General features: G+C 38.4%; 1 protein-coding gene and 2 long non-coding RNA genes across 4 annotated transcripts; all 3 read left to right on the forward strand.

The window, feature by feature from the left end:
- The first annotated feature begins 22,135 nt into the window (after positions 1 to 22,135).
- On the forward strand, positions 22,136 to 26,989 carry LOC140538946 (uncharacterized). Its single transcript, XR_011977807.1, has 3 exons — positions 22,136 to 22,150; positions 25,279 to 25,314; positions 26,924 to 26,989. It is a non-coding gene; the product is annotated as an uncharacterized lncRNA (long non-coding RNA).
- Positions 26,990 to 31,262: 4,273 nt separating this feature from the next.
- Positions 31,263 to 53,945, forward strand: LOC140538938 (NACHT, LRR and PYD domains-containing protein 3-like). 2 transcript variants are annotated; one of them, XM_072661495.1, is made up of 22 exons: positions 31,263 to 31,387; positions 32,212 to 32,294; positions 37,265 to 37,363; positions 37,878 to 37,976; positions 38,362 to 38,451; positions 38,650 to 38,766; positions 39,707 to 39,785; positions 41,543 to 41,735; positions 41,873 to 43,622; positions 44,287 to 44,460; positions 45,179 to 45,352; positions 46,017 to 46,193; positions 46,534 to 46,707; positions 47,267 to 47,440; positions 47,580 to 47,756; positions 47,949 to 48,122; positions 48,272 to 48,445; positions 48,827 to 49,003; positions 49,840 to 50,013; positions 50,233 to 50,409; positions 51,751 to 51,912; positions 53,329 to 53,945. In XM_072661495.1, exons 2-22 carry the CDS (start codon positions 32,257 to 32,259, stop codon positions 53,471 to 53,473), a joined length of 4,698 nt encoding a protein of 1,565 aa, XP_072517596.1. In that variant the 5' UTR covers positions 31,263 to 31,387; positions 32,212 to 32,256; the 3' UTR covers positions 53,474 to 53,945. The 2 variants fall into 2 exon arrangements, with proteins under 2 accessions (XP_072517596.1, XP_072517597.1); XM_072661496.1 differs by lacking the exons at positions 31,263 to 31,387; positions 32,212 to 32,294; positions 37,265 to 37,363; ... (2 more) ...; positions 38,650 to 38,766; positions 39,707 to 39,785 and adding an exon at positions 40,849 to 40,864.
- A 6,862-nt stretch (positions 53,946 to 60,807) lies between these two features.
- On the forward strand, positions 60,808 to 61,969 carry LOC140538944 (uncharacterized). Its single transcript, XR_011977805.1, has 3 exons — positions 60,808 to 61,058; positions 61,628 to 61,774; positions 61,947 to 61,969. It is a non-coding gene; the product is annotated as an uncharacterized lncRNA (long non-coding RNA).
- Positions 61,970 to 72,089: the final 10,120 nt, after the last annotated feature.

Below are 72,089 nucleotides of genomic sequence, written 5' to 3' on the forward strand. Positions count from 1 at the left end.
CCAACTCATCCGAAAAGTATTAGATGGAGAACCATCATTCCAGAGAACACAATTCCACTGTTCCACAGCTCAATGCTGGGGGGCTTTATACCCTTTGATGCCATTCCACAATGCTAGCATTAGATGTATAGGGTCTCCAGTTAGACAACTTATCCCAAAGCTACTTAATTGGATTAGCTATTGAGAAGTGGTGTCCGCAAACTTTAAAACATATAGTGCAAATTTATCTTTAGTGTGGGTCCGGCAGTGTACAATTCCAAAAATTCTGGGTTGTTTTTTTTTCTGATATTCCATATCTCAGACTCAGTGTATCTCAGTTACCGTCATTGTGAAAACTAGTCTCACAATGTACAGTCTTAACGTAATCAAGTCTAGACTAGTTAAATGTATGTTCTTGTTTTTCTATCAAATAAGGATTGCTATTCTTAACACTGATGATAATTTTCTAGGAATTAGAAGCATCTACCATGAACTGAAAGATAAGCACTGAGCTACTTATAACTTCAGAAAGCAGCAAACCTGTGAATGTGTTTCTGGGTGTGTGATGTGGGTTGGGCTTTACACACAGAACTGACCCACATTTTAGTTATTGCTAGCTGTGATTAAAACACATGAAACAATGAGATAATTATCAGAGTAGAACAGGATGCCTACCTGTCCCTTTAGTGACAAACAGAGCTGACCGCCTTCCCCTCAATCTTAACCTGACTTTACGTTGATGGTAAGACAGATAATTAGCATATTTCCACCACACCCAATCTTTCAGGCTTTCTTTCTTCTCCCACACATAGGGGAGGTGCAATTAGGCTGATCCAGAAAAAAAAAACTCCAAGCTCATTCTCTGTCCATTTTGGGCAGGGTTTTCCTGGTCCTGTGTGGGTCAGAGAGAAAGAATGAGATGCTCCTAGAGTCAGGGGCACTACATGGTCTCTGGCTGAAAGGGCGACAAACACAAACCCCGCTCTATCAGATCTTTAGATAAAAGAAAAAAAATCTCCTTTTTCCAAAAGTTTTAAGCAGGTTTTATGTTCTGATGCTAAGACTTGGTTTGCTGCTCCAGTCTTCTCTATTGAGAACACCATTTACATCACGCACCTTTTAAAGACTCATCATAATTGCTATGTCCGATTGGCTGCTTGCTCATTAAACAGGAAAATATATTCCAAAAAGGTGGGAGAATGTGGATAAAGTAGTGAATGCTTTGCATTGTGGGAAGTAATCACAAAAGCACTGTGGGCTGACAGAAACTCAGATAAAGGATCCTTCGGGCTGATCTTCTAGACTGGACTGTTTGGAGCAGATGAAGATCTCAGAGCCCATGTCCAGCTGACAACCAGGTTACCAGAAAAAAAAAACTGCAGTATTAGAATCATCAAAGCTGCTTGAAAAAATGAAGATGTTGATCATCAGACACTCTCCTTATGGATTTTGTGCTGGGATATATTTATCTAGGACTTTTCTTTAGTTCTAGACACAATACCAACTTGATTACTGAGATGCTGCTGTTCACTTACTGTCAGTCAGCAGATGAATGAGCTGAAGTCATTCTCTGAGTTATGTTGATGTTCCAGCATCAGCGAATAGGAAGGAACACAATCTGCAGAAAAGAATTAACTATTAACTAAGAATTGGCTCACTATTAATAGGCGTGTCATGTCAGAAAAGTTCATCACTAATTAAACACCTTTCGCTGCAAGACACAACGCTGAGTTTAAAGTCTAAAGACTAAAGCAGGACTTCCATGATTGCTGGTTAGCATGAGGTTTGGAAGGTGTTGGTGTTGAATGAGTTTGGAATCCAGAGTGGAGAAACACTGCAGGTAGAAGAGCTTTAGTTTTCATGGTTCGGTTAAAACTTTTAATTAATGAATCATAAATAAGGACATTGCTTGCAGTCAGGAAACATTAAAGCGTACACTGCTGAAATCATGCTGAAGATAAATTTGCACTATATGTTGAAAAGTTTTGACACACCCCTTTCTCAACCCCTTCCTAATGATTTCCCTCATGGGCCACTTTTTTTAAAAACACAGCCTTGTGCTTCCCCCTACTGGCCACTTTAGTAAACTTTTTTCCACATACAGGACTAAATGAAATGGGGAGGAAGCAGTCAGGATTGCCACACTTCACACTCCAATCTCCATTGGAGATCATTATTATGTTTTTTTTGTTTGTTTTTCTTCCAGACATCAGATTGTTTATCTTAGTTACCATCACTGTGTAAACTAGTCTTACGCTTATATCCTTAACATAATCTAGTTTGAAGAGGTTCATGTTCTTATTTTTCTCTCAAGTAAGCTTATTAGCTCTTAAGTGCTCCTTAATAAACACCATAGCTCTTGTTTTATAGAAGATATCCATGTTTAAAAAAATTCCATCATATTTCCACCTCACCCAATCAGGTTAAAAAGAGCAAAAGTAACCATCAGTGTGAAACCCTGATTTAAAATAGTAACCGTTCGGAGTCTTATGAACAATATACATTTGAGTTGGCCCAGTTTGTCTTAACCTCCACTTAGTGTCAGTGTGTTCAAGTCCCACTCAAGAATGGGGTTGGCCTGCCTTCGTCTTCCACTCAGAAAAGCGGAGCAGTTGGGTTGGCCCAATCAATGCAATCTTGTTCTTAGCCCACTTTGGGTAAGGGCTCCTTGGTCCTCGGTGGATCGGAGAGTGCCCCAGGCCAAATGGAGAATAAAATGCTTCTAGAGCCAGAGACGCTATAGGTGGAAGGAAAAAAAACTCAGTTTTAAGCACCTTTTTTCATTCCAATGCTGAGACTTAGTCTACGGCTCCAGTCTTCTCAATCATGGTGGAACAATCTCAGATTTTGCACTTTTTCTTGTCTCCACCGCGATGGAGAACACCGGTCACATCACATGCCTTTTAAAGACTCATATTAATTGCAATTGGTTGTTTGCTCATTAAATATACTAATATAAAAAGCTCAGATAAATGAGTCCTCAGCCTGATCCTCTAGACTGGAATCTTGGGTGCGGATGAGATCCAGCTGACAACCAGGTTCCTGGAACGGTGTTAGAATCATGAAAGCTGCTGAAAAGAATGAAGCTCTCAAAATTTCCTCACAATCTTTGGGCTGGGATATATTTTATTAGAATCTATCTAGAACATTTCAGCAGTTCTAGACACAATTCCCACTTTATTACTGACAACTGAGACAATGCTGTTCACTTACTGTCACTTATTGTCAAACTTACTGGGGTCTGCTCAGCTAACCTTCTTTTCAATTAAAAAGTGGGGTGGCCATCTTTGTTTACACTTTGTCTTAGAACATCCAGTGGAACAGCAGATGTACTGTAGTGTAATATGCTCAGTTTGAGGGTCTTGCAGTAACTGGAGGAAGAGAAGAATTTTGCTTGAAAAGCAGCATTATGAACAGAACACATAAAGATTGGCGTGCTGTAGGATGCCAAATTACTATCCAACACCTTCAATGACGAACATTAGTGAAGTCAGTATGTTGGATGAGCACCACTCCACCTCATCCCAAAAGTTCTAGAGAAGACAGTTACACTGCTCCACAGCTCAATGGTGGGGGGCTATATCCAGGTGACTCATGCTGGACATTGGGCATGGTGCCAGTAAGTTCATGTTTTTCTGCTCCAGAGAGTCCAATCTTATCCTAGTCCTCTTCTACCAGGGGGCGCTGCTTACAATCAATGGCGTGTGGTGTTGGAGACGTCAGAAGCAGCAGGTGAGGTAGGACAGATGCTGCTGAGCTTCCACGGGTGCCTCAGGTGGAACACAGACAGTTCTCTGTATCTACAACACCAACACTACAGACTTTAAAAAGGATCTGTCTTGAGCTACGAACCCACAGGAGTCAGAGCTGGATGTCCTGATGGACCTGAACCTTTTACTGAGAATCTATAAAAGGTTCAATTTACGGAGTTGATCTGTCCTAGCCAGCTAGCCGGTAAGCTAATGCAAACACTGTTAGCATGTATGCTAGCAGCTCCAGTGCTGTTCTGCTCCTGTTCTCCACACTAACATTTAAACCGTGAACAGTTTCTCCTCCATAGGTTTAGAGGTGAAGCTGGGAGAGTCTCTGGACGTGCTGAAGATCCTGTCCTTGTTCTAATCTTTACACTTTCCATCGTTTATAAAGTTGGAGTAGCCTACCTGACTGTGGAGGCCTTCTTCTTCCTGTCCTTTACAGACACTCTCCCTCCAACAACTTACCTGGTTGGCTGATTGGCCAATTACTGATGTAGTACAGCTAGTAAGCATGGTGATGAGATGGTGTGAGTATTGAACGGTCTGGAGTATAGAGTGGAGAAACACAGGATTTGACCTCATTGATACTCCCACTAAAGGTTGAATGCAATCAACTTTTTCAAAATTCATTTTACAGCAGTAAATGAGGACAAACTCCTGGCTACCGCTCTCGATTTTGGACGTTGCATGAGCAGGTGTCCACATACTTTTGTCAACACAGTGTATATAAATGTAATTTGTTGTAACGTGATTAAACTGTGTGACTCTGGATTTGTGCACACGCTGGTAAGACATACAGGTTACATTCATTTAAATTTGCTACATTTGTTTGAGTATGCAAATATATTTATATATAGATTATAATATATGCAAATATCTGCACAAACATTTGTCTTAAATGGGTTAAATAGGATCTATTATGGCAGCATTTGGGATCTAACAGTCAGAGTAGCACTGGAGCATCTACTGTAGATCAGAAGACCACGCACTAAACCAATCACAGCCTGGGGGTGGCGCTGTGGTGCAGATGGCTGTTTTACTGTAGGATGAATGAAGGCTGGATGTTGAATGCTCCTCATGCTTTATAGGTCCTTACAGATCAGGTAAGCTGGGATATGATCAAAAGTTACCATGAAGGTGAAGACTAGTACTGAAGTACCTGCCAGTGGAGTTTTTTTTTTATTTTTATTTTTATTTTATTTTTTTATAGCAGAGCCTGTTTGACTAACATGAGGAAAAACTCAGATTTCGAGAGATCCAGACTTCAGGCTTCCTCAGAAAATGACCATTTCACCTAGACGACCTGACCAATGCTGACCGTCAGTGTGAAAGTCAGTAAACACAGGAAGTAAAGTTCTCCAGTTAAACTGATCAGAGAATATTCTGAAAAGCTGTCTGTAATCAGCTTAGAGTCAACGGCACTTACCCTGAACCTGAAAACCAGCACTGAACTACCTAGAACCTCATAGAGAGAAAAGAACAGCTGCAGATGTGGGTCAGCCTGTACTAGCACATGGGTGCAGTGTGGGAAGAGTTTATCACACCTACTGCAGTTTTTTGATTACAGAGAGTAAACCCTCCTGAATCTACCCTCAAACAGAGGTCACTGCTTCTCCCGTCCATCTTAGCTTGATGCTCCAGATTTCACGTTGATGGTAACTCAGTTAATCAGCATATTTCCACGTTATCCAATCAGGAACTGACCAATGGTCACCATCATTGTGAACCCCAGTTGTAAATGTCTTATCTGTAGTGTAACATACAGAGAGTTATAAGTCTGGGTGGGGCCTTTCTATCACTTTCTAGCGCTTTTCCTCGTAACTGCTTTTAGATTGTGTTTACAGTCCACAGGTTTATTTAAAAGCGGAGTACCCCACAACAACCTTATTTCGGTGCCTAAATCAGCTGAAAGCGGTAAGTTTGTATTTTATTATGGCTGTTGCTGGACTTTTTGAGTGTGAGAAGTGTGGCATGTTTAGTCTAGACCCTTTTCCCACCGCTAGTGATAATGATAGTGTTTGCACTAAATGTGTGTTAGTTAGCTCTCTGGTGGAAAAGGTGGAGCCGTTAGAGGTGTGCATCATGGGGTTACTGAAGGATAGAGAGCAAGAGTTGCCCCCCGTTGCCTCAGGGAGAGCTAGCACTAGCTTCTAGATGTTTTCTGCCTAACCGAAACCTGGATTAGACCTGATCAATATATAGCTCTAAAAGAAGCCACCCCCGCAGGCTATAAATATGTACATAGCCCTAGATTATCAGGCAGAGGAGGTGGAGTATGTATAATCTATCAGAATACACTAGAGATTATTCAAAAACACTGTAACACCTTCACTTCTTTTGAGCTTATCTACATTAATATATCAAATCCGGCCACAAATAAAAATGTTTTCTCACTGATTAATATGTATAGGCCTCCAGGGCCCTACTCTGAATTTTTAAAAGAATTCAGTAATTTTTCTGCAGACTTGGCAGTGTGCAGCAACAAAGTTAATAGTAGGAGATTTTAATATTCACTTTGAAAAAGCAGACGATCCATTAACAAAGGCGTTTGTATCAACTTTAGATTCTGTTGGCATTATACAAAACATAACTGGACCCACACATTACTGTAATCATACCCTAGATTTAGTCCTGACCCTGGGTGTTAGCATTGATCAGCTAAATATTCTACCTCAAAGCTCAGTAATTTCAGACCATTATCTAATCTCCTTTGAGCTACATCTAACACACGCACAATAACACCAATGACAGCTGTACAGTTTACTAAAAATCTCCCACCCCTTTCGACCTTAGCTTACACTCCGTCAGACCAAACGGAGCTAGTTAAATTAGCAAACGATCTAGAGAATACCCTTCGATCAACCTTAGACAAAGTAGCACTGTTCAAAAATAAAATGATGAGTCAAAAAAGGCTCGCACCGTGGTACAGTGATCAAACTCGTACCTTAAAACAAACAGTGCGGAAACTAGAGCGTAAATGGCGGACGACCAAACTAGAGGTGTTCCACTCTGCGTGGAAGGACAGCCTTAGTCAATATAGAAAGGCACTCATTAAAGCTCTCTCAGTGTATCTGGCCTCGCTGATCGAGAAAAACAAAAACAATCCCAGAATTCTTTTTAATGAGATCTCTAAACTTACTAAAAGCCAGGCAGATACTTAACCCCAGATCCCAACATCTTTAACCAGTCATGTTTTTATGGACTATTTTAATAATAAAATAGAAAATATTAGACAACAAATCCAACCCTGCTTATTAAATCAAACATGGCCGTCACCTGATGTAGTTGCTTTAGAACATAACTTGGTTGTAGAACAAAGGCTGGAAGCCTTCTACCCACTTCCACAGCCTGAACTAGGAAAAATTATATCCTCAGCTAATTGTACAACATGTACACTCGACCCGATTCCCTCTAAATTGCTAAAAGAAATTCTCCCAATTATAATCGGACCTCTTTTAACAATTGTAAATTCATCCCTTAGCCTTGGGCATGTACCCCAAACCCTTAAAATAGCAGTTATAAAACCTTTAATCAAGAAACCAAATCTTGATGCTAGCGTATTATCTAATTATAGACCCATCTCAAACTTAACCTTCGTATCTAAGATATTAGAAAAAGCTGTGGCCCAACAACTCTGCTTATACCTGAGTAAAAATGACATGTATGAGAAATTCCAGTCTGGATTTAGACTCAATCACAGCACAGAGACAGCCCTAGTGAAGATTACGAATGATCTCCTTCTTGCCTCTGATCAAGGCTACGTATCTTTATTAGTCCTACTAGACCTTTGTGCAGCCTTTGATACAATAGATCATTCTATATTACTAGAAAGATTAGAGAAAATGGTTGGAATCACAGGGACAGCCCTATCATGGTTCCAATCATATCTAACTGGACGCTTCCAATTTGTAAAGATAAATGATTTATCTTCAAACTACGCAGAAGTAAGATATGGCAAGATATAAGCAAAATGCTGCAGCCAGGGTCCTTACTAAAACTAGAAAATGTGACCATATCAGTCCAGTTCTATCAGCACTTCATTGGCTCCCAGTTAAATTCCGTATTGAATACAAAATTCTTTTATTAACGTATAAAGCCCTACATGGCCTCGCTCCTGAGTACCTGCAGGATCTTATAGTATATTACGAACCATCAAGACTACTTAGATCTCAGGGTGCTGGCCTCTTACGCGTTCCCAAAATTCAGAAAACCTCAGCAGGGGGAAGAGCCTTTTCCTATAAAGCCCCCCAGCTCTGGAATAACCTTCCAGATAATGTTCGGGACTCAGACACAGTCTCAATCTTTAAATCTAAGCTGAAAACTTATATGTTTAGTTTAGCTTTTGGTAATTAATGTTTCTTAGATAAGGGCTGCAGGTCCAGGGGTTCGCGGACCCAGGGAATCGTAGTACACTGAGATGCTGGAGCTGTCGTCTCGCTGCTTACACGCGATCACTCAGGTTTGTTGACGGTGGAGCAGATAGATGCTGGTGTTCTCAGGGTACACCCGTGTCCGTGTTACCTTCTGGCTCTCTACTTTTAATTATGCTGTGATAATCAGACCTGCCGGAGTCATCAGACATACCCAGATGCTGATTCTCAACATTCTCTGCACTACATAAAATTCCTCTTAGAACTAACTTCTCTCTCTTTACCTTCCCCGAGTAAATGGCCACCCAGCCCGATCTGCAGGAAGATTGCCCGCTGAGGTCCCCTCTACCTGCATTTAACCAGCTGCCACCTATCAGTCCGGCCAGCGGGTCCACCCTCAACCCGCCACCACCCATGGCTCACCCGCCAGCCGCTGCTGCCTGTTTGGTGGCCGTGCTGAAACCTAGATGGACTCGTGCCTGTCTGACACTATTAATATCACCACTATTAACTTTCTGTTTTATCTGCTTTGGTCATTTTTATCATTAATGTTTAAAACAGTCTGGCCAGAGGAGGATGGGTCCCCCTTGTGAGTCTTGGTTCCTCCCAAGGTTTCTTCCTCCAGCTCTGAGGGAGTTTTTCCTTGCCACTGTCGCCGTTGGCTTGCTCACGGGGGTCTTTGACGCTTCATGTTATTCCTTCTTTCTTCTCTGTCTCTGTTCTTTATTAAGTACTAATTATGTAAAGCTGTGACGACAACAGTTGTAAAAAGCGCTATACAAATAAATTTGACTTGACTTGACTTGACAATTTGTATTACGTTCGAACCTTAACGAGAGGAGCTCTGCGGAACGACGGAAAGACACACCTGCTAAACCCTTGATTCATCTATAATTTATAGATGTTATCCCCGTGTAAATACGACATCACTGACTGATGGAGTGTAATTTAACAATTCTTACAAAGGTACATTTCCCTTCATTGAACTGCCAAGCAACCCGATTGAGCGGAAAAGTGTATGAAAGGTGTGATTGTTGCCAGTTAATATTATGATTATTTTTATTATTATTATTATTATTATTATTATTAGAAATTGTTTTCGACCACAGGTGAAACTGTTAGTACTCCAACAGTTCGATTTTAGCTGTTTTTTTCTATTTACATCTTGTCCTTCTTGTCAGGTCCGCGTCGCCGTGCCCGCCCCGGGGGCGGTCCCGAACCGCGCTCCACAGGCTTCAAGTTCAAGGACTTTTATGTTCACAGCCATTTATGTACAACGCCATGTTTGTTCAAGTGTGTCATTTACGTTCATTTCGTGTTTTGAGTTAGGTCACTTGAGAGCTGGGTTCTAAAGGGAGCTAACACGGACATTCTCGTTGCCGAGAATTGTACTTGCTACGCCAAGCTGTATGTTGGCTTCGCTGTTCCAGAGATTCTAGGTCTGTTTATGGTGTTCTCTAGTGTACGCTCTGTAAGAGCCGATTCACCTTCAGGAGGAGTTCGCTTCTTGGTTGACAGGTTGGTTGCCTGGAGGATTCGGCGACCGATTCCCTAGTGTTCGAGTCAAGTAAGTTTAGTTGCGCCTGACGAGCGCGGTGTCTCGTTTTAGTTTCACTGGTCCTGCCGGTGACGTTTGGGTCTAGCATTATCTTCCCTATCTCGCCAGCTACCAACCAGCCTCGGGTGGCTTTCAAGTTTGCCCATGTTGCGTTGTCACGTTTGTTCTGCTTAGTCAGTACCCCATGCGTTATTGCTGCACTCTTGTGTTTTCCCCTGTTTTGTTTGAATAAATCTTGCATCGCAGCGTCCCTGTGAGTGTTCACCCGTCATTGTCTAGCCTAGCCAGCATGACACTTCTCCTCCAGCTTCCTGATTATTCTTTTATTCATTCTCGCTGAGTTCCCGCACCATTCTGCTTCATATATGCATATTTTCTCATTTTTATATCACAATTACACATTACATCTGGTAAAGTCGTGTTTCACCTTTAATCCAGGGTTTCCCACTTGTTACTAGGACCTTATTGGTTGATCGAATATTATTTACAATTGATTTAAACGACATATTCGATCCCCTTTTAAAACATCCTAGCCATGTCCCATGACCCAACGGAGCGGAAACAGCGTGTAAAAGGTGAGATTGTCTTCAGTTATTATTATGATTATTTTTATTATTATTAAAATGTGTTTTTGAACACAGGTTGAAATGAACCAACTGCAATAGCTCAATTTTAGGTGTTATTTATTTACATCTTGACCACCTCCTCCAGCTAACTCTTTAATATGTTATTCTTTGATGCCTGATATATATCTGCATGATATATGTGTGTGTATATATATATATATATATATATATATATATATATATATATATATATATATATATAATATATATATATATATATATATATATATATATATATATATATATATATATATATATATAATTTTTATACCACAAATATACATTACATCAAAGATTTCGAGTTTCCCACTAGTACATACGACCTCACTCGCTGATCGAATGCAGTTTGTAATGGTCATTCTGCTTGATGTATGTATATTTTATCATTTTTATACCACAGTTACACTTCACATCTGGTCAAGTCGTGTTCCATCTACATTCCCAAGTATCCCCACTTCTAAATATGACCCTCCTGACAGATCGAATGTAAATTAAATTTCCTAAATACCGAAATATCCATTATTAAGAAGCCTATCAAAGTACGATGACCAAACGGAGCGACAAAAGCGTGTAAAAGACTCAATTTGTGTCCCAATTATTATTCTAATTATTTTATATTAATATTCGAATGTGTTTTCCACCACATCTGAAACTGTAACTATTCCAGTAGCTTGGTTTTAGGTTGTGTTTTGTTTATTATGTCAGCCCTGCGGCGCCGCACCCCCCCCCCCAGGGGCGGCTCCGTGCCGCGTTCCAATGGCTCTTCGGAACTTTTCAGTCAATGTTGGGTTAATTTCAATGTTCACGTACTTTCTGTTCCTCCCGTTGGTTTTCTCACTAAGGACTTTTATGTTGACAGCGGTCGCAGTAAGGCGCCATGTTTTCTGTTGACCAAACGGAGCGAAAAAGCATGTAAAAGACGCACTTTTTGTGGCAATTATTATTATTATTTTTTTTTTTTCATATTACAATGTGTTTTACACCACATATGAAACAGTAACTATTCCAGTAGCTTGGGTTTAGGTTGTGTTTTGTTAATTATTCCTTGTTTTTATTGTCCAGGTCCCTTTTAACTATTTACACTTCTTTACCTTCTCGGTGAGTTCCCGCCTCATTCTGCTTGATTTATTATATTTTTTTCATTTTTATACTACAGTTGCACTTTACATCTGGTCAAGTCTTGTTCCATCTACATTCCCAAGTATCCCCACTTGTAAACATGACCTTCCTGACAGATCAAATGTAAATTCCGAAATATCCATTATTAAGAAGCCTATGAAAGTACGGTGACCAAACGGAGCGACAAAAGCGTCTAAAAGACGTCATTTTTGCCCCAATTATTATTATTATTATTTTTTTAATATTCGAATGTGTTCTCCAGGTCACTTTTAACTATTGACACTTCATTGCCTTCTCGTTGAGGTCCCGCCTCATTCTGCTTAATTTATTATATTTTCTCATGTTTATACCACAGTTACACTTCACATCTGGTCAAGTTGTGTTCCATCTACATTCCCAAGTATCTCCACTTATAAATATGACCCTACTGACAGATCTAATGTAAATTAAATTTCCTAAATACCGAAATATCCATTATTAAGAAGCCTATCAAAGTACGATGACCAATCCGAGCGATAAAAGCGTCTAAAAGACGCCATTTTTTATCCCAATTATTATTATAATTATTTTTTTATTAATATTCTAATGTGTTTTCCACCACATCTGAAACTGTAACTATGCCAGTAGCTTGGTATTAGGTTGTGTTTTGTTAATTATTATTTGTCTTTCTACTCCAGGTCGCTTTCAAGTATTTACACTTTAATAGCTTCTCACTGAGTTCCCGCCTCATTCTGCTTGATTTTTTATATTTTATCATGTTTATACCACAGTTACACTTCACAACTGGTTAAGTCGTGTTCCATCTACATTCCCAAGTATCCCCACTTGTAAACATGACCTTCCTGACAGATCAAATGTAAATTCCGAAATATCCATTATTAAGAAGCCTATGAAAGTACGGTGACCAAACGGAGCGACAAAAGCGTCTAAAAGACGTCATTTTTGTCCCAATTATTATTATTATTATTTTTTTTAATATTCGAATGTGTTCTCCAGGTCACTTTTAACTATTGACACTTCATTGCCTTCTCGTTGAGGTCCCGCCTCATTTTGCTTAATTTATTATATTTTCTCATGTTTATACCACAGTTACACTTCACATCTGGTCAAGTTGTGTTCCATCTACATTCCCAAGTATCTCCACTTATAAATATGACCCTACTGACAGATCTAATGTAAATTAAATTTCCTAAATACCGAAATATCCATTATTAAGAAGCCTATCAAAGTACGATGACCAATCCGAGCGATAAAAGCGTCTAAAAGACGCCATTTTTTATCCCAATTATTATTATAATTATTTTTTTATTAATATTCTAATGTGTTTTCCACCACATCTGAAACTGTAACTATGCCAGTAGCTTGGTATTAGGTTGTGTTTTGTTAATTATTATTTGTCTTTCTACTCCAGGTCGCTTTCAAGTATTTACACTTTAATAGCTTCTCACTGAGTTCCCGCCTCATTCTGCTTGATTTTTTATATTTTATCATGTTTATACCACAGTTACACTTCACAACTGGTTAAGTCGTGTTCCATCTACATTCCCAAGTATCCCCACTTGTAAACATGACCTTCCTGACAGATCAAATGTAAATTCCGAAATATCCATTATTAAGAAGCCTATGAAAGTACGGTGACCAAACGGAGCGACAAAAGCGTCTAAAAGACGTCATTTTTGTCCCAATTATTATTATTATTATTTTTTTTAATATTCGAATGTGTTCTCCAGGTCACTTTTAACTATTGACACTTCATTGCCTTCTCGTTGAGGTCCCGCCTCATTTTGCTTAATTTATTATATTTTCTCATGTTTATACCACAGTTACACTTCACATCTGGTCAAGTTGTGTTCCATCTACCATCCCAAGTATCCCCACTTATAAATTCGATCTCCCTGACAGATCGAATGTAATTTGAACTTCCTAAATACCGAAATATCCATTATTAACAAGCCTATCAAAGTACGATGACCAAACGGAGCGAAAAAGCATGTAAAAGATGCACTTTTTGTGCCAATTATTATTACTATTATTTTTTCATATTACAATGTTTTTTACAACACATATGAAACTGTTTCTGTGCCAGTAGCTTGGTATTAGGTGGAGTTTTGTTAATTATTCCTTGTTTTTCTCCTCCAGTTCCCTTTTAACTATTTTCACTTCAATACCTTCTTGCTGAAATCCCACCTCATTCTGCTTGATGTATGTATATTTTTTTCATTTTTATACCACAGTTACACTTCACAACTGGTCAAGTCGTGTTACATCTACATCCCCAAGTATCCCCACTTCTAAATATGACCCTCCTGACAGATCGAATGTAAATTAAACTTTGTTAATACCGAAATATCCATTATTAACAAGCTTATCAATGTACGATGACTAAACGGAGCGACAAAAGCGTATAAAAGACGCACTTTTTGTCCCAATTATTATTATTATTATGATTATTTTTGCATATTACAATGTGTTTTACACCAAATATAACACTGTAACTATTCCAGTAGCTTGGTATTAGGTGGTGTTTTGTTAAATATTCCTTGTTTTTCTTCTCCAGCTCCCATTTAACTATTTTCACTTCACTACCTTCTCACTTAGTTCCCGCCTCATACTGCTTGATTTATTATATTTTATCATTTTTATACCACAGTTACACTTCACATCTGGTCAGGTCGTGTTCCATCTACAATCGCAAGTTATCCCACTTGTAAATTCGACCTCCCTCATAGATCGAATGTAATTTAAACTTCCTAAATACCGAAACATCCACTATTTAGAAGCCTATCAAAGTACGATGACCAAACGGAGCGACAAATGCTAATAAAAGACGCTGTTTTTTTCCAAATTATTATTCGAATTATTTTTTTTATTAATATTCGAATGTGTTTTCCACCACATCTGAAACTGTTACTATTCCAGTAGCTTGGTTTTAGGTTGTGTTTGTTTAGTACTACTTGTCTCTCTTCTCCAGGTCCCTTTTAACTATTTACACTTCACTACCTTCTCGCTTAGTTCTCGCTTCATTCTGCTTGATTTATTATATTTTCTCATTTTTATTCCACAGTTACACTTCACATCTGGTCAAGTCTTGTTCCATCTACATTCCCAAGTATCCCCACCTGTAAATATGACCTTTCTGACAGATCGAATGGAAATTAAACTTCGTAAATACCGAAATATCCATTATTAAGAAGCCTATCAAAGTACGATGACCAATCGGAGCGACAAAAGCGTATAAAAGACGCCATTTTTGTCCCAATTTTTATGATTATGATTACTTTTGCATATTACAATGTGTTTTACACCAAATATGAAACTGTAACTATTCCAGTAGCTTGGTATTGGGTGGTGGTTTGTTAATTACTCCTTGTCTTTCTACTCTAGTTCCCTTTTAACTATTTACACTTCTTTACCTTCTCGCTGAGGTCCCGCCTCATTCTGCTTGATTTATTATATTTTCTCATGTTTATACCACAGTTACACTTCACATCTGGTCAAGTCGTGTTCCATCTGCATTCCCAAGTATCCCCACTTGTAAATACGACCCTCCTGACAGATCGAATGTAAATTAAACTTCGTAAATACCGACATATCCATTATTAAGAAGCCTATCAAAGGACGATGACCAAACGGAGCGACAAAAGCGTATAAAAGACGCCATTCTTGTCCCAATTATTATTATTATTATTATTATAATTATTTTTTATTAATATTCGAATGTGTTTTCCACCACATCTGAAACTGTAACTATTCCAGTAGCTTGGTATTAGGTGGTGGTTTGTTAATTACTCCTTGTCTTTCTACTCATGGTCGCATTTAACTATTTACACTTCACTTCCTTCTCGCTGAGGTCCCGCCTCATTCTGCTTGATTTATTATATTTTCTCATGTTTATACCACAGTTACACTTCATATCTGGTCAAGTTGTGTTCCATCTACAATCCCAAGTATCCCCACTTGTAAGTTCGACCTCCCTGACAGATCGAATGTAATTTAAACTTTCTAAATGAAGACAAATCCATTATTAGGAAGCCTATTAAAGTCCGATGACCAAACGGAGCGACAAAAGCATGTAAAAGACGCACTTTTTGTGGCTATTATTATTATTATTATTATTTTTTTTCATATTACAATGTGTTTTACACAACATATGAAACAGTAACTATTCCAGTAGCTTGATATTGGGTTGTGTTTTGTGAATTATTCCTTGTTTTAATTCTACAGGTCCCTTTTAACTATTTACACTTCTTTACCTTCTCGGTGAGTTCCCGCCTCATTCTGCTTGATTTATTATATTTTATCATTTTTATACCACAGTTACACTTCACATCTGGTCAAGTCGTGTTCCATCTAAAATCGCAAGTTGTCCCACTTGTAAATTCGACCTCCCTGACAGATCGAGTGTAATTTGAACTTCCTAAATACCGACTTATCCATTATTAGGAAGCCTATCAAATTATTCTAATTATATTTTAGTAATATTCGAATGTGTTTTCCACCACATCTGAAACTGTAACTATTCCAGTAGCTTGGTTTTAGGTTGTGTTTTGTTAATTACTCCGTATCTTTCTTCTCCAGGTCCCTTTTACCTATTTACACTTCATTTCCTTCTCGCTGAGTTCCCGCCTCATTCTGCTTGATTTTAATTTATTATTTTTATACCACAGTTACACTTCACATCTGGTCAAGTTGAGTTCCATGTACATTCCCAAGTATCCCCACTTGTAAATTCGACCTCACCCACAGATCGAATGTAATTTAAACATCCTGAATAACGACAAATTCATTATTAGGAAGCTTATCAAAGTACGATGAAAAAACGGAGCGAAAAAAGCGAAGAAAAGACGACATTTTTGTCCCAATTATTATTATAATTATTTTTTATTAATATTCGAATGTGCTTTACACCACATCTGAAACTGTAACTATTCCAGTAGCTTGTTTTAGGTTGTGTTTTGTTAATTACTCCTTGTCTTTCTCCTCCAGGTCCCTTTCAACTATTTACACTTCAATACCTTCTTTCTGAAATCCCGCCTCATTCTGCTTGATGTATGTATATATTTTTTTTCATTTTTCTACCACAGTTACACTTCACATCTGGTCAAGTTGTGTTCCATCTACTATCCCAAGTATCCCCACTTGTAAATTCGATCTCCCTGACAGATCGAATGTAATTTAAACATCCTGAATAACGACAAATTCATTATTAGGAAGCTTATCAAAGTACGATGAAAAAACGGAGCGAAAAAAGCGAAGAAAAGACGACATTTTTGTCCCAATTATTATTATAATTATTTTTTATTAATATTCGAATGTGCTTTACACCACATCTGAAACTGTAACTATTCCAGTAGCTTGTTTTAGGTTGTGTTTTGTTAATTACTCCTTGTCTTTCTCCTCCAGGTCCCTTTCAACTATTTACACTTCAATACCTTCTTTCTGAAATCCCGCCTCATTCTGCTTGATGTATGTATATATTTTTTTTCATTTTTCTACCACAGTTACACTTCACATCTGGTCAAGTTGTGTTCCATCTACTATCCCAAGTATCCCCACTTGTAAATTCGACCTCCCTGACAGATCGAATGTAATTTAAATTTCCTAAATAAGACAAATCCATTATTAAGAAGCCTATCAAAGTACGATGACTAAACGGAGCGACAAATGCTAATAAAAGACGCTGTTTTTTCCAAATTATTATTCGAATTATTTTTTAATTAATACTCGAATGTGTTTTCCACCACATCTGAAACTGTAACTATTCCAGTAGCTTGGTTTAGGTTGTGTTTGTTTAGTACTACTTGTCTCACTCCTCCAGGTCCCTTTTAACTATTTACACTTCATTAAGTTCTCGCTGAGTTCCCGCCTCAATCTGCTTGATTTATTATATATTATCATTTTTATACCACAGTTACACTTCACATCTGGTCAAGTTGTGTTCCATCTACAATCCCAAGTATCCCCACTTGTAAATTCGACCTTCCTGAAAGGTCGAATGTAATTTAAAATTTCTAAATGAAGACAAATCCATTATTAGGAAGCCTATCAAAGTACGATGACCAACCGGAGCGACAAAAGCGTATAAAAGACGCCATTTTTCCCCCAATTATTATTATTTTGATTATTTTTGCATATTACAATGTGTCTTACACCAAATATGAAACTGTATCTATTCCAGTAGCTTGGCATTAGGTTGTGTTTTGTTAATTATTCCTTGTTTTTATTCTCCAGGTCCCTTTTAACTATTTACACTTCTTTACCTTCTCGGTGAGTTCCCGCCTCATTCTGCTTGATGTATGTATATTTTTTTCATTTTTATACTACAGTTGCACTTCACATCTGGTCAAGTCTTGTTCCATCTACATTCCCAAGTATCCCCACTTGTAAATATGACCCTCCTGACAGATCGAATGTAAATTTAACTTCGTAAATACCGAAATATCCATTATTAAGAACCCTATCAACGTACGATGACCAAACGGAGCGACAAAAGCGTGTAAAAGACTCAATTTGTGTCCCAATTATTATTCTAATTATTTTATATTAATATGCGAATGTGTTTTCCACCACATCTGAAACTGTATCTATTCCAGTAGCTTGGTTTTAGGTTGTGTTTTGTAAATTACTCCTTGTCTTTCTACTCCAGGTCGCTTTCAAGTATTTACACTTTAATAGCTTCTTGCTGAAATCCCGCCTCATTCTGCTTGATGTATGTATATCTTTTTCATTTTTATACTACAGTTGCACTTCACATCTGGTCAAGTCTTGTTCCATCTACATTCCCAAGTATCCCCACTTCTAAATATGACCCTCCTGACAGATCGAATGTAAATTAAATTTCCTAAATACCGAAATATCCATTATTAAGAAGCCTATCAAAGTACGATGACATAACGGAGCGACAAAAGCGTGTAAAAGACTCAATTTGTGTCCCAATTATTATTCTAATTATTTTATATTAATATGCGAATGTGTTTTCCACCACATCTGAAACTGTATCTATTCCAGTAGCTTGGTTTTAGGTTGTGTTTTGTAAATTACTCCTTGTCTTTCTACTCCAGGTCGCTTTCAAGTATTTACACTTTAATAGCTTCTTGCTGAAATCCCGCCTCATTCTGCTTGATGTATGTATATCTTTTTCATTTTTATACTACAGTTGCACTTCACATCTGGTCAAGTCTTGTTCCATCTACATTCCCAAGTATCCCCACTTCTAAATATGACCCTCCTGACAGATCGAATGTAAATTAAATTTCCTAAATACCGAAATATCCATTATTAAGAAGCCTATCAAAGTACGATGACCAAACGGAGCGACAAAAGCGTGTAAAAGACTCAATTTGTGTCCCAATTATTATTCTAATTATTTTATATTAATATGCGAATGTGTTTTCCACCACATCTGAAACTGTAACTATTCCAGTAGCTTGGTTTTAGGTTGTGTTTTGTTTATTATGTCAGCCCTTCGGCGCCGCGCCCCCCCCAGGGGCGACTCCGGGCCGCGGTCCACAGGCTCTTCGGAACTTTTCAGTCAATATTGGGTTAATTTCAATGTTCACGTACTTTCTGTTCCTCCCGTTGGTTTTCTCACTAAGGACTTTTATGTTGACAGCGGTCGCAGTAAGGCGCCATGTTTTCTGTTGACCAAACGGAGCGAAAAAGCATGTAAAAGACGCACTTTTTGTGGCAATTATTATTATTATTATTTTTTTTTCATATTACAATGTGTTTTACACCACATATGAAACAGTAACTATTCCAGTAGCTTGGTATTAGGTTGTGTTTTGTTAATTACTCCTTGTCTTTTTTTCTCCAGGTCCCTTTTAACTATTTACACTTCTTTACCTTCTCGGTGAGTTCCCGCCTCATTCTGCTTGATGTATGTATATTTTTTTCATTTTTATACTACAGTTGCACTTCACATCTGGTCAAGTCTTGTTCCATCTACATTCCCAAGTATCCCCACTTGTAAACATGACCTTCCTGACAGATCGAATGTAAATTCCGAAATATCCATTATTTAGAAGCCTATCAAAGTACGATGACCAAACGGAGCGACAAAAGCGTGTAAAAGACTCAATTTGTGACCCAATTATTATTCTAATTATTTTATATTAATATGCGAATGTGTTTTCCACCACATCTGAAACTGTAACTATTCCAGTAGCTTGGTTTTAGGTTATCTTTTGTAAATTACTCCTTGTCTTTCTGCTCCAGGTCCCTTTTAACTATTTACACTTCATTACCTTCTCGCTGAGTTCCCGCCTCATTCTGCTTGATTTATTATATTTTCTCATGTTTATACCACAGTTACACTTCACATCTGGTCAAGTCGTGTTCCATCTACCATCCCAAGTATCCCCACTTATAAATTCGATCTCCCTGACAGATCCAATGTATTTTAAACTTCCTAAATACCGACTTATCCATTATTGAGAAGCCTATCAAAGTACGATGACCAAACGGAGCGACAAAAACGTGTGAAAGACGTCATTTTTGTCCCAATTATTATTCTAATTATTTTTTTAAATTAATATTCCAATGTGTTTTACACCACATCTGATACTTTAACTATACCAGAAGCTTGGTTTTATGTTCTGTTTTGTTAATTCCTCCTTGTCTTTCTGCTCCAGGTCCCTTTCAAATATTTACATTTCAATACCTTCTCCCTCCTCATTCTGCTTGATTTATTATATTTTATCATTTTTATACCACAGTTACACTTCACATCTGGTCAGGTCGTGTTCCATCTACAATCGCAAGTTATCCCACTTGTAAATTCGACCTCCCTCATTGATCGAATGTAATTTAAACTTCCTAAATACCGATATATCCATTATTAAGAAGCCTATCAAAGTACGATGACCAAACGGAGCGACAAAAGCTAACAAAAGACGCTATTTTTTTCCCCAATTATTATTATTATGATTATTTTTGCATATTACAATGTGTTTTACACCAAATATGAAACTGTAACTATTCCAGTAGCTTAGTATTGTGTGGTGTTTTGTTAAATATTCCTTGTTTTTCTTCTCCAGCTCCCATTTAACTATTTTCACTTCACTACCTTCTCGCTTAGTTCCCGCCTCATACTGCTTGATTTATTATATTTTATCATTTTTATACCACAGTTACACTTCACATCTGTTCAGGTCGTGTTCCATCTACAATCGCAAGTTATCCCACTTGTAAATTCGACCTCCCTCATAGATCGAATGTAATTTAAACTTCCTAAATACCGAAACATCCACTATTTAGAAGCCTATCAAAGTAGGATGACCAAACGGAGCGACAAATGCTAATAAAAGACGCTGTTTTTTTCAAAATTATTATTCGAATTATTTTTTTATTAATATTCGAATGTGTTTTCCACCACATCTGAAACTGTTACTATTCCAGTAGCTTGGTTTTAGGTTGTGTTTGTTTAGTACTACTTGTCTCTCTTCTCCAGGTCCCTTTTAACTATTTACACTTCACTACCTTCTCGCTTAGTTCTCGCTTCATTCTGCTTGATTTATTATATTTTCTCATTTTTATTCCACAGTTACACTTCACATCTGGTCAAGTCTTGTTCCATCTACATTCCCAAGTATCCCCACTTGTAAAAATGACCTTCCTGACAGATCGAATGTAAATTAAACTTCGTAAATACCGAAATATCCATTATTAAGAAGCCTATCAACGTACGATGACCAAACGGAGCGACAAAATCATATAAAAGACGCCATTTTTGTCCCAATTATTATTATTTTTTATTAATATTCGAATGTGTTTTCCACCACATCTGAAACTGTAAATATTCCAGTAGCTTGGTTTTAGGTTGTGTTTTGTAAATTCTTCCTTGTCTTTCTGCTCCAGGTCCCTTTCAACTATTTACACTTCAATACCTTCTTGCTGAAATCCCGCCTCATTCTGCTTGATTTATTGTATTTTTTCATTTTTATACTACAGTTGCACTTCACATCTGGTCAAGTCTTGTTCCATCTACATTCCCAAGTATCCCCACTTGTAAATATGACCTTCCTGACAGATCGAATGTAAATTAAACTTCCTAAATTCCGAAATATCCATTATTAAGAAGCCTATCAAAGTACGATGACCAATCGGAGCGACAAAAGCGTGTAAAAGACTCAATTTGTGTCCCAATTATTATTCTAATTATTTTTTATTAATATTCGAATGTGTTTCCCACCACATCTGAAACTGTAACTATTCCAGTAGCTTGGTATTAGGTGGTGGTTTGTTAATTACTCCTTGTCTTTCTACTCCAGGTCGCTTTTAACTATTTACACTTCTTTACCTTCTGACTGAGTTCCCGCCTCATTCTGCTTGATTTTTTATATTTTCTCATGTTTATACCACAGTTACACTTCACATCTGGTCAAGTTGTGTTCCATCTACCATCCCAAGTATCCCCACTTATAAATTCGATCTCCCTGACAGATCCAATGTAATTTAAACTTCCTAAATACCGACTTATCCATTATTAAGAAGCCTATCAAAGTACGATGACCAAACGGAGGGAAAAAGCATGTAAAAGATGCACTTTTTGTGCCAATTATTATTACTATTATTTTTTTATATTACAATGTTTTTTACAACACATTTGAAACTGTTTCTGTGCCAGTAGCTTGGTATTAGGTGGTGTTTTGTTAATTATTCCTTGTTTTTCTCCTCCAGTTCCCTTTTAACTATTTTCACTTCAATACCTTCTTGCTGAAATCCCACCTCATTCTTCTTGATGTATGTATATTTTTTTCATTTTTATACCACAGTTACATTTCAAATCTGGTCAAGTCGTTTTCCATCTACAATCGCAAGTTATTCCACTTGTAAATAAGACCTCCCTGACAGATCGAATGTAAATTAAACTTCGTAAATACCGAAATATCCATTATTAAGAAGCCTATCAAAGTACGATGACCAAACGGAGCGACAAAAGCGTATAAAAGACGCCATTCTTGTCCCAATTATTATTATTATTATTATTATTATTAATTTTTTATTATTAATATTCGAATGTGTTTTACACCACATCTGAAACTGTAACTATTCCAGTAGCTTGGTTTTAGGTTGTGTTTTGTTTATTATGTCAGCCCTGCGGCGCCGCGCCCCCCCCCCGGGGCGGCTCCGGGCCGCGGTCCACAGGCTCTTCGGAACTTTTCAGTCAATCTTGGGTTAATTTCAATGTTCACGTACTTTCTGTTCCTCCCGTTGGTTTTCTCACTAAGGACTTTTATGTTGACAGCGGTTGCAGTAAGGCGCCATGTTTTCTGTTGACCAAACGGAGCGAAAAAGCATGTAAAAGACGCACTTTTTGTGGCAATTATTATTATTATTATTTTTTTTTTCATATTACAATGTGTTTTACACCACATATGAAACAGTGACTATTCCAGTAGCTTGGCATTAGGTTGTGTTTTGTTAATTATTCCTTGTTTTTATTCTCCAGGTCCCTTTTAACTATTTACACTTCTTTACCTTCTCGGTGAGTTCCCGCCTCATTCTGCTTGATTTATTATATTTTATCATTTTTATACCACAGTTACACTTCACATCTGGTCAAGTCGTGTTCCATCAAAAATCGCAAGTTGTCCCACTTGTAAATTCGACCTCCCTGACAGATCGAGTGTAATTTGAACTTCCTAAATACAGACTTATCCATTATTAGGAAGCCTATCAAATTATTCTAATTATATTTTAGTAATATTCGAATGTGTTTTCCACCACATCTGAAACTGTAACTATTCCAGTAGCTTGGTTTTAGGTTGTGTTTTGTTAATTACTCCTTATCTTTCTCCTCCAGGTCCCTTTCAACTATTTACACTTCAATACCTTCTTTCTGAAATCCCGCCTCATTCTGCTTGATTTATTATATTTTCTCATTTTTATTCCACCGTTACACTTCACATCTGGTCAAGTCTTGTTCCATCTACATTCTCAATTATCCCCACTTGTAAATATGACCTTCGTGACAGATCGAATGTAAATTAAACTTGCTAAATACCGACTTATCCATTATTAAGAAGCCTATCAAAGTACGATGAAGAAACGGAGCGAAAAAGCATGTAAAAGACGCACTTTTTGTCCCAATTATTATTATTATGATTATTTTTGCATATTACTATGTGTTTTACACCAAATATGAAACTGTAACTATTCCAGTAGCTTGGTATTAGGTGGTGTTTTGTTAAATATTCCTTGTTTTTCTTCTCCAGCTCCCATTTAACTATTTTCACTTCACTACCTTCTCGCTTAGTTCCCGCCTCATTCTGCTTGATTTATAATATTTTATCATTTTTATACCACAGTTACACTTCACATCTGGTCAGGTCGTGTTCCATCTACAATCGCAAGTTATCCCACTTTTAAATTCGACCTCCCTGATAGATCGAATGTAATTTAAACTTCCTAAATACCGAAACATCCACTATTTAGAAGCCTATCAAAGTACGATGACCAAACGGAGCGACAAATGCTAATAAAAGACGCTGTTTTTTCCAAATTATTATTCGAATTATTTTTTTATTTATACTCGAATGTGTTTTCCACCACATCTGAAACTGTTACTATTCCAGTAGCTTGGTTTAGGTTGTGTTTGTTTAGTACTACTTGTCTCTCTCCTCCAGGTCCCTTTTAACTATTTACACTTCATTAAGTTCTCGCTGAGTTCCCGCCTCAATCTGCTTGATTTATTATATATTATCATTTTTATACCACAGTTACACTTCACATCTGGTCAAGTTGTGTTCCATCTACAATCCCAAGTATCCCCACTTGTAAATTCGACCTCCCTGACAGATCGAATGTAATTTAAACTTCCTAAATACCGACTTATCCATTATTAAGAAGTCTATCAAAGTACGATGACCAAACGGAGGGAAAAAGCATGTAAAAGATGCACTTTTTGTGCCAATTATTATTACTATTATTTTTTCATATTACAATGTTTTTTACAACACATTTGAAACTGTTTCTGTGCCAGTAGCTTGGTATTAGGTGGTGTTTTGTTAATTATTCCTTGTTTTTCTCCTCCAGTTCCCTTTTAACTATTTTCACTTCATTAAGTTCTCGCTGAGTTCCCGCCTCAATCTGCTTGATTTATTATATATTATCATTTTTATACCACAGTTACACTTCACATCTGGTCAAGTTGTGTTCCATCTACAATCCCAAGTATCCCCACTTGTAAATTCGACATCCCTGACAGATCGAATGTAATTTAAAATTTCTAAATGAAGACAAATCCATTGTTAGGAAGCCTATCAAAGTACGATGACCAAACGGAGCGATAAAAGCGTATAAAAGACGCCATTTTTCCCCCAATTATTATTATTTTGATTGTTTTTGCATATTACAATGTGTCTTACACCAAATATGAAACTGTATCTATTCCAGTAGCTTGGCATTAGGTTGTGTTTTGTTAATTATTTCTTGTTTTTATTCTCCAGGTCCCTTTTAACTATTTACACTTCTTTGCCTTCTCGCTGAGGTCCCGCCTCATTTTGCTTGATTTATTATATTTTATCATTTTTATACCAGCGTTACACTTCACATATGGTCAAGTCGTGTTCCATCTGCAATCCCAAGTATCCCCACTTGTAAATTCGATCTCCCTGACAGATCGAATGTAATTTAAACTTCCTAAATACCCACTTATCCATTATTAAGAAGCCTATCAAAGTACGATGACCAAACGGAGCGAAAAAAGCGTGTAAAAGACGCACTTTTTGTGGCAATTATTATTATTATTATTATTATTATTATTTTCATATTACAATGTGTTTTACACCACATATGAAACAGTAACTATTCCAGTAGCTTGGTATTAGGTTGTGTTTTGTTAATTATTCCTTGTTTTTATTCTCCAGGTCCCGTTTAACTATTTACACTTCTTTACCTTCTCGGTGAGTTCCCGCCTCATTCTGCTTGATGTATGTATATATTTTTCATTTTTATACTACAGTTGCACTTCACATCTGGTCAAGTCTTGTTCCATCTACATTCCCAAGTATCCCCACTTGTAAACATGACCTTCCTGACAGATCAAATGTAAATTCCGAAATATCCATTATTAAGAAGCCTATGAAAGTACGGTGACCAAACGGAGCGACAAAAGCGTGTAAAAGACTCAATTTGTGTCCCAATTATTATTATTATTATGATTATTTTTGCATATTACAATGTGTTTTATACCAAATATGAAACTGTAACTATTCCAGTAGCTTGGTATTAGTTGGTGTTTTGTTAAATATTCCTTGTTTTTCTTCTCCAGCTCCCATTTAACTATTTTCACTTCACTACCTTCTTGCTTAGTTCCCGCCTCATACTGCTTGATTTATTATATTTTATCATTTTTATACCACAGTTACACTTCACATCTGGTCAAGTCTTGTTCCATCTACATTCCCAAGTATCGCCACTTGTAAATATGACCCTTCTGACAGATCGAATGTGTATTAAACTTCGTAAATACCGAAATATCCATTATTAAGAAGCCTATCAACGTACGATGGCCAAACGGAGCGATAAAAGCGTATAAAAGACGCAATTTTTGTCCCGATTATTATTATTATTTTTTTTAAATTAATATTCGAATGTGTTTAACACCACATCTGACACTGTAACTATGCCAGTAGCTTAGTTTTAGATTGTGTTTTGTTAATTACTCCTTGTCTTTCTACTCCAGGTCGCTTTTAAATATTTACACTTCATTTCCTTCTCTCTGAGTTCCCGCCTCATTCTGTTTGATTTATTGTATTTATCATTTTTATACCACAGTTACACTTCACATCGGGTAAAGTCGTGTTCCATCTACATTCCCAAGTATCCCTACTTGTACATATGACCCTCCTGACAGATCGAATGTAATTTAAACTTCCTAAATACCGAAATATCCATTATTAAGCAGCCTATCAAAGTACCATGACCAAACGGAGAGACAAAAGCGTGTAAAAGACGCCATTTTTGTCCCAATTATTATTCTAATTATTTTTTAATTAATATTCGAATGTGTTGTCCTCCACAGGTGTATCTGTAACTATGCCAGTAGCATGGTTTTAGGTTGTGTTTTGTAAATTACTCCTTGTCTTTCTACTCCAGGTCGCTTTTAACTATTTACACTTCATTTCCTTCTAGCTGAGTTCCCGCCTCATTCTGCTTGATTTATTGTATTTTATCATTTTTATACTAAAGTTGCACTTCACATCTGGTCAAGTCTTGTTCCATCTACATTCCCAAGTATCCCCACCTGTAAATATGATCTTCCTGACAGATCGAATGCAAATTAAACTTCCTAAATACCAAAATATCCATTATTAAGAAGCCTATCAAAGTACGATGACCAAACGAAGCGACAAAAGCGTGTCAAAGACGCCATTTGTGTCTCAATTATTATTATAATTAGTTTTATATTAATATTCGAATGTGTTTTCCACCACATCTGGAACTGTAACTATTCCAGTAGCTTGGTTTTAGGTTGTGTTTTGTTAATTACTCCTTGTCTTTCTCCTCCAGGTCCCTTTCAACTATTTACACTTCAATACCTTCTTGCTGAAATCCCTCCTCATTCTGCTTGATGTATGTATATTTTTTCATTTTTATACTACAGTTGCACTTCACATCTGGTCAAGTCTTGTTCCATCTACATTCCCAAGTATCCCCACTTGTAAATATGACCTTCCTGACAGATCGAATGCAAATTAAACTTCCTAAATACCAAAATATCCATTATTAAGAAGCCTATCAAAGTACGATGACCAAACGAAGCGACAAAAGCGTGTAAAAGACGCCATTTGTGTCTCAATTATTATTCTAATTATTTTTTTATTAATATTCGAATGTGTTTTCCACCACATCTGAAACTGTAACTTTGCCAGTAGCTTGGTTTTAGGTTGTGTTTTGTAAATTACTCCTTGTCTTTCTACTCCAGGTCGCTTTACACTATTTACACTTCATTTCCTTCTCGCTGAGTTCCCGCCTCATTCTGCTTGATTTATTGTATTTTATCATTTTTATACCACAGTTACACTTCACATCTGGTCAAGTCTTGTTCCTTCTACATTCCCAAGTATCCCACCTGTAAATATGACCTTTCTGACAGATCGAATGTAAATTAAACTTACTAAATACCGAAATATCCATTATTAAGAAGCCTATCAAAGTACCATGACCAAACGGAGCGACATAAGCGTATAAAAGACGCCATTTGTGTCCCAATTATTATTATTATAATTATTTTTTATTAATATTCGAATGTGTTTTCCATCACATCTGAAACTGTAACTATTCCAGTAGCTTGGTTTTAGGTTGTGTTTTGTTAATTACTCCTTGTCTTTCTCCTCCAGGTCCCTTTCAACTATTTTCACTTCAATACCTTCTTGCTGAAATCCCGCCTCATTCTGCTTGATGTATGTATATTTTTTTCATTTTTATACTACAGTTACACTTCACATCTGGTCAAGTCGTGTTCCATCTACATTCCCAAGTATCGCCACTTGTAAATATGACTCTCTTGACAGATCGAATGTAAATTAAACTTCGTAAATACCGAAATATCCATTATTAAGAAGCCTATCAAAATACGATGACCAAACGGAGCGACATAAGCGTATAAAAGACGCCATTTGTGTCCCAATTATTATTATTATTATAATTATTTTTTATTAATATTCGAATGTGTTTTCCATCACATCTGAAACTGTATCAATTCCAGTAGCTTGGTTTTAGGTTGTGTTTTGTTAATTACTCCTTTTCTTTCTCTTTCAGGTCCTTTTCAACTATTTACATTTTAATACCTTCTTGCTGAAATTCCGCCTCATTCTGCTTGATGTATGTATATTTTTTCATTTTTATACTACAGTTACACTTTACATCTGGTCAAGTCGTGTTCCATCTACATTCCCAAGTATCGCCACTTGTAAATATGACCTCCCTGACAGATCGAATGTAAATTAAACTTCCTAAATACCGAAATATCCATTATTAAGAAGCCTATCAAAGTACGATGACCAAACGGAGCGACAAAAGCGTGTAAAAGACGTCATTTTTGACCAAATTATTATTCTAATTATTTTTTATTAATATTCGAATGTGTTGTCCTCCACATCTGAAACTGTAACTATTCCAGTAGCTTGGCTTTAGGTTGTGTTTTGTTAATTACTCCTTGTCTTTCTCCTCCAGGTCCCTTTCAACTATTTACACTTCAATACCTTCTCACTGAGTTCCCGCCTCATTCTGCTTGATTTATTTATATTTTTTCATTTTTATACTACAGTTACACTTCATATCTGGTTATGTCTTGTTCCATCTACATTCCCAAGTATCCCCACTTGTAAATATTACCCTTCTGACAGATCGAATGTGTATTAAACTTCGTAAATACCGAAATATCCATTATTAAGAAGCCTATCAACGTACGATGACCAAACGGAGCGATAAAAGCGTATAAAAGACGCAATTTTTGTCCCTATTATTATTATTATTATTATATATTTTTTTTATTAATATTCGAATGTGTTTAACACCACATCTGACACTTTAACTATGCCAGTAGCTTGGTTTTAGGTTGTGTTTTTTTTAATTACTCCTTGTCTTTCTCCTCCAGGTCCCTTTCAACTATTTACACTTCAATACCTTCTCACTGAGTTCCCGCCTCATTCTGCTTGATTTATTGTATTTATCATTTTTATACCACAGTTACACTTCACATCTGGTCAAGTCTTGTTCCATCTACATTCCCAAGTATTCCCACTTGTACATATGACCCTCCTGACAGATCGAATGTAATTTAAACTTCCTAAATACCGAAATATCCATTATTAAGCAGCCTATCAAAGTACGATGACCAAACGGAGCGAAAAAGCATGTAAAAGACACACTTTTTGTGCCAATTATTATAATTATGATTATTTTTTCATATTACAATGTGTTTTACACCACATTTGAAACTGTTACTTTGCCAGTAGCTTGGTTTTAGGTGGTGTTTTGTTAATTACTCCTTGTCTTTCTGTGTATCCTTTCACTGGCCACTATATTAGAAACCCCCACACTGTGTATCCTTTTACTGGAGCTGAGTGTGCGAAAGGGTTTCATTCCTTATTTTGTTTTGAGCGTCCTGCAGTGATGTGTTTCAGTTCTTAATGTTCAAATAAAAACATTTAAAACTCAAATCTCTCTCTCTCTCTCTCTCTCTCTCTCTCTCTCTCTCTCTCTCTCTGCCTCTCTCTCTGTTTGTTTCTCTCTCTCTCTCTCTCTCTCTCTCTCTCTCTCTCTCTCTCTCTCTCTCTCTCTGTCTCTCTCTCTCTCTCTGCGCATGCGCGGTTCTGAGCGGTAGAGCGTGTGTGAGCGTTTGGCAGTTTGCCTTACTTTCTCGCGTAATTACTTTACTTTTGTATCTGAGGTTTGGTTGAGTTTAAGTGAGTGTGTGAGTGTGTGTAAGTGTGTGTGAGTGAGTGAGTGTGTGTGTGTGTGTAAGTGTGTGTGAGTGAGTGTGAGGAGAGTCTGCCGCCGGCGTTGTCTCCGGGAGCATGGCGTCTCCGAGCAGCGCGCTGTATGATGGGCTGACTCAGGCACGGGGTGAAGGTGGAGTGCAGGGCGAGTGTGGAGGAGGTCTGCCTGGCTGTGGGGGGCGCGGTGGGCCACGCCAACATTGTCTCTGCCTCCCGTATGAATCACGCAGTTGTACTGTTCCTAAATACGGTTGAAAAAGCGAACCACCTGATCCAGAGTGGCGTGGTTCTGAACGACCAGCTCACTCCGGTTCTGCCCCTCAGCACCCCCGCTAAAAAGGTCATTTTGTCTAATGTCCCCCCCTTCATTTTGGACCAGCTCCTCGCTCGTGAGCTCTCCCGTTATGGGAAACGTGTCTCCCCGATCAGGAAGATTCCTCTGGGCTGTAAGTCTCCTCTGCTGAAGCACCTGGTCTCTTTTAGGAGGGTAATCTATATTGTTATGAAGGATGGTGAGGAGTTGGGCCTGGTTCTGAAGGATGGTGAGGAGTTGGACCTGGTTCTGAAGGATGGTGAGGAGTTGGACCTGGTACTGAAGGATGGTGAGGAGTTGGGCCTGGTTCTGAAGGATGGTGAGGAGTTGGACCTGGTTCTGAAGGATGGTGAGGAGTTGGACCTGGTTCTGAAGGATGGTGAGGAGTTGGGCCTGGTACTGAAGGATGGTGAGGAGTTGGACCTGGTTCTGAAGCTGTAACTCAGTGAAGTGGTGATGTGACTTTACTGTGCACTTTACTGGGTCCACAGTTCAGGCTTTATCTGTGCTCTTCAGTATCAGACGTAGTTACTGTATATCTCGGGGGATTTCCCCTACAACAGCCGTCGTTTCCTCTCCTCTTTCATTTTAACGGTTTTTAGTTAGTAGTTTGTCAGTATTTTTAAACCTCATATTTGATCTGTCTAATATTCAAGGCTTAATGGTGGTGTGTTTTTTTACAGTCTGATTTGATGTGGCTTGTTTCCTTTACAGATCGCAGAAGATGTTTTTGATTTTTGATTACTGATCTCACATTTATCAGATTATTATTATTATTGTTATTGTTATTATTATTATTATTGATAAACCTAACCTTAATGTTCACCTCATATTAAATAAAAACCCTTTTTTTCTCAGAGTGAAGCCTGTTTCAGCTAGTATATAAAGAGTTCGGTGTCCAGATACTTTTAGCCTTATCCACACTTCATGTACAGCATTGCTTGGTCCTTCTGATAAGCCCAAATTTAAGTAGATAACGAGACCCCCACCACCACCACCACCACCACTAAAAAAGAAATCACTCTCAAACAACGCAGACCACCTCAGTAGCGCCCCTCCCCTCCCTCTAAGCTCTGCAGCTGCTGGAGAGAAAGCGAAAGTAAAGGAGCTTCAGCCAGCGTTTAGAGGACACGATCCAGAAGAGCTTCAGAAGAGCTTCGGACAGCATGTAGCCTTCAGAAGACCTCCAGAACAGATTCCAGCCCATAGCAACAGAAGGTAAGACTGCTGATAAAGCTGCGGGTGCCTTCATCACGCCTGTGCTGTCATTAGAAAGCTGAAGCTGTCGATGTTCCTGTGCTTAGAGGCCGGGTACCACCTCCGCCTCCATCACTCCATCACTGCAGACCACGCTTCACCTTAGGGGTACGAATGTGGCCCGTTTGCCCATTAGAGCCCAGTTTTAATAACAGCACTGTTCTGCAGTATGGAAGTTCAGGGTATATACATCCCCAGGATGAGCTCCGGGTTAGAAATCAGAGTAGCTATTTGTAGCTCAGAAAGAAGGCCGAAGTCCACCGTTTTAACCGATGAAGGGTGAGGAACTTCCAGTCTGAGAGCGCCATCTAGCGGCAGCTTGGCAGAACTGGCAGCCTCAGGGCTTTCGGGGCTGAGAGACAGGGTGGGGTCGCATCAGGACGTGCTGGAACTACTGTGGTTGGTTTATTTGGTGGAGGCTGAGTTACGTCTGTGTGATTTGGGTAGGAGATGTGACGGAGATCATGTATATGTATCTCCGTTTTCTCCATCAGTTGAACCTTGCGGCTGCTTCTGTACACAGTGTAAACAATTCTGGACCAGTGGACCAATAGAAATCTTTTCTTTTGACCTTTATTAAAAGCTAAGAAGATATTTTGTCTTCTCCTGTACAGCTCACATTTTGGAGATGCATGTTTTTCATTTGGCAGCGATGATATGTGCTAAATCAAACCCACCAGGCTTTGAAGGTGATGAGAAATGGCCTTCATAGACCTTCTTTTTCCTGCTTGTCTTTGTTTTTGTTTTTTTTGTTGAACCATGACCATCATGTTTTCTCCCATCAGATTGATTCCCGTCTGGCAGCAGACTGAGAGACTCATTCTGAAACCATGTCGACAGAAGACGATCAGAAGATGGACTCTCAGAGGTATGACTGAGTGCTCTGAGCGTCCAGAGTTTTCTCTGGGATTTCTATGGAACCTGTTTCTCAGGGCGTGGCTTAGTACTCTGGTACTGGTCTATGTCATACGGCACAACCGAGCCGAACAAACAGATCAGTGCCAGAATAAAAGTCACTAAAACAAACAAACAGATCAGTGCCAGAATAAAAGTCACTAATACAAACAGATCAGTGCCAGAATAAAAGTCACTAATACAAACAGATCAGTGCCAGAATAAAAGTCACTAATACAAACAAACAGATCAGTGCCAGAATAAAAGTCACTAATACAAACAGATCAGTGCCAGAATAAAAGTCACTAATACAAACAGATCAGTGCCAGAATAAAAGTCACTAATACAAACAAACAGATCAGTGCCAGAATAAAAGTCACTAATACAAACAGATCAGTGCCAGAATAAAAGTCACTAATACAAACAAACAGATCAGTGCCAGAATAAAAGTCACTAATACAAACAAACAGATCAGTGCCAGAATAAAAGTCACTAATACAAACAAACAGATCAGTGCCAGAATAAAAGTCACTAATACAAACAGATCAGTGCCAGAATAAAAGTCACTAATACAAACAGATCAGTGCCAGAATAAAAGTCACTAAAACAAACAGATCAGTGCCAGAATAAAAGTCACTAAAACAAACAGATCAGTGCCAGAATAAAAGTCACTAAAACAAACAGATCAGTGCCAGAATAAAAGTCACTAAAACAAACAGATCAGTGCCAGAATAAAAGTCACTAAAACAAACAGATCAGTGCCAGAATAAAAGTCACTAAAACAAACAGCTTAGTGCCAGAATAAAAGTCACTAATACAAACAAACAGATCAGTGCCAGAATAAAAGTCACTAATACAAACAGATCCGTGCCAGAATAAAAGTCACTAATACAAACAGATCCGTGCCAGAATAAAAGTCACTAATACAAACAAACAGATCAGTGCCAGAATAAAAGTCACTAATACAAACAAACAGATCCGTGCCAGAATAAAAGTCACTAATACAAACAGATCAGTGCCAGAATAAAAGTCACTAATACAAACAAACAGATCAGTGCCAGAATAAAAGTCACTAATACAAACAGATCAGTGCCAGAATAAAAGTCACTAAAACAAACAGATCAGTGCCAGAATAAAAGTCACTAAAACAAACAGATCAGTGCCAGAATAAAAGTCACTAATACAAACAGATCAGTGCCAGAATAAAAGTCACTAATACAAACAAACAGATCAGTGCCAGAATAAAAGTCACTAAAACAAACAGATCAGTGCCAGAATAAAAGTCACTAAAACAAACAGATCAGTGCCAAAATAAAAGTCACTAATACAAACAGATCAGTGCCAGAATAAAAGTCACTAATACAAACAAACAGATCAGATCAGTGCCAGAATAAAAGTCACTAAAACAAATAAACAGATCAGTTTCAGAATAAAAGTCACTAAAACAAACAAACAGATCAGTGCCAGAATAAAAGTCACTAAAACAAACAAAAAGATCAGTGCCAGAATAAAAGTCACTAATACAAACAAAAAGATCAGTGCCAGAATAAAAGTCACTAATACAAACAGATCAGTGCCAGAATAAAAGTCACTAAAACAAACAGATCAGTGCCAGAATAAAAGTCACTAATACAAACAGATCAGTGCCAGAATAAAAGTCACTAAAACAAACAAACAGATCAGTGCCAGAATAAAAGTCACTAAAACAAACAAACAGATCAGTGCCAGAATAAAAGTCACTAAAACAAACAGATCAGATCAGTGCCAGAATAAAAGTCACTAATACAAACAGATCAGATCAGTGCCAGAATAAAAGTCACTAATACAAACAGATCAGATCAGTGCCAGAATAAAAGTCACTAATACAAACAAAAAGATCAGATCAGTGCCAGAATAAAAGTCACTAACACAAACAAACAGATCAGTGCCAGAATAAAAGTCACTAAAACAAACAGCTTAGTGCCAGAATAAAAGTCACTAAAACAAACAAACAGATCAGTGCCAGAATAAAAGTCACTAAAACAAACAGCTTAGTGCCAGAATAAAAGTCACTAAAACAAACAAACAGATCAGTGCCAGAATAAAAGTCACTAAAACAAATAAACAGATCAGTTTCAGAATAAAAGTCACTAAAACAAACAGATCAGTGCCAGAATAAAAGTCACTAATACAAACAGATCAGATCAGTGCCAGAATAAAAGTCACTAAAACAAACAGATCAGTGCCAGAATAAAAGTCACTAATACAAACAGATCAGATCAGTGCCAGAATAAAAGTCACTAAAACAAACAGATCAGTGCCAGAATAAAAGTCACAAATACAAACAAACAAACAGATCCGTGCCAGAGTAAGTCGCTAATACAAACAAACAGATCCGTGTCAGAATAAAAGTCACTAAAACAAACAAACAGATCAGTGCCAGAATAAAAGTCACTAAAACAAACAAACAGATCAGTGCCAGAATAAAAGTCACCAATACAAACAAACAGATCAGTGCCATTTTAAAAGTCACTAAAACAAACAGATCAGTGCCAGAATAAAAGTCACCAATACAAACAAACAGATCAGTGCCATTTTAAAAGTCACTAATACAAACAAACAGATCAGTGCCAGAATAAAAGTCACTAATACAAACAAACAGATCAGTGCCAGAAAAAAAGTCACTAATACAAACAGATCAGATCAGTGCCAGAATAAAAGTCACTAAAACAAACAGATCAGATCAGTGCCAGAATAAAAGTCACTAAAACAAACAGATCAGTGCCAGAATAAAAGTCACTAATACAAACAAACAGATCAGTGCCAGAATAAAAATCACTAAAACAAACAAATCAGTGCCAGAATAAAAGTCACTAAAACAAACAAACAGATCAGTGCCAGAATAAAAGTCACTAAAACAAACAAACAGATCAGTGCCAGAATAAAAGTCACTAAAACAAACAGATCAGTGCCACAATAAAAGTCACTAATACAAACAGATCAGTGCTACAATAAAAGTCACTAAAACAAACAGATCAGTGCCAGAATAAAAGTCAATAAAACAAACAAATAAATCAGTGCCAGAATAAAAGTCAGTAATACAAACAGATCCGTGCCAGAATAAAAGTCACTAAAACAAACAAAAAGATCAGTGCCAGAATAAAAGTCACTAAAACAAACAAAAAGATCAGTGCCAGAATAAGTCACTAAAACAAACAAACAGATCAGTGCCAGTATAAAAGTCACTAATACAAACAGATCAGTGCCAGAATAAAAGTCACTAATACAAACAGATCAGTGCCAGAATAAAAGTCACTAATACAAACAAACAGATTAGTGCCAGAATAAAAGTCACTAAAACAAACAAACAGATCAGTGCCAGAATAAAAGTCACTAAAACAAACAGATCAGTGCCAGAATAAAAGTCACTAATACAAACAAACAGATCAGTGCCAGAATAAAAGTCACTAATACAAACAAACAGATCAGTGCCAGAATAAAAGTCACTAAAACAAACAGATCAGTGCCAGAATAAAAGTCACTAATACAAACAGATCAGATCAGTGCCAGAATAAAAGTCACTAAAACAAACAGATCAGTGCCAGAATAAAAGTCACTAATACAAACAGATCAGATCAGTGCCAGAATAAAAGTCACTAAAACAAACAAACAGATCAGTGCCAGAATAAAAGTCACTAATACAAACAAACAGATCAGTGCCAGAATAAAAGTCACCAATACAAACAAACAGATCAGTGCCAGAATAAAAGTCACTAATACAAACAAACAGATCAGTGCCAGAATAAAAGTCACTAATACAAACAAACAGATCAGATCAGTGCCAGAATAAAAGTCACTCAAACAAACAGATCAGTGCCAGAATAAGTCACTAATACAAACAAACAGATCAGATCAGTGCCAGAATAAAAGTCACTAAAACAAACAGATCAGATCAGTGCCAGAATAAAAGTCACTAATACAAACAAACAGATCAGTGCCAGAATAAAAGTCACTAATACAAACAAACAAACAGATCAGTGCCAGAATAAAAGTCACTAATACAAACAAAAAGATCAGTGCCAGAATAAAAGTCACTAATACAAACAGATCAGTGCCAGAATAAAAGTCAATACAAACAGATCAGTGCCAGAATAAAAGTCACTAATACAAACAGATCAGATCAGTGCCAGAATAAAAGTCACTAATACAAACAAAAAGATCAGTGCCAGAATAAAAGTCACTAATACAAACAGATCAGTGCCAGAATAAAAGTCACTAAAACAAATGAAACAGTAACACAAAATACTTTTAAACCTTTATATGTGTTACATAATACACAGTGAGACCACCGTTTTTACTTTTTCATGGTTTATTTGTTGCAGTATTTCACCAAACAATACTTCTGCTTCTTTGATCCGTGGCTCTGATTCTATGATTATTGGTCCATTTTGACAATCATACCGGTAGAGCGCTGGTTATTAATATGCGTATCTTCTTAAATTAGCTACTTAAATACTTTTACATGTTTTGCCCGTCATAGCAAATAGAGTTTTATGAATCTGGCCATTTCTCGTCTGAACGTTTTTGTATTCATTTCTGGAACACAGTCAAGCTTATCCTTACCTGTGTGTAATGGCATAGTGGACTGTTCCTAAACAAGATATCCTGTACATCTTTTATCTGGAAATGTGGAAATCAGGACTGTCCCGTAGCATTTTAGCGAAGTTTGTAATGATATTTGTTCTATATTTTTGGACATTGACAATGCAAGTTTTGAACGGCAACCCTAAACATTGATACAGCTCAGAGTAGCTGGATTTCCTTCAGCTTTCTGCACACTTTCTGCTTTACGTAATTGCTTGATGTCCTGCAAGAAATGTTGTATTTGATGAGCTTCGCATGATCAAATAAAGAACGTGGTGTGACACATTTCAATTTTCAAATTTCATGTTTATTGTAAAACAGATCAAAATTACCTGAACCCAGCTGTGTGTCCATGAAGAGTGACCAGTCTAAAGACCCGCCTCAGAACTTCAGAGAGGAGGGATCCCCAGGTCCAGACAGGTAGTGTTTTACCTTACTATTGCACTCTTCTCACCACACTCCGTTACGTGCCTGTAAATTATTTAGTTTCTTTAGAAATAAAAGTAACCTTTGATGAATAGTTTATTCTTGGTGATTTTCTTTCTTTCCTCCTCTTTCTTTTCAGTTTCCACTTCCGTTTGTTTTTCTTCTTCCATGGTTTCACTCTTCTCTTACTTCTCTTCTTTTGTTTCTTTATGTTTTTCTCATTATTTTCTTCCTTATTTTCTTTTCTCGTTCTTTACTTCCTACAGATGATCCATTTATTTGCCCCTGATTCTCTTAACCGATACCGGTCCGGTCTGATCTTTGTGTTTTTATAAATAATCCAGCCCCACAGTTTAGAGCAAATGAGCTGCTGATGAATTGGTTCAGTAAAATCCCTTAATTCTTACTATTGGTTTCTATAATCAGACATTCTGGACTGATTGATTTTAAATGTTAAATGTTAACTGATGGAGCCTTCACGTCATATTTCGTGTTTATTGTAAAACAGTTCAAAATCACCTGGACCCAGCTGTGTGTCCATGAAGAGTGACCAGTCTAAAGACCCGCCTCAGAACTTCAGAAAGGAGGAATCACTCACAGGGAAAAGGTAAAAGCTGATGATCAGATTGCAAAAACAGAAATAAAGTGAAACAAAGATTGGTCTAACATTGGTAAACATAGATTTTTGCGTGCTGACGCAGGCTCCAAACCAGTGCAGAGCAACAGCAATATGAGCAGGGGCAGAGTGAATACAGCAGGAGGGGTTAGGTGTGCTGCACCAACAGCCAATCAAATAAGCATCTCTCAGACCTTCAACAGCCATGTGTTCACTGACAGCATAGGATAGTAAAGTTTTCCTATTAGGCAGGACAAATTAGGCGTGTTCCATTTTCTTCATGGATTGAGAGCAAAAGTTTTTGTGCACACACGGGTTGTTGTTGTTGTGAGTGTTTATGTGACAATAATAAGTGTATGTCATTTACACTACATAGACCCAAACCCAGCTGTGTGTCCATGAAAAGTGACCAGTCTAAAGACCCCCCTTACAACTTCAGTCATAAAGTATTGGCCAGAGTGAAAAGGTACTGTAACAGGTTTTTTAATCTATCTCTGATTTGCATAATACTCATAGATAGATAAAGTGTGGTAGTGGATTCAAGCTCTGTGTTTGGATTAGTTTGATTGGCCTGTTCTGTTTCTTAATGCATGTTTAATGTATGTCCTACATGACTGACTCTATTAATACAGTAAGCTGAAGCACTCTCCTCTCTGTCTCTCAGTGACACTGGACAGACCATGGACTCCTCTGTATCCAGTCAGGAGCTCCTGAAGGAGAACAAGAGACAAAAGCCTGCTCTCAAGAAATCACTCTCAAAAGATTGTTCTTCACAGCAGAGGTATTCCCAGACTTCCTCAGATAAGCCCAAGCCTTTATGGGGCCCTAAGCAGAATATGTTTTATTTTTTTATTTGGGGTAACCCTCATACCACCACCATACCACTGGATGCTTCATCATTTCAAAACGCCGAAGCACCCAGACCTTTATCGATCACCCAAGTGGTGCATATCGGCATTTGCACCATTCGGTGTGCCAGATATGAAAATAAATGAATAAAAAATCACTTTCACCTGTGTAATACCATTTAATTTTATTATTCAATGTTATTTATTAAGATATACATTTTTGTCACAATATCTCGGTGCTCTTGGGGGGCCCCTGGTGGCCCTAAGCGGCTGTGTGATTCAAGCGTGACATTGTTCTGTTGGCTTCTTCATGCGGGGTTAGGTGCAAATGCTGCAGTAATGCAGTCGCTGTACTGGAACACAGTGGTGAGCTGAGTCATTATTATTATGAGGCAGAATTCTCCATGTACTAGTTGACCCAGGTGGTAGTAACTTCAGGCTCCAGCAGATGGCACTGCACATGGATAATAGGGCTATGAATACCTGCGGGGTGTGAGTGTCAGGATTCATAGATTGAGAAAAGGAGGTGCAGTGCAGTGAGGGTCTCATTGAGAGTGTCAAAGTAGATGCAGTTAATGATTGGCTAAAAGGAGTGGCTGCATTTGGGGAGTGGCCAAAGACCATAGTGTAAAGGGAGGATCTGCAGGTGGATGGAAGCAGATGGTCATACGGTACCAGCAGTGACCAAACTTTATGCAAACAAGGAAGTTTTCAACTGTAATGATGAAGCACAGTGGTCACAGATGACCCGAATAAATGTGCAAGGTTAATACAGATGTAAAAAATGATAAACCATTCAAATAAACACCATGCTTAATACTCTCATTTAGAAAAAGACTGCATTATAACCGTCTGAATTTATTTTAATTGCAGTGGTCACGTGGGGTCAGAGTCGGATGCCGAAGTTGGCAAGTCTCAACGGAATCCTAAAGATTTCTTTGAAATCTTCAATGTAAGACAGTATTTTTTTTACATGACATTGGGAGATTATAGAGAGAGATTTTTTTGACATAAGTATTAAGACGCTCTACCCAGTACTCTGTTGGAATACCTTTGGCAGTATTTACAGTCTCCAGTCTTCTTGGGTACAATGCCACAAGGTGTGCACACCTGGATGTGGGATTTGGAATGGATTTCTGCCATTCTTCTCCAGCTCTGTCAGGTTGGAAGAGAACAGTCAGTGGACAGCGCTTTTCAGGTCTCTTCAGAGATGTACAATTATGTTCAAGTCAGGGCTCTGGATGAGCCACTCAAGGACCTTCACAGAGTCGTCCCTAAGCCTCTCCTGTGTTGTCTTTGCTGTGTGCTTAGGGTCATTGTCTTGTTGGGAGGTGAGCCTTCTCAGCCCAGTCTGAGGTCCGTAGTGCTCTGGTTTAGGTCTTCATTAAAAAGATGTACTCTGTACTTTGCTCCATTCAGCTTTCCTTCAAACCTGAAACCAGAAAACCACCCCCACAGGGACGGTTTTGGGTAGGTGCCCTGCCTGGTATCCTCCAGACATCACACTCAGAACTGAGGTCAAAAAGTTCAGTCTTGGTTTTCTCAGAACAGGGAATCGTGTTTCTCACAGTCTGAGGAGAGGCTTCAGTCTGGCCCATAAAGCCCAGATTAGTGGAGTGCTGCAGTGATGGTTGACCTTCTGGAAGTTTCTTCCATTTGCACACAGGATTTTTGGAGCTTAGCCAGAGTGACCATTGGGTTCTCGCTCACCTCTATTACCCTTTTTCCTCGATTACTTAGTGTGGTGGGGCGGCAGTTTTTGGACGAGTCCTGGTTGTTCTTAACATCTGGATGGAGGCCACTGTGCTCTTGGGAACTTTCAGTGTAGATATTTTTTGTAGCTTTCTTCAGATCTGTGCCTCCACACAATCCTGTCTCAGAGCTCCACATGCATTCTTTCCTCCTCATGGTTTAGTTTTTGCTCTGATATGTATTGCAGGTGTGAGACCTTATATAGACAGGTCTGGGTCTTTCCAAATCAGGTCTAATCAACTGAATTTACTACATGTTGACATACAGTGTATCACAAAAGTAAGTACACCCCTCACATTTCATCAGATATTTAAGTATATTTTTCATGGGACAACACTGACAAAATGACACAATGAACAGTTGTCTGTGTGCAGCTTATATAACAGTGTAAATTTATTCTTCCCTCAAAATAATTCAATATACAGCCATTAATGTCTAAACCACCAGCAACAAAAGTGAGTACATCCGTTAGTGGAAGTTTCTGAAGTATCAATATTTTGTGTGGCCGCCATTATTTTCCAGAACTGCCTTAACTCTCCTGGGCATGGAGTTTACCAGAGCTGGTAAACCCTGCTCTTTTAAAACGCTGGATGCTCTTGGCCACTGTGCTGCAGCTCAGTTTCAGGGTGTTGACAATCTTCTTTTGGCCTTGGCCATCTTCATATAGCGCAAATTGGTCTTTAAAGATCCTCAGAGAGTTCTTTGCCATGAGTCCAATTTCCATGGATGTAATTCTTTGAAATATAAGCATGCGTTTAAGCTCCCCGCACTACAAATAGCACCTTGCATGTTTAAGGTGGTAGTAACATCTGGCTCCTGCATATGGCACTTCATGAGGATGATAGAGTGTGTGACAGGGTTCATAGCCGAAATATATTTGTTGTTGTTGTTGTTGTTTCTAATAGTTATTTTTTGTTATTATTTAATTCATTTCTTATCTCTGCATTCTTTCCAAAGGATCTCGAGAACAAAATGATTGCGTTTATAAAACACGAGCTGGAAATGTATAAAAAACTTCTGAGAAAGCAAAACACAACTTATTACAGAAATGTCAAGCAAATGAAGTGGAATTTAAAACAGACTGTGCTCAACATGACCCTGACTTTCCTAAACCTGATGAATCATAAAGACGTCGCTACTGCACTGCAAAGTAAGAGATCAACAGATGAGACAATATGATAATTATATATGCAATAGTAAATATATATATAAAAAATACAAGACTGTACGTGTTTCTGTAACTATTTTACTTTCTTTTTCTCTGCTGTTTTATTATTTATTCATTAGATAAGCTGAATGGAATTATACAGCGTCCACTTAAAGAAGGACTGATAAGTAAGTTTGTACATGTTTGTGAAGGAACTGCAAAGCAAGGAGAGTCCACCAGACTCAATGAGATCTACACAGATCTGTACATCACTGAAGGTGGAGCTGGACAGGTCAACAAAGAACATGAAGTGAGACGTATTGAGAAAAATCAGATGCAGCAGGATGTACAAATCAAATGCAAGAACATGTTTGAACCTTTACCTGGACAAGACAGACCAATCAGATCTGTGCTGACACAGGGGGTTGCAGGTATTGGGAAATCAATCTGTGTGCAGAAGTTCATTTTGGACTGGGCTGCAGGTGAAGATCGTCAGGACATCCAGTTCATATTCCCACTTCCTTTCCGGGAACTGAACTTGAAGAAGGGATGTCACAGTCTGATGGACATCATCTGTTTTTTTTTTCCAGAGACAAAAGGACTGATATTAACAGATCAGAACAGTGTCATGTTCGTCTTTGATGGACTGGATAAATGTAAACTTCCTTTGATGTTCCAGAAAAATGAGAGTCTGAATGATGTCTGTAAACCAGCCCCACTGGATGTTGTGCTGACAAACCTCATCAAGGGAAATCTGCTTCCCTCAGCTCTGATCTGGATAACCACTAGACCAGCAGCAGCCAGTAGGATCCCTGCTGAACATGTTCACCGAATGACAGAGTTGCGTGGCTTCAACAATCAGCAGAAGGAGGAATACTTCAGGAAGAGAATCAGTGACGAGAACCTGGCTACAAAAATAATTGAGCACATTAAAGAATCGAGGAGCCTCTTCATCATGTGTCATATCCCAGTCTTCTGTTGGATCTCAGCCACTGTGCTTCAGAGAATTCTGGAAGAAACAGAGAGTGGAGAAACACCGAAGACACTGACAGAAATGTACACATGCTTTCTGATCTTCCAGGCCGTACAGGGGAACCTGAAGTACTCTGGAAAGAATGTCTTGGACGTACCGTGGGATAAAGAAGCCATTCTGTCACTGGGGAAATTGTCTTTTCAGCACTTGGAAGAAAGCAATCTGATCTTCAATGCAGAAGATCTAGAAGCATGTGGGGTTGACCCCAGTAAGATATCCGTATACTCAGGACTGTGCACTCAGGAGACCGTCCGATTTCTCGGCACAGTTTTCAGCTTTGTCCATCTGAGCATTCAGGAGTTCCTCGCTGCCGTATTTGCATACTTATCTCTCAGAAATGACCACAAGAATGTTTTTGACCAACAGTCCACATCAGTGGAGAGCAAAACCACAGAGCTCACTGAATTTCTCAAGACTGCAGTAGACAAGGCTTTGAAGAGTGACCATGGCCACCTGGACCTCTTCCTTCGCTTCCTCCTGGGCCTCTCACTGGAGTCTAATGAGAAGCTCATCCGAGGTCTGTTGACCCAGTCTGGAAGCAGGTCTGACCACAGAAAGGAGATAGTCGAGTACATCAAGCTAAAGTTTAAGGACAACCTGTCTCCAGAGAGGTCCATCAATCTGTTCTACTGTCTGAATGAGTTAAACGACGACTCTCTAGTGAAAGACATCCAGAGTCACATGAGTTCAGGAAGTCTCTCTGAAGCTAAACTCTCACCTGCTCAGTGGTCAGCGCTGGTCTTTGTGCTGCTGACATCAAAAGAGAAGCTGGAAGTGTTTGACTTACAGAAGTTCATCAGATCAGAGGAGTGTCTTAACAGACTGCTGCCGGTGGTCCAGGAAGCCACAACAGCTCTGTAAGTAACTCCTGTTTCTCCTGATCAGTAATACAGGTAAACCTCTCAAGCCCTGTCTCATTTATTACATCCTGAGTTTTACTGTTCAGTAATTCACAATATCAGCGTCACAGTCTGTGCAAGCCAAGACTGAATTCTTCAGATTTTTAACAGTTCATTTACATTCTAGAATTTATGCTTACATTTAGAGACATGTCTATATAACATATACATCATAAATTTACTTACACCAGATAATTATGATGACTGGAGAGCGCTGCAATTCTAACAAGACTCACATGATTTTATTGGAAATCTGTCTGTGATTGAAATTTGTTTGGCGTCAGGCCAGAATAAATCAGTTTCATTCTGACCATTAGTCCCAGTTTGTAAAGTCTGTGTACCAATCTCTGTTTTGCCTTTTTTCCTCTTTCAGTTTGTTTGATGCAGTGTTTGCTCTGTGTCTATCCCTTTTCTCAGATGTTACACACAGATCATGCTGATAAAGAACAAGCATGGCAGCATACTGTCTAATAGAGCTGTAGCAATATAGCCATATAGTCATATGAATGTGCTGATTGTAAAAGTTCTGAGGTTTAGAATGAACTCATGAAAAATTTGTGAAACAATATTAGGATAAAAATGAGAGATTGTTGGTGCTCTGTTGTGTTACGTTTATTTTCAGGCTCAGTGAGTGTAACCTGACTGAGAGAAGCTGTTCAGGGCTGCGCAACGTTCTTAGCTCAGTGTCCTCTACGCTGACTGAGCTGGATCTGAGCAAAAATCCCATACAGGACTTTGGAGTAGAGCGGCTCTCTGAAGGACTGAAGAGTCCAACCTGTAAACTGGAGACACTGAGGTGAGCCATTGCCATTATACTACTGTGGTATATTTTACACAGAAGGTGAAAGTAGAAGTAAAAAAAGGACTGCTCTAAATCAAGTCCTCCACAGCAGTGTCTGGAAAGTACAGCTTGTATTTTAAACGCTTGTGTTCAAACCTGGCTAAATGGCTAATGCATATAAACACTAAGAAACTAAATTATACAATATTACACACTAAATATGATTTATTCATGATTTAATTACAACATGTGGAACCAATGTCTTGCACACAAAATGCAATGTTATTTTTGTGGATTTTGCACACAGTATGGACTCTCTCCACCATTCATGGTTCACTGGTGTTGGCATGTTGACAGCCAACATTTACAACACATTATAACACTGTATTGCATACAGAGCAATGATACATTGCCTTTTTTTGGATTCAAAAAGATTCGCAATTGTTAATGCCTCCTGGGTTCATAAAGTCCTGATATTACATCATTAAAAAACAAAAACATAACTACAAAATGTACATTACTGTCACACTCTGCACTAGTGTAATTGATCAATGAAAACAATAACTTTACATTACATACATAAATTATATTTGAATATTATGGACATTTACTTACTATTAAGCATTAACTTTAAACTTGAAAGTTAGTGTAAACTCTCTGAAATGACATTAATTTTTAAATTTATACAAGATTTGAGATTTGAGCACTTTTTCTGTCTTACGTTTACTTTCAGGCTCAGTGAGTGTAACCTGACTGAGAGAAGCTGTTCAGCTCTGCTCCAAGTTCTCAGCTCAGAATCCTCTAATCTGACTCTGCTGGATCTGAGCAACAATCCCATACAGGACTTAGGAGTAGAACTGCTGTCTGAAGGACTGAAGAGTCCAGCCTATAAACTGGAGACACTGAGGTGAGCTTATCTATATCTACAGTATATATGTTATAATGTTGTATAATCTATATAACGGGCCTGTTCAGCACACAGAGGGTAAAAGAAGGACTTTTAAAGCACTAAACTAAAAGTATAAGTGACAGTCTGTTCCCTCCACAGTGGTGTCTGGCAGCTTGTACTTTTAAACATTTGTGTTCAAACCCAAAATTTTGAACTAAAGGTTGTTACTCACTGAATGTGGTTTATGGGTGCTTATTGTTCAGCATTAGTGTTAACTGGTCTCTTTCCATGTACAAGGAAATATAAAATCTAAAAATTAAACAAAGATTTTAAAGATTTGTTTACATTTTATACATAATTGTTATATTTGAATATTATTGTCATTTACTGTCTAATTATTAAGAGCCTATAATAAAATGATTGTCTTCTAGCTGTGATTAATGTATTTAGGATATTTCTTAAGATGTTTCGTAACAGGCTTAATTACTCATGGGTATGGGATGTATGCATCACAGTAAGCTACTTTATGGCAGCCTGTTTTTTTGGTGCCACTGTTTTGAGAATCCTGCAGACATTGACAATAAGCATATGCAGAGGATTCATTTTAGGCCTTCAGACATAGAAATATATGTGGTGATTAGGTTATTCTGCCAAGCATAACTATGTTTTGTCCTCTGTTTAGTCTTTCATCTTGCAGTATAACAGGGAAAGGATATACATATTTGGCTTCAGCTCTGGAATCAAACTCCTCATCACCGCTGACAGAGCTGGATCTCAGAGGGAACGATCCTGGAGACAGAGGAGTGAAGAAACTCACTGATTTAGTTAAGAATCCAAAGTGGAAACTGAACAAACTGGGGTAGATATTTGAATTATTGGCATAAAAAATGCTTGTTCCAGAGATGTTAAATCAATCAGTCACCTACTGTTAAAACCAGCTTATAAACTTCCTTCGTTCCTTTGATTTATTTTACAAAATACCTTCACTCATCTTTTAAAATGGGTTTTAATGTAATTAATTGCATATGAATAAAATTCATAGCAGTGTTTGCCCTTTTCTCCAGAGTGTTGAATAGCTCTGCTGCAGAGAAAGTCTGTTGCACAGTCTATACAGTGATATATCAGAATAAGAAGAGTATGGATGGGATAGTCAGTAAAATATAACATTGTAAGGAAATCCTTTATGATTTGTCTTTCAGGCTGTTGAAAAGCTCTGCTGCAAAGGAGTTCTGTCATCATCTGACTAAAACTCTAGGAATAAACCCCTTACTGCAGACAGAGCTGGATCTGAGTGGGAGAATACAAGGAGACTCAGAAATGAAGAAGCTGTCTGATCTAATAAAGGATTCACACTGCAGGACTCAGATACTGAAGTATGGAATGTTTCTTATAAATAATTATAATAATTATTATTGTTTAAGATTCAAAGGGCACAACTTTGAATGAACATCTGTTCATTTGTTGAAGTCCATGAACAATTAAGGTGTTAACTGGTATATTTCATGGTTAAAAACTGACAAATATTTTAAAAGTTGGTAACAGCAGGACAATGACGTTTGCATCTTTGTGCTACAGATTTAAAAATAGATATAAATCTAAACAAATCAAAGCAGTTTAGCATAGCAATTTAGGAAGAAATCAGGAGGGTTTCCCATTTGATATCTTAAACAGAGCAGGATACACTGAGTTTTGATGGATGCTACATGATAAGTGCCTTATTTATTAAATGTGAGTCAAGCTGAGGTCACAGAGCTAAAGGGGTCCTGGGGGCATGACTCAAAGTTTGATATAGTGCCCTCTTGAAGTCAGTCAGGCTCATCCTGTGTTTCTGAGTAGTGCAAGGGAAAAGCTACCTTTCATGACTGTTTCATGTCAGTATTTGTTAAGCAAAGTAACGGAATGATCTTTTCTTTATCATCTATTTGTTTACAGGCTGAATAACAGCAACATTACAGAAAAAGACTGTTGTTCCCTATCAGAAGCTCTTTGTTTAAATCCTACACACCTGCAACAGCTGGATCTGAGTATGAATAGACTAGGAAACCCTGGAGTGCAACATGTTTGTGCTCTACTGACCAATCAGTATTGTAACCTAAAGAGACTGGGGTGAGTTCTGTTAAATAAAAACAGTAAACAGTACTGAACTGAACTGAACGATGCCGTTACATTATGCAGGTCATTTTATCATTTAATACACAAACTCCAAACATGTTGTTTTTGTAAAGCCAGCATGTTTTGTGTCTAGCCTTTCAGACTGCAGTGTAACAGAAGAAGGATATGCTGCTCTGGCTTCAGCTCTGAAATCCAACCCTTCATCACATCTAGTAGAGATGGATCTCAGAGGGAACGATCCAGGAAGTAAAGGAGTGGAGCTGATTACTGATTTACAAAAGTGTCCAAACAGTAAACTGAAGAAACTGAGGTGACCTGCTTTATACCATTATAAAAATATTCAAGAATTAGTATGACCATGTAGTTAGCAATGATACTACATATAAATACTACATATAAATTCATCATTTTAATCTATATAATTTATATATTTTATATAATCAGTGTTTAAAAGCATGTATGCACTATTATATCAAAAATTGTGACAATCTTTTTTGTCCAGGTTGTTGAAAAGCCCTGCAGCAGAGGAAATCTGTGCTTCTCTTACTGAAGCTCTAGGAATAAACCCCTTACTGCAGACAGAGCTGGATCTGAGTGGGAGAATACAAGGAGACTCAGAAATGAAGCAGCTGTCTGATCTAATAAAGGATTCACACTGCAGGACTCAGATACTGAAGTAAGAAGTGTTTCTGTTCAATAATTATTGCTGCAGAACAAAGTTCAGAAGTTTGAAGATTTAAGAAACTATTGTTTCACTTTACTTGTTTCAAGACAAATAAGCAATATGTTTCAGTAATTCTCTCCTCCACTGACCTCTGATTACAGGGTGAATTCCAGCAGTATTGCAGTGGAAGGTTGTGCAGCTCTGTCTTCAGCTCTGAATTCTAATCCTTCACACCTGGTAGAGCTGCATCTGAGTGGGAATAAACTATCGAATGTGGGAGTGGAGCAGTTCTGTGCTGTACTGAAGAATCCTCAGTGTGAACTACAGAAACTGGAGTAAGATGCATACAAATAACACACACAGCTTCATATAGACTGAACCTTCATGAAATCCACTGTAGAATATACATGCACCCAGAAATCTCCTCCTCACATCATTTTACATATTGTTGTAGGTATTTTATGAACAATGCTTATCACTTTTTTCCTAAATAAACAAAATGTGTTGTATGAGTCGAAAAATAGACAATAAAAGGAGTTTAACAGAGACCCAAATCCAAGCCCCAGTGAAGTCCGGTGTGACACTGGCAAGAAAAAATATTTCAGAGCAAGGAGAAGAAAGCTTTAGCAGATAAACAGACAGTACACAAAAGCACAAGGAGTTAAGCAGAGTTTCTGTGTTGATGCTAAAGAATGTTTCTTTCTTTTGTATGATAGTCTTTCAGACTGTAGTGTAACAGGGGAAGGATATGCTGCTCTGGCTTCAGCTCTGAAATTGAATCCCTCATCACACCTGATCGAGCTGGATCTCAGAGGGAACGATCCTGGAGATGCAGGAGTTAAGAGCCTTCATCGCTTGCTAGAGCATCCACAGCATAAATTGAAGACACTGAAGTAGGTGTATTTGGGAAATGTGTATATTTTGAACGTATACAAATCTAAGCTAAAGTGTAACAACTCCTCCCATCAGAAGAGAGCTAAACATAACATGGACTTTTCTCCCACATGAGAGGATATGTGTATAATATTAGAATGTATAATGTTGTATAAAGTATTATGTACATAAGGTTGTTTTTATTTTGGGATTAGTTCCTGCCATTTTCTTAGTTATTAGTCACAGGAGTGTAAATCCACCGGTCATCTGTGCTTCTTCAAGGTCAAGAGTGTCCTATGTTCACATGTAAAACTACTGGCCAGTCTTTTATTTTGTGAAGTACACACATTCATATATTTTCATAGCATCAAAATCTATACATGTATAACATAAAAGTATATAATACAGTATTATTATAGGTACAATAGGTGTGTTGATCATATTGTACTGTAAAGATATATGAGAGCAAAGCATACAGAACCACCCAAAACCTTTCTTTCTCTTTTACTCATTTCAATCACACAGCAGAGAATGTGGACATTGTGGACATCTCTTATTGTAGAATGTTTCATTTTTGTTAAATAAGTAAAGAGACGGTGGAATATGTTGTGTGTTGTTGTTCATCTGAGGTTGTATTTATATAAACAAACATTTCCATTTGGTTCGTACATGACATTGTAGTATTGTTGGTATTGTACACTAGACCCAGACCCAGGAGTCTTCTCAATCAGGGTGTGGGGAACTGGGGGCAGATCAAAACCCCAGAACTGGGTTGAGAAACGTCTCTAGAGTACCTATTTAACCGTTATTGAGTTATTGAGTAGTTCATTAGACTGTACTGATGTTCTCTCTCCAGACTGCTGAAAAGTGATGCTGCAGAAGAAGCCTACACTTATTTTAAACAAAAGCTGGGTAAAGACCCCTTACTGCAGACGGAGCTGGATCTGAGTCAGACTGAACCAAAGGAGATCAGAGTGGATCAGCTGTCTGCTCTCCTGGAGGATCCACACTGCAGACTGCAGAAACTCACGTAAGGAGCTGGATTCATTAAATGATCTGTAGGCTGGTTTATCTACACATGAGCTAGTTTTCTCCATGCACACTGGTCTTGAACTGATAATGCTGGTTTATTACTTGACTTTACCTACCCTACAGTAGTTCTCTTGCTTTTGTTTGAGATTTAAGGACTGACCCCAGCTGAACGAAACTACAGCCCTCTTCTTCTACTACTTCTTCTCTGTCTCTGCAGGATGTATAAATCCAGCAGTATTACAGAGAGAGACTGTGCTGATCTGATTTCTGCTCTGACTGTAAACCCCTCACACCTGAGAGAGCTGGATCTGAGTGAGAATAAACTGGATCAGGCAGGACTGCAGAAGCTCTGTGATCTACTGAAGAATCCTCACTGTAGACTGGAGAAACTGAGGTGAGTAGAATTGCCTTTATAAAAGAGCAGCAAGTCTAAGTCTAGAAATCAGGGTTTGGTTTTATGGGGTTGATTTAAAAAAACAAACTAGTGCATTTGCATTCGTAGACTTTCAAAGATTAAATAAGATAATAATTACAGAATACTGGTGAATTCATGTATTATTATTTAATTATTATGTTGCTTTTAAATTTATAGCTCCATGTCTTTCACAGGATAAATGTTTGCTATAAATGAGTTGACTGTCTTTTCTTCAGGCCTCCATAAACTCTTTGAACTCCATTTCCCACAATCCCACTACACTGTCCCACTGAAATTCTACTCCGTACATGTCCTGTTCTGGACGCTGCAATTCAGCACATGCAGTCATACAGAGAATACCTTGTACACAATGAGCCGTGGATGAAGTGTCCACATGGTTTGCATGGTATTGTGGGAACTTTAATGGATTATTGATTTATCATGTTGTTCATCACTCCCACTCCCTAACTGCATTCCTCGAAAAGAGTGTTAGTGAGGTCAGGATGTTGGATGATCACCACTCCACCTCATCTCCCTCTCATCCCATCCAAAAGTACTTAATGGAGCCTCACCATCGTTCCAGAGAACCCAGTTCCACTGCTGGGGGGCTTTAAAGCAACTGCCTCGGGGGGAAGCACTGACTGAATCTTGCAGTACTGACTGTTCAAAGGAACTGTTCATCAGCAGGGTTTTCCACCCGATGATGAAGCGATTATACGTTATATTTACTGAATACAGTATTAATGATGTAAATGTTTACATTAGTTTCTTGTCTTGTACTGAATACTGTTCTTCTGTTTACTTATTAAAGCTATTAATTACCTCACTCCTTCTTACCTGTCTGATCTTCACCTAGTCTACACACCCTTCCTCACTCAGGTCTTCTTCAGCCGGGCTACTCACTATTTATCTATTCATCCTTCATTGTGGTATTGATGCAGGGTTCTCTAGATCTGCTCTTTGACTCTGTGACCGTCTTCCTCTTGTGGTCCAGCAGACTAACTCTCTAAACCATCTAACCTTAAACCATCTGTTTCTCTCTTGGGTGTAATCTTCCTCAAACCTAAACTCCTCCTCCTTCAGGTCTACATGTTCTTTCTAGCTCTGTCCACTTTCTGTATCACTGTTCTTTGCACTGACAGTTCTAATCGTCCTTGGGTTCCTGAAAAGTGCTGAATAAGTACTGTCTCAGATGTAGAAAGTTATACTGAGTAAATTACACTTCAAACAGTATCAACATTAAAACAAAAAAAAAATTCCCTGATATTATTACTATTTATTTATTTATTTATTATTAAATAATAATTTGTTTTTCTGCAGGCTTAAGAAATGCAGTATAGAAGAGGACGGCTGTGCTGCTCTGACTTCAGCTCTATCCTCAAACCCCTCACATCTGAGAGAGCTGGATCTGCGTTGGAATAAACTAGGGAAGTCAGTGGTACAGCTCTCAGAGCTGATGGAGAAATCTGGATGCAGTTTACAGTAAGAAAACTCTGACAGTGAATAAAGAACGTAGTTATAACATGACTGCTGTTAGTGAATGTGCTGAGATGATCACATTAATTCTGTGTTTAAATCATTGAAAGCAGCATAAGAATTCACTTTTTAACTGACTTTAACTAACCTATTATTATTATTATATATTATTATTAAATATTATTATTAAATATAGTCTGATTGTTCAGTAAAGTCAGGTTCAGTATTAACCTATTATTATTATTATTATTACCTATTATTATTATATATTATTATTAAATATAGTCTGATTGTTCAGTAAAGTCAGGTTCAGTAAAGTCAGGTTCAGTATTAACCTATTATTATTATTACCTATTATTATTATTATATATTATTATTAAATATAGTCAGATTGTTCAGTAAAGTCAGGTTCAGTATTAACCTATTATTATAATAATAATTATTGTTATTATTATTATTACCTATTATTATTGTTACCTATTATTACCTATTATTATTATTATTATTATTATTATTATTATTATTATTATTATTAAATATAGTCTGATTGTTCAGTAAAGTCAGGTTCAGTATTACCCTATTATTATTATTATTATTAGCTGTTATTATTATATATTATTATTAAATACAGTCTGATTGTTCAGTAAAGTCAGGTTCAGTAAAGTCAGGTTCAGTATTAACCTATTATTATTATTATATATTATTATTAAATATAGTCTGATTGTTCAGTAAAGTCAGGTTCAGTATTAACCTATTATTATTATTATAATTATTATTATTACCTATTATTATATATTATTATTACAGTAAAGTGCAGCTGGGATGTTTCTCATGTTCTCAGTCTGAACACATCAGAATGTCCCTTTTTAATCCATTGGTCAATCAGCTGAGTGAGTGGACGAGCAGAGTCTGTAGATGAGTTGCAGGAGTAACAAAACTTATTTAAGAAAATGATATTAATCAAATGCATCTTTCTGAGAAATGAATTTCTAACATCACATGTTAAAGAGGTGAGGGGGAATTATCACTCACACAGTGAACATACTGGTGATCCTTCATTTTACAGGAGAAAATGTAATTGCTCTTAATATCCTGGTAAATCTGCTAATGAATCTTCCCTTTTAGTACCAGTATTAATATTGTAATCACTGCTGCTTTAATATAGAGATCTGTTCTAGTCAGGGATATTTCAGCACTGAGCCTCTAGTGGACAGACAGTAGTTAGTCCTCCACATTGACAAAAGCAGTGTGTGAGTAGTGCTGCTGTCTTGTGTTGGTACTGTCCCCTTTAAAGCCTTCTAACATCACTTGTTCAGCTTCACCTCCCTCCTGATGGTAACACTGATCATGATGAATTCTTTATAAAACGGGTTAAATCTTTATTCAGCAGTACGAATGATTTCTCTGATGTTTCACTCACAGATTGGATCAATCTCTACTAAACCGGTTAACTTATTTTACATTGCTCTGGGGAATCACAAACAAAACACAGCACAGTGCAAATCAGGAGAAACCAGAAGAGGATGATGAAGACTGCAGGGGAACAGGGCGGAGCGGGTCAGTGTAACCGGACCTCTGTACAGACTGCAGGGGAACAGGACGGAGCGGGTCAGGATGAACAGAACTCTGGACAGACTGCAGGGGAGCGGGACGGAGCGGGTCAGTGTAACCGGACCTCTGGACAGACTGCAGGGGAACGGGGCGGAGCGGGTCAGGATGAACAGAACTCTGTACAGACTGCAGGGGAACGGGACGGGTCATCCTGTCATAAAAATAAGAAAAAGCAGCAGAAGAAGAAGAAGAGTTCATGAGGACAGAAGTTACCAGACGAAGGTTACTACCCTCTCAGCACTGAACTGTGTATCCTTTCACTGGCCACTATATTAGAAACCCCTACACTGTGTATCCTTTCACTGGCCACTTTATTAGAAAGACCTACGCTGTGTATCCTTTCACTGGCCACTATATTAGAAACCCCTACGCTGTGTATCCTTTCACTGGCCACTATATTAGAAACCCCTACACTGTGTATCCTTTCACTGGCCACTATATTAGAAACCCCTACGCTGTGTATCCTTTCACTGGCCACTATATTAGAAACCCCTACACTGTGTATCCTTTCACTGGCCACTATATTAGAAACCCCTACACTGTGTATCCTTTCACTGGCCACTTTATTAGAAACCCCTACACTGTGTATCCTTTCACTGGCCACTTTATTAGAAACCCCTACACTGTGTATCCTTTCACTGGCCACTTTATTAGAAAGACCTACGCTGTGTATCCTTTCACTGGCCACTTTATTAGAAAGACCTACGCTGTGTATCCTTTCACTGGCCACTATATTAGAAACACCTACGCTGTGTATCCTTTCACTGGCCACTATATTAGAAACCCCTACGCTGTGTATCCTTTCACTGGCCACTATATTAGAAACCCCTACGCTGTGTATCCTTTCACTAGCCACTATATTAGAAACCCCTACGCTGTGTATCCTTTCACTGGCCACTATATTAGAAACACCTACGCTGTGTATCCTTTCACTGGCCACTATATTAGAAACACCTACGCTGTGTATCCTTTCACTGGCCACTTTATTAGAAACCCCTACGCTGTGTATCCTTTCACTGGCCACTTTATTAGAAACCCCTACGCTGTGTATCCTTTCACTGGCCACTATATTAGAAACACCTACGCTGTGTATCCTTTCACTGGCCACTATATTAGAAACACCTACGCTGTGTATCCTTTCACTGGCCACTATATTAGAAACACCTACGCTGTGTATCCTTTCACTGGCCACTTTATTAGAAACCCCTACGCTGTGTATCCTCTCACTGGCCACTATATTAGAAACACCTACGCTGTGTATCTTTTCACTGGCCACTTTATTAGAAACACCTGCGCTGTGTATCCTTTCACTGGCCACTTTATTAGAAACACTTACGCTGTGTATCCTCTCACTGGCCACTATATTTGAGTGTTTTCAACATACTGGACTAAATGAAGAGGAAACAGTGTTTTTGAAATGATGAGAAAGAAAAAAAGAAAAACATTTTCGTTGATCCTTAAAAAAAATCTGCGATGTTTTGTCTGATAACCAGGAAATGCTGAACCTGAGATCTAGACTATCACAATGCTGACAGCCTTAAAGTAATCCAGTGGGGAGAAGCTCATGGACTTCACGTTGATGATAAGCTAATCAGATAATTAGCATATAGTCACTGCTTTGAATCGCATATGTGGTTTAAATCTCTATTGGTCTAAATTGTTTTGTTCTCAACTTCATGCATGTGTGTTTAAAAACAAGGAATAGATCAACACCACCTTAAAAAGATCAAAAGATTGTGATACTCCTACTTCTAGAAGTCTATAATTCTCTGACACAGAAGGATGGAAACAGTTTCCAGCGAGCTTTTCCATGATGATGCTGAGACTTTGTCTACAGATCCAGTCTTCTCGACTTCAGTGGAAACATCTCTGATTTGACTCTTTTTATCATCATCAAATGAGAAAACTCTCACATCCCATATTAAAATAAACTTTACAATTACTGTTCAGAACGGCTGTGTGGAATAAGGGACAACTACCATGCACTTGAAAACCAACGCTGAACTGCTTTCAATCTGAGAAAGCTGGGAGTTTGCAGCTGTGGTGTGTAGTGTAGGATAGGGTAGCTCGGGCTGTGCACACAAAACTGAGGCAGAGTGTGTTGTAATGCTGCTGGTTTGGATAATAATAAAAGAAAGAACTGGACTGACAAACACGTATGAAACCCTGCTTTAAAACAGTCGCTGCTCTGAACCTTACACACAGTGTAGAGGTGGATAAACCACTTAAAGTGGGTGGGTTCAAATCCTCCTCAATCTGCTCCCAAGTGGTCAAGCAGAGACCACTGCTTCTGCTGTCCATCTTAGCTTGATGCTCCAGACTTCACGTTGATGGTAACTCAGTCAATTAGCATATTACCTCATTATCCAATCAGAAGCTGACAAACGGTCACCATCAGTGTGAGTCCTAGTTGTAAATGTCTGATCTGTCATATAGCCTACAGAAGTTTATAAGTCTGGGAGGGGCTAGTTTCCCTTTGTTTTCCACTCTGTGTGAGTGGGTTTGAGGGGAACCCAATACTGGCATGCTGCAAGCCCTGCCTACTGTGGGTGGGGCTAGAGGTGTAATGCCTCTGCTAGCATGCCATGTTCTCCATTCTCTATTAGAGTTGGAGAGAACACCGCTCACATCACAACTGTCTTAATTAGATGGTTCTTCTGATTGGCTCCTCTCTCATTATATATGCACATATGTTCAGAAAGGGTGTGTCATGTGGTAAAATAGTGGATGAAGCTGTGGAAGTTTGCATTGTGGGAAGTAATCACAGAGGCAGGAGGTCAGATAAACGAGGGCTCAGGCTGATCTTCTAGACTGGACTCTTCAGCACAGATGAGGAACCAGGCAGTTTTCAGGACGGGGTGAAGATCCAGAAACCAGGTTCCTGAAACAGAACAGCAGCTTTAGGATCATCAGAACATCTGGAAAGAGTGAAGAACTCAAACACCACACCCTCTCTGGAATGCATTTATCTAGAACCTATCTAGTGCAGTTAGTACACAGTTCCCCCACTTCTCTTACTGTCACTCAGCAGGTCACTGAGCTGAAGACGTTCTCAGAGCAATGTTCTCATTCCAGCATCATCAACTCAGAACACGAGCAGAACCTGAACCTGCAGAACAGAACATTAAACTCAGATTATATGGAAAACCCTGCAATGTGTAGCGTTAGCACTGCAGTAGCAAAGCAGAATGCTCATGACATCACTTCCCTTTTACACACCTACAAACACATCTACTTGTGTAGCAGATAATGCTATCTTCTGAACTGCTAACAATCCTGCTAAAGACCCTCAGGCAGTCAGCATGCACCCTGCTTCACTATTAGCTAGTTAGCCACTATTAGCTACTAGCCTTAATTAAACTTGTTAGCTGGAGTTGTTTCTTCTAAACCTGTTGGCTAGAGTTAGCCTGTCTTAGCCTGAGTTAAACCTGTTAAATAAGGTTAGCCTGTCTTAGCCTGAGTTAAACCTGTTAAATAAGGTTAGCCTGTCTTAGCCTGAGTTGAACCTGTTAAATAACGTTAGCCTGTCTTAGCCTGAGCTGAACCTGTTAAATAAGGTTAGCCTGTCTTAGCCTGAGTTAAACCTGTTAAATAAGGTTAGCCTGTCTTAGCCTGAGTTAAACCTGTTAAATAAGGTTAGCCTGTCTTAGCCTGAGCTGAACCTGTTAAATAAGGTTAGCCTGTCTTAGCCTGAGCTGAACCTGTTAAATAAGGTTAGCCTGTCTTAGCCGGAGTTAAACCTGTTAAATAAGGTTAGCCTGTCTTAGCCTGAGCTAAACCTGTTAAATAAGGTTAGCCTGTCTTAGCCTGAGTTAAACCTTTTAAATAGAGTTAGTCTGTCTTAGCCGGAGTTAAACCTGTTAAATAAGGTTAGCCTGTCTTAGCCGGAGTTGAACCTGTTAAATAAGGTTAGCCTGTCTTAGCCTGAGCTGAACCTGTTAAATAAGGTTAGCCTGTCTTAGCCTGAGTTAAACCTGTTAAATAAGGTTAGCCTGTCTTAGCCTGAGCTAAACCTGTTGGCTAGGGTTAGCCTGTCTTAGCCTGAGCTATTCCGCTCATTATCAATCCCTTTTAGAGTTGCAGTGTGGTAAAGAGAAAGTTCACTAAAATGAGCCGAGAAGTGCGCCCCCAGAAACCCTGTTCCTAATAGCTGTAAATAACATTAAATAGCCTGTAGAAATGTTGGGTTAGCGCAGCTAGCCACGTTCTGGTCCTTTAAGATCAGTAGCCTGCCTCAGACTACATTCGCTTTTAACTGGACCACCAAAACAAGATATATTGAGAAGCTGCAGGGCTGCTTCGAATCCACAGACTGGGCTGTGTTTGAGGAGGCGACAGACGGACTGGACGAATACACAGACACTGTGACGTCATACATCAGTTTCTGTGAAGACAGCTGTATCTCAACTAAATCACAGGTGAGATACAGTAACAACAAACCCTGGTTTACTGCTGAACTCAAACAGCTTCGGAGGGAAAAGGAGGAAGCGTTCAGGAGTGGAGATAGAACTGTCTTTAAGGAGGCCAAATACAGACTGGAGAAAGGGATTAGAGCTGCGAAGAGCAAGTACTCAGAGCAGCTGAACAGACACATCACTGCTAACGACCCATCTTCAGCCTGGAAAGGCCTACAGCTTCTCACTGGTCACAAGGTGAGAAAGACCCCCCTCCTCCTGAACGACCGACACCTCACCAACGACCTGAATGAGTTCTACTGCAGATTTGAACTCACAAAAGACAATCGGACCGTCTACCACCCATCACCCCCCTCCACCTCCACCCCCACACTGGCCCTCTCACCTCTGCCTCCTGCTCATCTCTGCATCAACCGGCAGGATGTTCACAGGCTCTTCAGCAGACAGAAGGTGAGGAAAGCCCCCGGGCCCGACTCAGTCTCTCCATCCACCCTAAAACACTGCTGTGACCAACTAGCTCCAGTGTTTACAGACATTTTTAACAGATCACTGGAACTCTGCTCTGTTCCAGCCTGCTTCAAAACCTCCACCATCATTCCAGTTCCCAAGAAATCCACCATCACCGGACTGAATGATTACAGGCCTGTCGCCCTGACCTCTGTAGTCATGAAGGTCTTTGAACGCCTGATCCTAGCCCACCTGAAGTCCATCACAGATCCCCTGCTGGACCCCCTGCAGTTTGCGTACCGAGCAAACAGGTCTGTCGATGATGTGGTCAACCTGACCCTGCACTTTATCCTGCAACACCTCGACAGCCATGGAAACTATGCTAGGGTTTTGTTTGTGGACTTTAGCTCGGCCTTTAACACTGTTGTGCCGCAGCTTCTTCAGGCCAAGCTCTCCCAGCTGTCAGTGCCAGACTCCATGTGTCGGTGGATCGTGGATTTTCTGACAGACAGGAGACAGCAGGTGCGGCTGGGGAAGCACAATTCAGACCTCCGGACACTCAGTACTGGAGTCCCTCAGGGTTGTGTTCTTTCACCCCTTCTCTTCAGCCTCTACACTAATGATTGTGTCTCCAAAGATCCAGCTGTAAAGATCCTGAAATTTGCAGATGACTCCACTCTGGTGGGCCTCATAGCCAACGGTGATGAGTCTGCTTACAGAAAGGAAATTGAGCAGCTGGTGTCCTGGTGCAGCAACAACCACCTGCTGCTAAACACAGAAAAGACTGTAGAGATGGTGGTGGACTTCCGACGCAATCCACCCACCCTTCCCCCCCTCCACATCAACAACACTGCAGTATCAATGGTGGAGTCACTCAAGTTCCTGGGCACCACCATTTCCAGAGACTTGAAATGGGAGAAAAACACCATCTCCATCATCAAGAAAGCTCAACAAAGAATGTACTTCTTGAGACAGCTCAAGAAATTCAACCTGCCACAGACCCTGATGATCCAGTTCTACACAGCGATCATCGAGTCCATTATCACAGCCTCCATAACTATCTGGTTTGGTTCCTCCACCTCACAAGAAAGAACCAAACTCCAGCGCATCATCAGGACAGCAGAGAGGATCATAGGATGTAACCTGCCATCACTTCAGCAGATCTACTCCAGCAGGATGAGGAAGCGGGCTGGCAAGATTACATCTGACCCCTCACATCCTGGACACCTCCTCTTCCAGACACTCCCCTCGGGTAGAAGACTGCGGTCCATCAAAACCAGCACAACACGTCATGCTAACAGCTTCTTCCCCAGAGCTGTAGCGCTCCTCAATCACAGTGGTCACCTCCCACTGTAAACCTCTAAACTTACAACTGAACTGTACCAAACCGGACTGAACAGTTATTTGCACTCTGCCTATTTTGCACTATGACTATTTGCACACCTGTACAGATGTCCTTTTCTTTTCTGTAAATATATTTTTCAGCTCTTTATTACCTTTATTACCTTTAGTACTTTCTACTTTTTTTAATTTATCCCCTACCCTATTTATTGTTTAGTGTCATTTTCCTTTAGTTTAAGACTGTGTTCTGTGTTTCTTTGTTACTTGTCATGCGTGTTGCTCTCACCAAGACAAATTCCTTGTATGGGTAACATACTTGGTGAAATAAAGAGATTCTGATTCTGATTCTGATTCTGATATATAGTATTTAAAGAAAGGCCGGTCTTCAACCCCAGGCCACCAGGGGGCAGCAATGGATGATTTGGAGGGATCTGAACATTTGCGCTACAAATCAGAAGTTTCTTGTTCATCTCAGAGAGCTAAAAAGCTAATGCTAGCAGCTACAGTGTTGTTTTGCTCATAGTTTCCCCGGTAACATTTAATTTAGTGCTAATCTTCTTGTGTCTTTATATTTTCCCATGGTTTCATATTAGCTGATTAGCTAGTTAGCTCACATGATTGGCTGTTTGGCCAATTACTTGTGTTGCACAGCTGTTTTGGGTGGAGTTTGGGGGGTGTTGGTGTTGAATGGGTTTGGAATCGAGAGTGGAGAAACACTACAGGTATTAGAGCTTTAATTTTCATGGTGAATCATTTGATTAAGGAATCAAAGATGAGGACACTGAGCTGTCTGCTTGCAGTCAGGAATGATTAAAGCTTACACTGCTGGACCCACGCTGAAGATAAATTAGCACTACATGTGAAAAAGATTGTGGAAACACCTACCTTGAGCTTTATTAGAAACATGTACCTTTATTTGGGTTATTTAATGCCTAAAAAGCTGTCAGAATAGGGAAGGAACAGTTCATGGAGATAGATGTGGGCAAAAGTGTCTTTCTCACTAAAAGGTTTATTAGTTAAAGATTTTGACTTAAATGGTGCAGCAGTTTCAAACAAAACTACCCCCCCCCCCCCTGATAATTAGAAGTTGGAGAAAGCACTTGTTATATTTGCTGATACACCTATCAACCTAAATAGCAATAGGGGTGGGATACTTTCCCCTGCAACTGTATAGGTGGCAGAATGAAACAGCTGCACCATTTAAGGTGGAACAGGTCAATTCAGAAGAGAAACCAATTTCAGCAGTGCATCCATCTCAGCATGCTTCTCTAACTTTCATCCAGTAAAACACACACCTGGAAATCGGGACTCGCCACGAGAAGGACACAACACCTCCAGGTAAGTTCCAACGGCGTAGTAACTACTACTACACCACCCCCATTAGTTCATATTACATTAGTTAAGAAGGAAAGGGAAAGCAGACACTGTGAAATATCATACTAAATCAGTTAATTCACTTATTTCTGTATCATTTATAAGTGCCATGTGGGGGTTATATTTTTTTGGCCATTTTTTTTTCTCAATCTCTTCTTTAAATATACGATAAACTAAATTAAATAAAAAATCATAAATAAGCAGGGGTTCTCTACCTCCATATCTATTGTCTTATATAGAATTCACCAAATTATATTTGGGAAATTTAAATATATCTTTAGATATGTTAAAACAACATCAAAATTGCAGAAGTTCAGATGATGAATTAATGAATAAATTGATCATAATTACTAGGAATAAATGTTCAGATGAAAAGCTGAAAATACACATGATTAAACTAAATGAAATGATAAAAACTACAAAGGTTATATACATCAAATGATTCATTCACAAATGATAATCAATTGTAGAGTAAGCAAAAATATCTTAGGCTTAAATATCTGACTTTCAGAATACATTTGTTTGTGTTAAAGGGGCTCTACAAGAAGCGGATGGCACCGCGACAGAAAACGTGACATTTGGGCTGATCAAGCCATGGAGAAAGCAGAAGCGTTCGCGGCAGCGAGACGAGCGGAATGAGGCTTCGGGTTTGGCGACATCAACTAACCAAGTTGAGCCTGGTAAGATTGGGGAAGGAATGGGTAGTGATCCTAAGCCGCAGTTTAGCAGAGCACCCACACAGGGGCGCTGGTGTAACACAAATGCAAGAGGCAGGACTGCTCAGAGCAGTAGCCAGTAGTCCAGTAGGCTGTGACAGCTGTAAGTGTACCCAATGGCTTTACCATTTTACAGTGTAGGTACCCTTACCCACCAGTAGGTGACAGCACCACCAGAAATGCCCAAGAAGTTTAACATCAGAAGAAGAAAAGGGGTGTGGCTACACAGGTGATAAAAACGGTACTAGTAATGAATCTTTCTCCCTAGCTCAAATCATCTTAAGACAGTTTAGAATTTCAGCCAGACGTCTGATCAACGTTTTCCACACAGGTTGCAACGGGGTTCACGACCTAAACGAGAGTCAAGCGAACGTTTCCTTTACTTGTAACTGTGAACAAATTTACCTGGATGCTACGTCATAAGTCTCCACTCTTCAAGGAGTGGTGAATATTCCCTCAGTGGATGAGGCGACAATCACTGGATATTTCAGAAAATATCCATCACGTGAGACTGAACTTTAACATTTGGGCATAATTTTGATGAACACTTAGTCTTAAAATGTAAAGCTTTTAAAAATGATTTTGTTTGCGTTTTTCTTTCTGAAATAACCAGCAAACAACTGTTAGACCCTTCAGACTCTGGTCTCTCTCCCTCTCTCTCTCTCCCTCTCTCTCTCTCTCTCTCTCTATCTGTGTCTCTCTCTCTCTCTCTGTGTCTCTCTCTCTCTGTCTCTCTGTCTCTGTCTCGCTCTCTCTGTCTCGCTCTCTCTGTCTCGCTCGCTCTGTCTCGCTCGCTCTCTCTGTCTCTCTGTCTCTGTCTCGCTCTCTCTGTCTCGCTCTCTCTGTCTCGCTCGCTCTCTCTGTCTCTCTCTCTCTGTCTCTCTCTCTCTGTCTCTCTCTCTCTGTCTCTCTCTCTCTGTCTCTCTCCCTCGCTCTCTCTCCCTCGCTCTCTCTCTCGCGCTCTCTCTCTCTCTCTCTCTCTCTCTCTCTCTCTCTCTCTCTCTCTCTCTCTCTCTCTCTCTCTCTCCCTCCCTCTCTCTCTCTCTCTCTCTCTCTCTCTCTCTCTCTCTCTCTCTCTCTCTCTCTCTCTCTCTCTTTTGTCAGACACAGTGAAAACTAGAACAGAAAAATCTTGTTCAAGACATGCATTGTATAACACACAATTATACCTTGTGTAGGATGAGATTGTTTTGCGGGTTGCACGTCTCTGCTGCCACATTAGTTCCGACCCGCAATTCCATGCCCAACAAACTGTTAGATGAGCCAATACGGTCCCATAAAATAATGTTGCACAAAATCCTATCAGAGTTTCTTTTCAGTCTATATTTTAAACTCCCTTTTAGTAAATGTGAATGTGTAAGGCATCTTTTCTTTTTTTTTATTTCTAGTATTTAAAGATTTGTTGTTTCTTATTTTTGTCTTAAGTAAAAAAGAAAAGTTAATAGATATTAAGTTCAATAAGCTTTTTTGTAAAATTAATTTAGGTGCCTAATGTTTAGTGACGTCACATCCGGTTTGCACTTAAGCGGCTCCAGGGGTTCTGCGGCCAAACAAAACAAGGCAGACATGAGTGAATGTTCTGGAACTCCTGGTCTCCTAGTATCTGGAACTGCCAAAGATCAAATATCTTACGTTCATTAGCATTCAAACATATTACAGTTCATAAATTAGCAGTTGTGATATTAAAACGATTTTTGTTAAGTTCAGAAAAGAGAATAAACTTTTTCAGTTGTGTATCAGCTAATATATATTAGCAGCCATGGTAACTTCTACCTACTGTTCATAACAGCAAATGTTTACAACTAAGCACGATGTATAATTAAGAACTCGGATGCTGAACAAGTTTTGCATTGTTTATTTACAGTTTTCACCTGCATGCTAATGAGGAAGTGTGACAGTAAATGGTCAACCTTACTACGTCTTCATTGGATGGTTTAGCTTGTTGTTTAGTCCTAGCTTGTTAGTTTCCACACACTGCACGAGAACACTACAGTAACTGTATGAACTGAAACTACTTTTAATTGATAACACCAAATATATAGAATTTCGAGTTTTACACCTCTACAAGAGAAGCAAAGAAAATACATAGCTACATATCTAGAACTGGTTAGCCAATTAACAGAGACCAACAGTGACATGGAGGCACTTAACTAATGACTATTGTGGAAACAAAAAAAATCAACGTATGTGAGTTTTTTGAAAATTCACCTTTAGCTTAAGCATTAAAAACACAAAATTATCTGTTCAAAGAAATTTACGTTATAATAAGTCCTAATAAAAAGAATTCCCATTTACCAAATCCATCCGAACTCAAATTATTGACATAGCCTTCTCCAGTTAGAAATTAGTGATTGAGACATTATTGATTTAACAGGTCTTCTGAGATTTATTTATTTTTTTAAAGAATTCTGAGGCTTGGTATCAAACCCTACATTTTATGATACCTTTGCAAAACGTGTCCATTCCCGAAAATGCTATTGTCTTCAACTGCAATCTGGCGAAGGACACAGTGTCCCTTCACCAAGATTGCTACTTTCATTGAACTTTGTTACTGGAAAATTAAAACATGTCTACTTCTGTGATCTTGCCTCCTGCGGGGCTTTCGGTAGGAATGGCTGAGCTTTCTTCTGGGTTATCTGTCGGGAGAGATAAAGGTTTAAGCTTTCAATTTAGGGTTGATGGATTTTTATTTAGGGATAATTTATCAAGAGTACTTACTTGCCAGTAATGCATATGGAGAGAAATGACATGTCTGTATGAAGACGTCGATCATATTGTGTGAGGATTTTAAATTTACCGCCCTGACCATGGCATCACCGCATCAGCAGCAGAGCTACAGTGCACCACCAGACTAGAATAGAGCGCACCGGCGAAAGCAGAAAAAGCGTGTAAAAAGTGAGTTTGTTGTGTCAGTTATTATGATTATTTTTTATTAAAATGTGTTTTCGACCAAAGGTTGAAAAGAACCAACTGCAATAGCTCAATTTTAGATGTTGTTTTTATTTACGTCTTGACCTTCTCCTCCAGCTCCCTCTTTAATGTTATTCTTTGATTCCTTCTCTATGAGTTTACCGCTAATTCTGCACGATGTATGAGTATATATTCATTTTTATACCACAATTACACATCACATTTAGAATATCGAGTTTCCCACTAGTACATACGACCTCACTTGCTGATCGAATGCAGTTTACAATGGTTTAAAACGAAATTAAACAGTTTTTATAACGTTCGAAACTTAACGAGTTCGATTTTGGCTGTTTTTTCTTTTTACGTCTTGTCCTTCTTGTCAGGTCCGCGTCGCCGTGCCCGACCCGCGCTCCACAGGCTTCAAGTTCAAGGACTTTTATGTTCACAGCCATTTATGTACAACGCCATGTTTGTTCAAGTGTGTCATTTACGTTCATTGCATGTTTTGAGTTAGGTCACTTGAGAGCTGGGTTCTAAAGGGAGCTAACACGGACATTCTCGTTGCCGAGAATTGTACTTGCTACGCCAAGCTGTATGTTGGCTTCGCTGTTCCAGAGATTCTAGGTCTGTTTATGGTGTTCTCTAGAGTATGCTCTGTAAGAGCCGATTCACCTTCAGCAGGAGTTCGCTTCTTGGTTGACAGGTTGGTTGCCTGGAGGATTCGGCGACCGATTCCCTAGTGTTCGAGTCAAGTAAGTTTAGTTGCGCCTGACGAGCGCGGTGTCCCGTTTTAGTTTCACTGGCCCTGCCGGTGACGTTTGGGTCTAGCATTATCTTCCCTATCTCGCCTGGCTTCCCTGGCTACTAACCAGCCTCGGGTGGCTTTCAAGTTTGGCCATGTTGCGTTGTCACGTTTGTTCTGTTTAGTCAGTACCCCATGCGTTATTGCTGCACTCTTGTGTTTTCCCCTGTTTTGTTTGAATAAACTCTTGCATCGCACCGTCCCTGTGAGTGTTCACCCGTCATTGTCTAGCCAGCATGACACTTCTCTTCCAGCTTCAATGCAGTTTACAATCTTTTAAAAAGAAATGATCCAATTTTTATTACGTTCGAACCGTAACGAGAGGAGCTCTGCTGAACGACTCAAAGACACACCTGCTAAACCCTTGATTCATCTATAATTCCGAGTTATCCCCGTGTAAATACGACATCACTGATTGATCGAGTGTAATTTAACAATTCTTACAAAGGTATATTTCCCTCCTTTGAACTGCCAAGCAACGTGCCATGACCCGACGGAGCGGAAAAGTGTATGAAAGGTGTGATTGTTGCCAGTTAATATTATGATTATTTTTATTATTATTATTAGAAAGTGTTTTCGACCACAGGTGAAACTGTAAGTACTCCAACAGTTCGGTTTTGGCTGTTTTTTCTATTTACAACTTGTCCTTCTCCTCCAGCTTCCTGATTAGTCTTTTATTCATTTCTACCTTCTCACTGAGTTCCCGCATCATTGTGCTTCATATATGCATATTTTCTCATTTTTATACCACAATTACACAATACATCTGGTAAAGTCGTGTTTCATTTTTAATCTAGAGTTTCCCCACTTGTAACTAGGACCTTATTGGTTGATCGAATATTATTCACAATTGTATTAAACGACTCAATTCCCCTTTTCAAACATCCTAGCCACGTATAATGACCTATCGGAGCGGAAACAGCGTGGTAAGTTTGTGGAAGGAATGGTTGGTGATCCTAAGCCGCAGTTTAGCAGAGCACCCACACAGGGGCGCTGGTGTAACACAAATGCAAGAGGCAGGACTGCTCAGAGCAGTAGCAAGTATTCCAGTAGGATGTTATAGCTGTGAGTGTACCCAATGGCTTGTACCATTTTACAGTTTAGATACCCTTACCCACCGTAGGTGACAGCACCACCAGAAATGCCCAAAACGTTTAACATCAGAAGAAGAAAAGGGATGTGGCTACACAGGTGATAAAAAACGGTACTGGCAAAGAATCTTTCTCGCTAGCTCAAATCATCTTAAGACAGTTTAGAATTTCAGCCAGACGTCTGCTAAACGTTTTCCACACAGGTTTTTTTTATTTATTATGTCAAGCTTGCAACGGGTGGTCATGACCTAAACGAGAGTCAAGCGAACGTTTCCTTTACTTGTAACTGAACAAATTTACCTGGATGCTACGTCAAGAGTCTCCACTCTTCAAGGAGTGGTGAATATTCCCTCATTGGATGAGGCCGACAACCACTGGATATTTCAGAAAATATCCATCACGTGAGACTGAACTTTAACATTTGGGCATAATTTAGTGAAGAACCCTTTGTCTGAAAAATTAATGTTTTTTTTAAAAATGATTTTGTATATGCTTTTCTTTCTGAAATAACCAGCAAACAACTGTTAGACCCTTCAAATTCTGGTCTATGGGCATAGCGAGTTAAACCTTCTCTATGAGTTTACCGCTAATTCTGCATGATGTATGTGTATATATTCATTTTTATACCACAATCACACATCACATCTAGAATATCGAGTTTCCCACTAGTACATACGACCTCGCTCGCTGATCGAATGCAGTTTACAATGGTTTAAAACGAAATGATCAATTTTTTTTAACGTTCGAACCGTAACGTCATCCATCATTGAATGATGGAGTGTAATTTTTGTCCCAATTATTATTATTATAATTATTTTTTATTAATATTCGAATGTGTTTTCCATCACATCTGAAACTGTAACTATTCCAGTAGCTTGGTTTTAGGTTGTGTTTTGTTAATTACTCCTTGTCTTTCTGCTCCAGGTCCCTTTTAACTATTTACACTTCATTACCTTCTCGCTGAGTTCCCGCCTCATTCTGCTTGATTTATTTATATTTTATCATTTTTATACCACAGTTACACTTCACATCTGGTCAAGTCGTGTTCCATCTACATTCACAAGTATCCCACCTGTAAATATGACCTTTCTGACAGATCGAATGTAAATTAAACTTCCTAAATACCGAAATATCCATTATTAAGAAGCCTATCAACGTACGATGACCAAACGGAGCGACAAAAGCGTATAAAAGACGCCAGTTGTGTCCCAATTATTATTCTAATTATTTTTTTATTAATTTTCGAATGTGTTTTACACCACATCTGAAACTGTAACTATACCAGTAGCTTGGTTTTAGGTTGTGTTTTGTAAATTCCTCCTTGTCTTTCTCCTCCAGGTCCCTTTTAACTATTTACCCTTCATTACCTTTTACCGAGTTCCCGTCTCATTCTGCTTGATTTATTATATTTTATCATTTTTATACCACAGTTACACTTTACATCTGGTCAAGTCGTGTTCCATCTACATTCCCAAGTATCGCCACTTGTAAAATATGACCCTCCTGACAGATCGAATGTAAATTAAACTTCGTAAATACCGAAATATCAATAAATAGGAAGCCTATCAACGTACGATGACCAAACGGAGCGACAAAAGCGTATTAAAGACGCCATTTTTTATTCCAATAATTATTATAATTATTTTTTTATTAATATTCGAATGTGTTTTCCACCACATCTGAAACTGTAACTTTGCCAGTAGCTTGGTTTTAGGTTGTGTTTTGTAAATTACTCCTTGTCTTTCTACTCCACGTCGCTTTAAACTATTTACACTTCATTTCCTTCTCGCTTAGTTCCCGCCTCATTCTGCTTGATTTATTGTATTTTATCATTTTTATACCACAGTTACACTTCACATCTGGTCAAGTCTTGTTCTATCTACATTCCAAAATATCCCCACCTGTAAATATGACCTTTGTGACAGATCGAATGTAAATTAAACTTCCTAAATACCGAAATATCCATTATTAAGAAGCCTATCAAAGTAAGATGACCAAACTGAGCGACATAAGCGTATAAAAGACGCGATTTGTGTCCCAATTATTATTATTATAATTATTTTTTATTAATATTCGAATGTGTTTTCCATCACATCTGAAACTGTAACTATGCCAGTAGCTTGGTTTTAGCTTGTGTTTTGTTAATTACTCCTTGTCTTTCTCCTCCAGGTCCCTTTCAACTATTTACACTTCAATTCCTTCTCGCTGAGTTCCCGCCTCATTCTGCTTGATTTATTGTTTTTATCATTTTTATACCACAGTTACACTTCACATCTGGTCAAGTCTTGTTCCATCTACATTCCCAAGTATCCCTACTTGTACATATGACCTCCCTGACAGATCGAATGTGTATTAAACTTCGTATATACCGAAATATCCATTATTAAGAAGCCTATCAAAGTACGATGACCAAACGGAGCGACAAAAGCGTGTAAAAGACGCCCTTTTTGTCCCAATTATTATTCTAATTATTTTTTATTAATATTCGAATGTGTTGTCCTCCACATCTGAAACTGTAACTATTCCAGTAGCTTGGTTTTAGGTTGTGTTTTGTTAATTACTCCTTGTCTTTCTACTCCAGGTCGCTTTCAAGTATTTACACTTTAATAGCTTCTTGCTGAAATCCCGCCTCATTCTGCTTGATGTATGTATATTTTTTTCATTTTTATACTACAGTTACACTTCACATCTGGACAAATCATGATCCATCTACGATGTCAAGTTATGCCACTTGTAAATTCGACCTCCCTGACAGATCGAATGTAATTTAAACTTCCTAAATACCGACTTATCCATTATTAGGAAGCCTATCAAAGTACGATGAACAAACGGAGCGACAAAAGCGTATAAAAGACTCCATTTGTGTCCCAATTATTATTATTATTTTTTATTAATATTCGAATGTGTTTTCCACCACATCTGAAACTTTAACTATTCCAGTAGCTTGGTTTTAGGTTGTTTTTGTTAATTACTCATTGTCCTTCTTCTCCAGGTCACTTTTAACTATTGACACTTCATTGCCTTGTCGTTGAGGTCCCGCCTCATTCTGCTTGATTTTTTATATTTTCTCATGTTTATACCACAGTTACACTTCACATCTGGTCAAGTTGTGTTCCATCTACCATCCCAAGTATCCCCACTTATAAATTCGATCTCCCTGACAGATCGAATGTAATTTAAACTTCCTAAATACCGACTTATCCATTATTAAGAAGCCTATCAAAGTATGATGACCAAACGGAGCGAAAAAGCATGTAAAAGATGCACTTTTTGTGCCAATTATTATTACTATTATTTTTTCATATTACAATGTTTTTTACAACACATATGAAACTGTTTCTGTGCCAGTAGCTTGGTATTAGGTTGTGTTTTGTTAATTACTCCTTGTCTTTCTACTCCAGGTCGCTTTCAAGTATTTACACTTTAATAGCTTCTTGCTGAAATCCCGCCTCATTCTGCTTGATGTATGTATGTTTTTTTCATTTTTGTACCACAGTTACACTTCACAACTGGTCAAGTCGTGTTCCATCTACATTCCCAAGTATCCCCACTTCTAAATATGACCCTCCTGACAGATCGAATGTAAATTAAATTTCCTAAATACCGAAATATCCATTATTAAGAAGCCTATCAAAGTAAGATGACCAAGCGGAGCGACAAAAACGTGTGAAAGACGCCATTTTTGTCCCAATTATTATTCTAATTTTTTTTTTTAATTAATTTTCCAATGTGTTTTACACCACATCTGAAACTGTAACTATTCCTGTAGCTTGGTTTTATGTTCTGTTTTGTAAATTCCTCCTTGTCTTTCTGCTCCAGGTCCCTTTAAAATATTTACATTTCAATACCTTCTCGCTGAGTTCCCGCCTCATTCTGCTTGATTTATTATATTTTATCATTTTTATACCACAGTTACACTTCACATCTGGTCAAGTCGTGTTACATCTACATTCCCAAGTATCCCCACTTGTAAATATGACCCTTCTGACAGATCGAATGTAAATTAAACTTCGTTAATACCGACATATCCATTATTTAGAAGCCTATCAAAGTACGATGACCAAACGGAGCGAAAAAGCATGTAAAAGACGCACTTTTTGTCCCAATTATTATTATTATTATTTTTATTTTTGCATATTACAATGTGTTTTATACCAAATATGAAACTGTAACTATTCCAGTAGCTTGGTATTAGGTGGTGTTTTGTTAAATATTCCTTGTTTTTCTTCTCCAGCTCCCATTTAACTATTTTCACTTCACTACCTTCTTGCTTAGTTCCCGCCTCATACTGCATGATTTATTATATTTTATCATTTTTATACCACAGTTACACTTCACATCTGGTCAGGTCGTGTTCCATCTACAATCGCAAGTTATCCCACATGTAAATTCGACCTCCCTGATAGATCGAATGTAATTTAAACTTCCTAAATACCGAAACATCCACTATTTAGAAGCCTATCAAAGTACGATGACCAAGCGGATCGACAAATGCTAATAAAAGACGCTGTTTTTTCCCAATATTATTCGAATTATTTTTTTATTAATATTCGAATGTGTTTTCCACCATATCTGAAACTGTTACTATTCCAGTAGCTTGGTTTTAGGTTGTGTTTGTTTAGTACTACTTGTCTCTCTCCTCCAGGTCCCTTTTAACTATTTACACTTCACTACCTTCTCGCTTAGTTCTCGCATCATTCTGCTTGATTTAGTATATATTTTCTCATTTTTATTCCACAGTTACACTTCACATCTGGTCAAGTCTTGTTCCATCTACATTCCCAAGTATTCCCACTTGTAAATATGACCTTCCTGACAGATCGAATGTAAATTAAACTTCCTAAATACCGAAATATCCATTATTAAGAAGCATATCAACATACGATGACCAAACGGAGCGAGAAAAGCGTATATAAAAGACGCCAGTTTTGTCCCAGCTATTATTATAAATATTTTTTATTAATATTCGAATGTTTTTTCCACCACATCTGAAACTGTAACTATTCCAGTAGCTTGGTTTTAGGTTGAGTTTTGTTTGTACTCCTTGTCTTTTTTTCTCCAGGTCCCTTTTAACTATTTACACTTCAATACCTTCTCGCTGAGTTCCCGCCTCATTCTGCTTGATTTATTAATATTTTATCATTTTTATACCACAGTTACACTTCATATCTGGTCAAGTAGTGTTCCATCTACAATCCCAAGTATCCCCACTTGTAAATTCGATCTCCCTGAAAGATCGAATGTAATTTGAACTTCCTTATTAACGACAAATTCATTATTAGGAAGCTTATCAAAGTACGATGACCAATCGGAGCGACAAAAGCGTATAAAAGACGCCATTTTTGTCCCAATTTTTATTATTATGATTACTTTTGCATATTACAATGTGTTTTACACCAAATATGAAACTGTAACTATTCCATTAGCTTGGTATTGGGTGGTGGTTTGTTAATTACTCCTTGTCTTTCTACTCTAG

Source organism: Salminus brasiliensis, chromosome 18 (assembly GCF_030463535.1).
Source record: "Salminus brasiliensis chromosome 18, fSalBra1.hap2, whole genome shotgun sequence".
NCBI lineage: Eukaryota > Metazoa > Chordata > Actinopteri > Characiformes > Bryconidae > Salminus > Salminus brasiliensis.

Bases quoted from the DNA above. Each gene is read 5' to 3' on its own strand.
- LOC140538938 (XM_072661495.1), top strand. From the start codon at position 32,257: ATGTCGACAGAAGACGATCAGAAGATGGACTCTCAGAG. The intron at 46,194-46,533 runs GTAGATATTTGA...TTTGTCTTTCAG, and splicing joins TGGAAACTGAACAAACTGGG to GCTGTTGAAAAGCTCTGCTG. The intron at 47,757-47,948 runs GTGACCTGCTTT...TTTTTTGTCCAG, and splicing joins AGTAAACTGAAGAAACTGAG to GTTGTTGAAAAGCCCTGCAG.